The following is a 70,340-nucleotide window of genomic DNA, read 5'->3' as shown; positions in this document are numbered from 1 at the left end:
GATATCAGCCACAGCAACTTCTTTCAAGATATGTCTCCAAAGACAAAGGAAACAAAAGCAAAAATAAACTTTTGGGACTTCATCAAAATCAAAAGCTTCTGCACAACAAAGGAAACAGTCAAAAAAACAAAGAGGCAACCCACGGAATGGGAGAAGATATTTGCAAATGACAGTACAGACAAAAGGTTGATATCCAGGATTTATAAGGAACTCCTCAAACTCAACACACATGAAACAGGCAAACATATCAAAAAATGGGCAGAAGATATGAACAGACACTTCTCCAATCAAGACATACAAATGGCTATCAGACACATGAAAAAATGTTCATCATCACTAGCCCTCAGGGAGATTCAAATTAAAACCACATTGAGATATCACCTTACACCAGTTAGAATGGCCAAAATTAACAAAACAGGAAACAACATGTGTTGGAGAGGATGTGGAGAAAGGGGAACCCTCTTACACTGTTGGTGGGAATGCAAGTTGGTGCAGCCTCTTTAGAGAACAGTGTGGAGATTCCTCAAGAAATTAAAAATAGAACTTCCCTATGACCCTGCAATTGCACTCCTGGGTATTTACCCCAAAGATACAGATGTCGTAAAAAGAAGGGCCATCTGTACCCCAATGTTTATAGCAGCAATGGCCATGGTCGCCAAACTATGGAAAGAACCAAGATGCCCTTCAACGGACAAACGGATAAGGAAGATGTGGTTCTTATACACTATGGAGTATTATGCCTCCATCAGAAAGGATGAATACCCAACTTTTGTATCAACATGGACAGGACTGGAAGAGATTATGCTGAGTGAAATAAGTCAAGCAGAGAGAGTCAATTATCATATGGTTTCACTTATTTGTGGAGCATAACAAATATCAGGGAGGACAAGGGGTGTTAGAGAGGAGAAGGGAGTTGGGGTAAATTGGAAGGGGAGGTGAATCATGAGAGACTAGGGACTCTGAAAAACAATCTGAGGGGTTTGAAGTGGCAGGGGGGTGTGAGGTTGGGGTACCAGGTGGTGGGTATCATAGAGGGCACGAATTGCATGGAGCACTGGGTGTGGTGAAAAAGTAATGAATACTGTTTTTCTGAAAATAAATAAATTAATTTAATTTTAAAAAAAAGATTAGAGATGTGGGGGTGCTCAAGTTCACCAAACATGAGTTTGGTATCCCAAAAGTTAGTATCTCTCTCATTCTAAACTTTCCCTCCATGACAGGACTGGTTTGGATTAAGAAGAAGCTGAAAGTATTGGTTCGTGTGAAGAGTTTAATTCCCAGGTGCTAGAGAAAATCAAAGTGGTGACTTGGCTGGTTTCTAAGGTAACATCACAGAGATGTCCAGGACAGTAGTGGAAGCAGTCTTAGCAGATCTATTGTTAAAGGACTAGATGTGTTTTGTGCCTATTATGAAGTCCCCTAACCCTGAACTCCATGAAAGTGACCATGACAATGGAGGCAGTCCATCTCTAAGTCCTTCGCCTGCTCATCACCTGGACAGCTGTGCACTCTCCAACTGGATGAGCTCTCTCTCCTTGTGGAGAAGAGCAAAGATATCCAAAAGCCCTCATACGGCTCCTTGAAACATCTCTGTTGGGGGCCTTTCTTTTGCTGGGCACGTGTGGACAAGACTCCCTCATGTTTTTGACTCATCCTGCAATAACCTCTGCCCAAGGCTCAGGTCTCTAGCTGGAAGCTTGGCAATGAGCCTGTGATCATTGGGGAAGGAGGCATTCTACTTGGGTTTCTAATGCTGACTTGCCTCAGAGATATCCATACTGCCAACCAGTCTTCCTCTGAGCTTCTACTTCCAGGTTGGTAGAATGGGTTTACTTAACTAACTACATATTGTCAGAAGGACCAAAGAGAAGATGTCTGTGATTATATGGTGAATTCTCAGAAAGATAGGGCCAAGTTCTAAAACATCAGTCTTCTTCCAAGGACAGCTATGGTTTAAAGCTTTCAAACAGACTTTACATCTCCAAGACTTCTCCCCTGAGAAAGACAGAGTCTTTAGGATGCAGAAAGATCTCTGAGAAACCACATAATTTGCGGGGGAAGGGGGGAGCAGGGAGTACAAGGCTCTCAGAGACAATAAAAAGAATGATGGAAGAGGGGGGTTCAACCTTCAGCAAGAGAACCAGCATTGGACTCTTCAGGAGTTTTCTAAGAGCGGAAGATTTCTGCTCATGAAAATTGACCAAATAATGAACCCTTTTCATGGAGCTTCATGCAGAGTCAACATGCCATAAAAATACACAATTCCAACACTCTTCAGGATGGCAGAAGAGGACTTCTGTGACAGCCCAGCACCACCCAAAATCAGAAAATCCATGAAGACGTTTTAGTGGAAGCTCTTTTGATTGCAAAAGATGGAGACCCTCATTCCTTCTGTGCCTTTCCCTCACATTTATGAGAGAGGATCTAATGGGCCCAGCTCACTGATGAAAGAGTCCTGATGGGGTCAGGTATCCTTCCCTGAGCCAATCGTTGTGATGGGGCAGGGAGGGTGCAAGGCACTGAGCAGAGGAAAAACAATCATCACAATACCTGGTAAGAGGGAAAAAGGAATACATTGACAGAGGAGGCTAAGGCTATCTTTAAAAGAGGACATAATCTCCCAGAAGGCCATCCATTTAGTGGGCAGTATGCTAAGAATTTTACATATGTTATCCTGTTTAGTATTCCCATCAACCCTGCACAGTGGTCTAATTATTCCCATTTTACAAGCAAGGAAAACTGAAGTTCAGAAAGGTCACTCACCAGGTCCCTCAGCGAATGGGTGGAGGTGCTATGGTCCAACCCAGTCCTGTAGGATTCCTGACTAGTGCATCTGTAGACACAGTCAGCCACAGAACCACACTCTCCCTCTGTACATGGACTCAAATGAAATGCAGGTGGTATGGGGAATCACCCCGCCTGAGGAAGAATGGGAAGGGACAGGAAGACCAAGAGAAAAAAATGACATGTTCTTCCTGGGTAAATATGAACAAAAAAGTGGAAGAAGGGTGGTCTATCTGAGGATCTTGGGAGTGAGGCAAAGGGCAGCAGAGAAAAATGAAATCCAAGGCCATAGAAAAGTACTTAATATAAAGGAGTGATTTTTTGTTGTTGTTCTTTGTTTCTGTACCAGAAGTGCCTATTAAAAAACAAAACAACACACACACAAAACACACACAAAAACTGCCGTTGCTCCAGCAACAGACGGAACCGGAGCCCTGCAAGTTCTCCACCAGGTCGAGAGCTTTTTCTTTTTCTTTTTTTTTTTTTTTAAATGTATTTCTTTTCTTTTCTTTTCTTTTTATATTATTTTATTTATTTGAGAGAGAGAGAGACAATGAGAGAGAGAATGAGCGAGGAGAAGGTCAGAGAGCGAAGCAGACTCCCCATGGAGCTGGGAGCCTGATGTGGGACTCGATCCCGGGACTCCAGGATCACGCCCTGAGCCGGAGGCAGTCGTCCAACCAACTGCTCCACCCAGGCGTCCCGAGAGCTTTTTCTATTCCCCCAACATTTCCATTGTAAAGATGAGGGGTAGAACCTTGCTGAGACACACCACTCAGAAATATGCCAGAAATCCAGACCTCACTTGAACTGGAAAGGAAGCTAAAAAGGCCTTGGGAGAGCAGAGGGGGCCACACGATGGGCTCTGCCCAATCCTACCTGAAGACAGTGACAGAGGTTGAGGCCAAAATCAAGTCCTGAAGATGATCCACACAGAAAGTAAGAGGAAGGGGAATGGAGAGAAATGATCAAAGCTAAAGCACAGGCACCTACGCCTAAAGACCCAGAACCAGACTCATAGACATTCTTACAGAAACAGGGAAACAGACCAGAGGGAGAGGAGGACTGCCCTGTTGATTCTCCTGAAAGGCATCTGGATTTCTCAGTGAGATCCTGATTTGGGTCTTATCCTCATTTTCCATCTGGACTGAATGGTGAAATGCCTGGCATGAGAGGTGCCGTGAGTCAGCTGCAAATTCAGGCTTGGTCCCTCTGCCCCTCTGCTCTGCTCTTTGCCAGACCACACGGCCTCCCTCCCCTCCTGCCAAGCATGGCTTAGCTCACCATCCAGGTAGCACACTTCAAAGACTTGGGAGTGAGGTAGGCTGGGCTGGGCCAGCCTCAGGATGGGAACAGATTCCACTCCCAGCCCAAACACTCCTCACCAGTTCTCTTGAATGCCTTCCACTCCTCTCACACCCTTGACACTTGGAATAACCCCTGGACGTTAGAGCTGGAAAGCCCAACTGTTCACTGGAGCAGTCTGTCTCTGCTGCACTGCAGGTCTGTGCAGCTTTACGACTGTGGGGTTGACCAGATGTCAGCCAATGCCCAAGCACAGCCTGGCATTAAGGGAATCTTTGTGTGTTTTTCTCCAGAGTTGGGGATACTCCCCAGGGCAATCAGAAGACAGGTGGTGCTTATGTGACCAGAAACCACAGGACCTCTATCAAGGTGCGTGGATTATGGTAACCATTACCAATGTGTGGTCTGCTTCCTTCATCTCCTAAGACCTGGTCTTTAGGCCACTTTGTATCAATTATATGTGTCTGACACCCCACAGAAAACTATAACGTTCTCTGCAATGAAAAATACACTCATCTTTGTGTCCCTCACAACACAAAGAGAAGGACAGCACCTTGTGCTACATTGCTTTCATTAAATGTTTTCTGACTTCAGTGCCCTGGCTGGTAGCCTCCTTTAACTTTTTTTGAAACACTACAGAACTTGAGAAGCAGGAAAACAATGTCATGTCTCTTCTTTTCTCAAATCTTTTCTCTCCTGACAGTTGGGTCTATGCATGAAATTGAGCACTGGTAAAGGACTCAGAGACCTATCACTTTGCTGGTAGAAAACCAGGATGAAAAGGTCATTGACCTAAAAAAATAAAATAAAATAAAAGTTTTTAAAACTGTCATTGACCTGTCAAGCATCATGCTGGGCAGAATTCTAAGATGACCCCCAATGACCCATGTTCTTATATAAAATCCACCTCCCCACCCCAAGTGTTGGTGGGACATGTAATTTGCTTTTAACCATTAGAACATGGCCAAGGTGATGGGATATCAGTTCTGCGATTGTGGTACCTTATATGGCAAAGGTGATGTGACTTCGCAGATGTGATTAATTTGCAGTTGACTGAGTCAATTCAAAGATAGATTATCCAGGGTGAGCCTGAGCTAATCAGGTGAGCTTTCTTTAAGAAAGAATCTAGATGTTCCCTAAAGTTAGAAATTCAAACCTACGGAGGTGCTTCCCCACACACCCTGTCTCTCTCTCTCTGTGTGTGTGTGTGTGTGTGTGTGTGTGTGTGTGTCTATCTCTCTCAGAGCTGGAATAGATTTTTTTTGGTGTGGGTTGAGGGGCTTGGTTTCTGGGTAGGCAGGCAGCCACCCACCCCCAACATTGCCCCATCTGTCTCCCAGCAGTCCTGTCTCCCCTCCAGACCATCCCAGTTGTCTTAACTGTTTATTTCTTTCCACACATCCCAACCTCTTCCTACCTTGACATAATGACCAGCTCTTGACCTCCTTCAGCAAGATCAAATCAAACAGGTGTCCTCCACCCACACTTCCTCCCCCCAAACTATCACAGCGGAGGCTTTCCTGCAAAATGAAGTATGACTGCCTGTAAAACTTGACTTCTCCTCCTAAGCCCAAACCGTGGCTCTCTTTTCTCCCAGAGCCCAGAGCCTTCCCTCTGGGAGTTCACACTTTATTATCACATTCGTATGGATGGTCCCCAGACCACTCCCACCAGCTCTGCTCTTCCTAGCCCAGCTGTACTGTCCGTGTTCGAGCTAGCTTTCCCCGGATGTACTCTATCTACCTCCTTCTCTCTACTTTTCTTCAGTGCTTCCTCTGCCCGGATCATCGGCCTCCCACACCATCCTCTCAGATGTCCAAAGTCTAGAACCTCAAAGTCATGTATCCTCCACACACCCACTTTCCTCAAATATTCCTTATTGGTCACCAAATTCTTGCTCCATAATATAGAAGAAAATCATCTATCTTCCTAGTTATCTTTCGAGAATGTCTGGGTGAATTTTCAGGGTGGAAGAAAAAAGAAGCTTCATCAATAGAATAGTGTATCTGAAGCTGAAGAGTTACATTTTCATGGTGTGTTAAGATTCAGTCAGTAGAAATGGAGGAAGTGGGTAGAGCCCATCTATATGGGGCAGGATGGCTGTGGAATAATGGTTGCTCGGGCTGAGGGATGGGCTCATGGCAATTGTGATATTCCTGTCTACGTTTGTGTATGTTTGAGATTCTCCACAATAAAAATGTTCTTAAATAAAGCTAAATAACTGGTTAAATCTTTAATTAAAAAAAAAAGTCAGGGTGAGCGAGCCCACATGGTTTTAATTGGCCCCAAATTGTACCCAAGGGCTGAAAGTGAATTGCGACTTTGCTACTGCCCCTCTTGAATCCATGTTTCTCCCCAGTCCCCCAGCCAGTCTGGATCCTTCCTGTTTTTGGCTGGGGTCTGCATGCATTTGGGACATTAGTTCTACAGCTCTGAGAAAACAGCTAGGTAGATAGACAGATACACAGGGACCTCTATGATGCTGGTACATTATTAGTGTTTTTTCACTCATTTCTCTTTTCAGAGTCGTGGGGGATTGAGTCCAGACACCACCTCAGAGCTCCTTAGCCTATGACAGTTCATCTCTGAGTCTGTAGAATACAGAGCATTTTCCATCTGTGTTTCACACTCCAGTTCCTGAGTCCATCACCCACACAACTCCTGACACGTTTTCAGAACAGGAGCCCACTGATACAGGTGGCCACATCTTTGGGGCCAGCACTGGTGGTTTGTGGACACAGAGTCATTGTTCCAGATGAAGGGGGCATCCACCACACTTTTCTGACCCACCCGGGTGACCCTGTCACACCCAATAAAGCCCCTGTACTTTTCCAGACCTGTGGTCCCTCATTTTGACTTTGACTTTCAACCAATAGAGCCAATATTGACCTCATTGTCTTCTTCCCAGACACTTAACGTTGGTTCATATGCATTCCAAACCCCCCAGCCCTGCCCAAAATCAAGCCCCAGGAAGGGCCCAGATAGGACTCTAGCTGTCTCCAACACAGGCACCTCCATCCCCTACCCCCATCAGCACCCCCGCTGCCCTCTGCCATCTGGCTGGGTTTCTAACTGGCTGCAGGGAGCAAATGATTATGGAGGATTTAATAATTATCAACAAAGGAAATTAAAATTTGTTCAGTTTCATGCCTTTTGCCTTTAATACTTGGGCAATCTGGAAAAGGTAACTAGGGAGAGAGGCTGGCTACTGAGTAATAAAAATAAATAAATAGAAAGGAAGACAGAAATAGACCTCATTCACTTATCTACAAACACTCACTGGGTCTGCTAGGGGCCCGCGGCTGCTCTAGACCCTGGACAGCACAGTACTGAGCCCCACAGTCAAACCACCTGCTCTCGGGGCACTTTCTGTCTAGACATAGACAGAAAGAACAGAGACGCAGACCTGGAGGCAGAAATGGCCCTATGGAAAGGCGTTTGAAGGTACTGTGAATAATAACTACCACCTGAGCATTTCTATGCGGTGTGGGTTGAATTATGCCCCCCGCCAAATTCATGTATTGAAGTGCTAACCACAAGTTCCTCACCACATGAACGTGTTTGGAAAGAGGGCCATCCGTCACAGGTGTAATCGGGTAAGACAAGGTCATCCTGGAGTTGAGTGGCCCCTAATCCCATATGACTAGGGTCCTTTTAAAAAGGGAAATTTGGACATAGACTGCAGTCAGGCTGTCACAAGCCAAGGAACTACCAGAAGCTACCAGAGAGACCCTGAACAGATCCTTCCCTGGTGCCTTCCTAAGGAGCCGGGTCCTGCTAATACCTTGACCTTCAGTTCACCTGAATGGTGAGACCATAAACTTCTGTCACTTGTGTGACTTTGTCACAGTGCCCTAGCAAATTCAGACACTACGGAATAGTGCTAAGTGATTTAGAGATTATCTCATTTAACCATCTTACCAACCCATTGGTAGGTACTGGAGCCCATTTTACAGAAGAGTAAATTGAGCCAAGGGAAGATCAAGTAATTGCTCGAGGTTGAGCTGCTTTCATCTGAAAGGACAGTGGTGTTCAAAGCTCGGGGCTCAGACTGCATATTGTATGGAAGCACTAAACCACTATACTGTACACCCGAAACTAAAATAACGCTGTATGTTAACTATACTGGCATTAAAATCAAAGTATTTTTTTAAAAAATAGAGTTATCCACCACACCCAGTACTCCATGCAATACGTGCCCTTCATAATACCCACCACCAGGCTCACCCAAACTTCCACCCCTCTCCCCTCGTATTGCATGGAGCACTAGGTGTGGTGCATAAACAATGAATTCTGGAACACTGAAAAGAAATTAAAAATAAATAAAAATTTTAAAAATTAAAAAATAGAAAACATAATCATTGAAACAAAAGTGAAAATAAAGCATGGGGCTCAGGGAAACCTGTCCTCCACACCTAGTGTCTGCTAACTGGGTAAATCCCACATCTCTCCCCTCAGCCCCTCAATCCTTACTGCAAATAGATGTTATCTCTCAGATTGGCTTATGATGAAAATGCTTCTCTGCCCTGCTTGGTGGTTAGATCGGTGCTTATATCTGTTCTAAGTCTACACGAGTAAAAGGGTCTTGTGGGTCATGATATTCATGCTGTATGTGGTACATCCACTCCAGCACTCATGTTTACCTGCAAATCGGTAGCCCCCTCACATGTCTCACGCCATCTCTGCGTGCAACCTCCAACACACCCCTCCCCGCCATCACAGTACAGACTGTGTTCTTTTTTTAAAATTTTATTTATATATTTATTTTGAGAGTGTGTGAGTGAGCGTGGCGGGGGAGAGGGGCAGAAAGAGAGGGAAAGAGAAGCCCAAACAGACTCCCCACTGAGTGTAGCTCCAGATGTTGGATCCCAGGCACCCTGAGATCATACCCTGAGCCGAAACCAAGAGTCGGATCTTAACCAACTGAGCCACCCAGATGCCCCGTTCATGTTCCTTATATTTGCTTGATCCGTGTTTTTGTCCAAGGCTTGTCACCCAGCTGTATGCAGATTCCCCACATCAGTCAGCCTTGCCTGCAGCTCTAGAAAACATGTTCCATCTTCAAAGGCATGAGAGCCAAGTGGCACCATGTTCATTGCCATGGGCTCAAGAGTGGATGTGAGCCCAACCCTGAGACAACCCACCGGCGCCGAGTAGGGGGACACGATGCCATGTCATGGAGGTAAAGAGGTCATGGGACAATTTTGTGTCACAAGGGATTAAAGGAGTTCTCAAGGGGAATTTTGATTATACTTGATTTTTGTATTTCAAGCTTACTTTAACCACTACATAAGCCATGACTCCATTGTAATTTAAAAAAAAAAAATAGTGAGAGAATTAAATCATCAAAAGAACATCAAACACGTATACACCAACCTCAAAAAACTTGCACTGTAACAGTTAAACCATAATCATGACATGAGTGATTTCTTTTCAACAAAACATCCATCCAACTAAACATCCACACACTAAATTAATGGTATCACTTTGTATTTTGTTGGGATTGCAGTTTTGATTGAGTTCATTTACGTATTTGTTGGATTTTCTGGTGAGATGAGCTTATGAAGCCTATGCCTTAATATGTACATATTTAGGTTACACTATAATTAACATATTTTAAGCCCAACAAGAAGAGTATATTGGAATTTATTGTTATTTTAAAAGATTTTAAAATACTGTTATTTAAATGATTCACATTTGAGAAACAAAGTTTTGACCAGACTAGTATATAAAGGGACAAAATAGAAACATACCAACATGGACATTACCAACTGTCAGAGTGATGCAGACATAGATAACTAGGTGATTAGAAAAATGTTGGAATCATTAGGGGTCAGCAAATGTTTTTCATTCAAGAGTAATTAATAAGTAATTATTAAGGGCCTTCTCTGCTAGGAACTGTCCTGGAATCTCCTGGCCAAGAAGTAGGAAAAGAAGGACAAGTGGAAATAAGATAAAGATGAGTAGGACCCTGGGTCCTTCAAAACATCCTGTCTAAAGGGGAAGATTTGGTCTCATAGGTAATACTGAGTAAGCATTAATGAGGCTCACAGACACTGCCTCGATCAAGGCTCAAAACAACCATACGGGGTAGGAAATAAGTCTCCCTCCCCACCCCATTTTACTGATGAGGACACAGAGGACCACATAGGATAAATGCTGCTACATAGGCTTCTTTAGGAAATCACACATGGGAGTTGGGGAAATCTGTTACGTAGATGTGATTTCAATTGGATCTTTAGTAATGATTAGTTCACTAATCAGAACAGAGGGGAAAGGCATTCTTGCCAGAATGAACAGCTTGTGCAAAATCATGCAAGCATTGAAAGGCATGGTTTCCTCTAAGGAATGGCACAAAGGTATAGACTGGCCCAGCTGAGAACAGAGTCAGCCAGAGTCAGCTGCTTTGAAGGATCTCAGGCCCCTTCAGGCTCAACTCTGATAACCATGTCACTAGACCAGTCCTTTCCACACTAGTAGAAAAACAGTGTTTCCTAATGGTTTGGAACCCAGGCTCAACTTTTCCAACCCATGCCACCACATCCAGTTTCGCAGGTTGGGTACTGCATAATAAGAGTCCCGTAGATTGCACATTCATTATGACAATTTCCTGGAAGGGTGAGTAAAGTTTCTTATTCTAACAAAGTCTGTATTTCATAACAACTTGCTGACAAATAGATGTAAAGTGTCTTGAGGAAGGGTATCTTTTTCTAAATCACACAAATCTGCCCTATGGACTAGTGGTGGTAAACTAGCTCTTACGGTTTCTTTCCCTTGAATTGTAATGGAACCTAGATTCCAACCATGCACTGTGGTTTTATTTGGCCTTTTCATGGCTCAGCTGCATCTGCTTCGAGCAGTTAACATACTATCTCTCTCCTCCTATCCCATGTGATTCCGTCTTCCCTATGTAGTCCATCCCCCTCCCTCCCAGATCTGATTCTACCAACACTGTTTTTTTTAACCACAACAGATCACTTTTTCTGGTTAATCTCATTTTTCCAAAATTCAAACACAGCTCTAGGGCTGTCCATTGTACAAACATGTCAGATCCCATGATCCAAGAAGGCCTTCAACCAGAAACTGTATTTATGGAGCTGTCCCTATTCTGCCATATCTCTCTGGAATGGTTCCAGAAGACTTCTAAACATCAATTCTTAACACTATTAACTTGCATATTGCTCACATAGAAATATAAGTCACTGTGAGTCACAGTTGGCTCCAGCTTCATCAAAAGTCAGCCCTAGGGTCAATGTGGACTGTAGTTAAATTGCCACCATACCAAGCACCGCTACAAAATTAACTCTAAGTAGCTTGTGGTTTCACCCTCAAAATCGTTCTAATTCTGTTCTGTAAGAAACTTCACGTAAAACCTAGGGAAAATGCAGTGCAAAAAGATACAAAGCTCTTTCAAAAGAGTGGCTATGTCTGCACAGAAGGGCCAGGGGCTGAAGGGGAGCGGGTGCGCAGGGAAGGGGGGAGCTGTTCTCTGTAACATTATAGATCTTTTTAACAAAATTTCAAACAAGGATGGCAACATATAACACATGAAACATGTGTGGTGAGTAGAGGCTATCTGTTACACTATCTTCTGCTACTGGAATGGTTGAAATATACCATAATTAACATTGAAAATTTTTTAGAGGACCTTTTTATGCACTTTGGCTGAAGGTCATATTCTTATTATTCATCAGAGAAGCTTCAGGACATTCTTTGATGAACCCAAAGTAATCAAGCTCTGACCTGGCCCTACCTGTCTCCAAGGTACAGTGATCATGAATATAGCTGCTAGTGGGACTTGGAAGCTGCCCTCCTCCACTGGATCGGTGCTGTCATGGCAAAGGGAAGTGCCAAGGCCAGGGCGATGTACAGAGGACCCACAGGGTATTGATGTGGCCCTCCATCGGTGCCTTTGCTCCCCCCTCTCCAACCCTTGTCCCTGTTGCTAAAGACTTCCACCAGCGTCTGCTTCTTTCCCTTGGAGAAAGGAGGCGTGTTTGAAATGATGTATCTATTCTGCCACCTAGCCTTCAGCCCCATCACTACAACAGAGCTGCCTTAAACATTCTGCAGAAACCTCAAGTCTTGCTAACTTCCCTTACCTGGGGAGGGACCTGAGTGACCAGTTGCTTTATTTCTTAAAGGTGACCATACCTTCATTTTAAACTAAGATGAAGTGACAGCGTCAGTATGCCTGATGTGTGCTGGTCTCTGGGAAAGGAACTGATGTCAGTCTCATAAGATATTTAACACAGAGTAATTACTCAGCTTAGGGAATGGTTTCGGCAAGTCTGTCTAAGGCCGTGAGGAGAGTATTGCAAAGGAAAAGAATGAAGACAAGACCCTTAGCTGACATTTTTCCTTTCCAACTAGAGGAACCCGTGATACTTTATGTCGTATTAAAAGTCCAGTTTTTCCAAACTGTGTTATCGGGTGTCACCCTAGCCTTGAAAACTCACTTAAAAACTTAACAGAAAATAATCAAGCTTTATAAAATAAAAATGTTACTCGTCCTTTGAAAGTTGTCCATAGAAAAGCATAAATCTTTTACTTGGTTTCATTTCTTGCGACTTGGTTTTGATATGCAGTTAGTTTTTGAAAGGAATGGGGAGGAGTGATCTCTAGGGGATGAGACACAAGTGGATGATATTTAACTTCTTACTTCTCCAAGAAAAATGTGGTTGAAAGCATCAAAACTCAGACATGCCAGGGTGGGAAGCAGAGTTGGGAAGCTCGTGGCAGGGAAAGCACGTCATCAATAAAGGAGGGAAGGGAACCTGACCTCTGACATTTGCATTTGGCAGGAGTGAATGAGCCCCTCCTAGCTAAATTCATTGATGCAAATTTCCCCCCCCCCCCCCCCGCAAAGGTGATTGTGAACAGATCTGGGTCTAAAGAGTGGAGGGAGGACGGAAACAGAATGGAGAAAGGCCCACAGGCAGGCCCCATAATCCAACATCACATACCAGAACCTCTCTTCCACTCTCTTATGTTACGTATGGGCTCGTGCAAGCAAACCCAACTGGTCAGTCCCGTCTTTGGAAAAAAAAAAAAAATCACAGTAGACAGCCCCAGGCTACCAAAAATTCTTTCTCTTGTGTTTTCAGAAGTCTGCCCGAGGTCCCCAGAAGAGCAGCTCTGTCCTACCAGCTCTGAACCCCTCATGACTTAGGCTCATTTCTAAGCAGACACACGGAATGGTCACTTCACATTTACAGGGTTGCAGAGTACGCGCTCGCCACCGCCCCTCTGCGTGTTACCCCAAGGACCAGGCCCAGCCATTACCTCCTCCTCCTTTCCACGCTTTTCGTCTTCTCCATGAATCATCCCCCTCTTCCTTCTACCTGTCCTCACACATTTTATTTTCCAGCCACTGGAAGTCGGCTAGACAAAAAGACGTGTCACTGGAGGCCGTCTCTCTCAGAATAGAGGGTGGCTGGAACTAGCAACTCATGTTTCTCTGGAAGGAGCACCACAATTTCTCCATTCATCTTAAATGCTACCAGTGTGCTTGGAGTCAGCTTTGCCACTGAGCTGGTGCAGAAATAGGAGCAGGGGTCAGAACACACACTGCACACTGTTGGGCCACTCTTCCAGTCTGAACTTGACACAAAAGGGAAAATAACATGATCCCCATGGTTCCTGAAATATTTCAACCGAATTTTTGAATACTAATTCTCCCCCTACCTTTCCAAGCCCCCAAAGGGGAGAAGCAATGCAAACAGGTCTTGCAGTTTGGGGGGAGGGGAGGTTGTTCAGGGTCTTGTTGGCTTTTAGGTTTTTGGGTTTTTTTAATCACTACACACAACTCCTCCTCCCTCACCCAGCCAACACCTAAAACCCCTCTGGCAATACAAATAAAAGTGCAACTTTAAGCTTGAGCCCTCTTTTAAAATGTGCCTTTCAGCAAACAGATAAGCAAGCAGGAAGATCAGGATCTGGGAATGTTAACAGCATACAGTGAGACGCTCCTGAACCAAACCAGCAAGAGAAATATTTTCTTAAAAGCAGTCCTACAGACAGAATTCTTATCACAGATAAGGGTGCAGTCTAGTGGCAAACTTCATGAAATGCAGCCCCTTTTTCCAAAGGAAAGTGAGAGCACTTCTAAAGAGATGAAGGAAATGTAAAAGTGGTGAATCCCACCCCAGGTCCTCCCAAATGGGGCCCCAAGGACAAGTCATTTCTCTCTGATCGGGCTGTAGAGTCCGCAGCCCAGCCATGTGGATTTCAGAAACAAAGGAAAATCACCACCTTCCTTCCTTTAAGACTTTACCTTTCATTCTGTTTCACTCAGGAAAGCAGAGACCCAAGAGTGTTTGAAGAGGCTGCCTGAGGTTTCAAATAGAATAGTGATGTCCCTGGTCAGGATCTCTTCAGTACAAGTCCCACGGTCCTGTCAGCTCTCAGTCCTGAGATGTACCTGTGCGTGCCAGTTAGCCTTGTAACAAGGCGTGCCTCTGGTCTGTCACCCACTCCCTCCAGAGATGTGGCCCTACCCAGTAGAAATGCTCCAGTAAACCAATGTGAAGGGAAGGTATCACTCAAGCTGCCTTTCTTCCATCCCAAAAGCCCACACCAGGATACCTTAGGTCACCAGGCAAGATTTTTCAGACTTAGCATCTTCTGGGAAGCACGAGTCTCTGAAACTTACCGCTCCCTACAATGCTGTTGAATGAGTATCCCTTCCCACAAGTATACACAACACAGATACCCACAAGCTTGAGCAAGTGCGCAGATGTGTGTGCATGTACACACACACACACACACACACACACCAAAAAAAAAAAAAAAAAAAACCTCCCTGGGCCAACAATGGAGCTGAAGGAAAGTGGCCACCTCTTGATCATACGACCAAAGACAGTCACTCGCACTCCAGGGGCAGGAGAAATGCTCTTAATTAAATCCCCTTTCCTGGGCTTTTAGGGGGGAAAATCCAATTTCGCTTTTCTTTTTTTTTCCCCCTTTCTTTTTAATTCAGCTCACTACCCTCAGCTGGCCATCCTACACTAACACTCCCCTTCAAATACACACACACACACACACACACACACACACACACACACCCCTCACACAGTAACTTAGACACCAGCAGACAGCCATTTCCCAAAGCTTGGGAAGAATTTCTTGGGCACTGTATATATCCACTTGGCTAATAAGAAAATGCTTCTCCCTGCAGCCTGGGCCTTGGCTAGTTAAGGGGTGGGAGGGAGGGGGAGACCGTGTTAGTCTTCATTGTGTCCACCAGCTCCTCCAAGTCTCCCTTATACTCACAGTCCCCCCCTCCCTCGTAGGCAGCCCAGCCCAGTCCCCCAACCCCCTTTCTTACATTCCGGGGGGGGGGGGGTGGGGGAAGGGGGGCACTGTTCCGGGAGCTCAGAGGAGCCCCCGTGTGTCTAGAAGGCCTCTCCCCACCCCCACCCCGTGTGAGTTTGTACTGCAAAGCTCCTTGGCATCCTCGCCTGGGTTGGGTGTTGGGGAGCTCAAATAGCAGCTACAAACTGGCTGGAGGCCAGGGGCCGTCTATTTAAAAGCGCCTGCTCCACCGGAGCCCGTAGTCTCTTTGGAAACTTCTGCCGGGGAAAAGAGCTAGGAAAGGGGCAAATCGGTGTGGGATTTTTTTCTCTTTTCTTGCTCCTTTTAATTACCCCTCTTCCGTTTGCACCCTTCTTCGAGCTTCACGGAGAACCTGCAAATTTCGAAGAGGTGGTGGCAGAGTGGGAGCAAAGAGGTGTTAGGCTTTGGGATTTGGGCCTTTTTTTTTTTTTTTTTTTTTAATTTCTTGATTTCGACATTTTCCCCCACTCTCGCGGCCACCGCAGCCGCCTCTTACCTGTTCCCCGGCAGCCGCGCGCTGCAGGCAGCTGGTTAGAAAGGAGCAGGGTGCATTTTAGACTTTAAACAAAATTTTTGCAGACAGCCCCATTTTTCTCCCCCCCACCCCCTTCTCCACAGCCTCCGAGCTCATTATTCCGGTGGTTGCTTTGGGGTGAACAATTTTTGGCTTTTTCCTCCCTGTAATTCTGAGCGGGTCTGGCTGCGGGAGGGGGGTGTTTCTCCGGCTTCCACTCCCTCCGCGTGCACCTGGCGCGGCTCTTTTCCCCCCAACCTGTTGCAAGTCCTTTAATCCTTGCAGTTGGGACTTGCCGGCAGGCACCTCAGCCCTCCATCTCTCCCTACGTTTTGCAATTGTCTGGGGGAGGGCACCTGCTCTACCTGCCAGAAAAAAATTTTTTTTAATTTCTCCGGGCGCCCTCTTGGCCCCTCTCTCCCTATACGCTCGCTCTCGTGTCCCGCCCCAAGGTAAAGAGGAAGACTCGGAGAAGATGGTGCTCACCGCGGTCCTCCTGCTGCTGGCCTCCTGTGCGGGGCCGGCCCAGGGCCTGGGCTCCTTCGTGCACTGCGAGCCCTGTGACGAGAAAGCCCTCTCCATGTGCCCCCCCAGCCCCCTGGGCTGCGAGCTGGTCAAAGAGCCGGGCTGCGGTTGCTGCATGACTTGCGCCCTGGCGGAGGGGCAGTCGTGCGGCGTCTACACTGAGCGCTGCGCCCAGGGGCTGCGCTGCCTCCCCCGGCAGGACGAGGAGAAGCCGCTGCACGCCCTGCTGCACGGCCGTGGGGTTTGCCTCAACGAAAAGAGCTACCGCGAGCAAGCCAAGATCGGTGAGCGCGCTCAGTGTGCCAGTCAGTTACGCGGCGCACGGCCGGGGGACACAGGGGAGGCTGGCCCCGCGCGCTTGGGCCAGCAAGTGGCTTGGAGCCGGAGTGTAGCCCGGGAGGAGGGCGGGGAGGGTCCTTGCACCTCGGAATTAGAGCCTGACGGATCCAGCTACCCCGGGCTGCTTTCTTACCCGTGTCTCTCGCAGCTTTCGCTCCTTCTCCTCGCCCCTACCCCCACCCTTCCCCACCCACCTCCTCCCCCTCCTTCTGAATACTGGCTCTGAGGGCATTCGGTCTCCAGGTCCAAGCCCCTAGGTACTCAATTTCTAGTCTCAGAAGGTGCGTGTTCGTGTATCAGCTCCCTCCTCCACGCACGTACCCACCTACCCAATACGGGTTTTTTTTTCTAAACTTGAAAAAAAAAATCTCTTTGTTAAAATATTGCTTCAATTGGGAACCTGGAGAGAGAAGCGTTACCGGTCTTCTGTGGTGATTCCACCTTTGTCCCTTCCAGCCCCTGCCCCTGCCCCCTACCAGTCCGTCCTGGCGTTTCTTCCCCTCTACCCCTACACCCACTCGCGCGCGCACACACGCGCAGAAACGCTTGAAAGCTAACGCCTTTCGGGTGGGGGCTTTTATGCCCCTCCCACGTGCACACCCATCGCTCCTGACTCGGTGTGATTGTTTGTGGCATAGGGTAAAACGTCTTAAAATGCCAAATACCTTTTTTCCTTCCGGGAAGGATAAAATTACTTTAGCTCGCTCGGCGGCGTTGGGGAGGTGGGGGGAGGGGGGCCTGAGAGGAATAGGAAAGAAGGATTTCTGTTCCCCTGTTGAGTGTTGGTCCCTGAATCTAATTCCTTTTTCCCCGCCCCAGTTCAGATTTTACCTAGGAAGAAAGGTGGATATAGGGGCAAGAAGGGATATAGAACTCAGACATCGCAACTTCCCCGCCAGTGCTAATCTCACCCCTCACCCCCCACCCCCCACCACCTCAGTCTTTCAAACTGGATCGCAAGTGGGTGTGGTGTAAATGCTAGAGGGGCCCTGGAGACACAGAATGCAAAATCAACGGGGCGGAGACCGAAAAGCCGCGCTCCTGGAGCCTCCCCTCCGCCTCCAAGTAGCCCCGCCCCCGAGTGGCCCCGCCCCCAAATTCTCTGCGTCTAGAGTTGAAGGTTTAAAAAGTTAACAGAGCTACTTGTTCTGATCAGAACAGTTCTGCCCCCCCCTTCCTTAGAATGTGGCTCCTTTTGGATTTACCTGATCTTTACTTTTTTTTTTTTTAAGTCTAATGAGTTCTACACGAAAATCTGGGCTCTGTAACGTCAATCTGGTTATTAATCCTCCCCAAAAGGGCTTAAGACTTAGCTAAATAGTGTTTGCTCTGTGTAGTTTCCCACTGGAGCGAAGCCCTTTTTTCCCTCCCATCCCGTCCATTAGGGCACCCCAATATGAGTTTTCGTAACTACAAACTGCACACTATCGCGCGGGGTAAGAGTGCGTCAGCGCTTGAGAAGCGGCAGGAGAACTTTCCTGGGTTCAGCCTGGATTCCCCGCAAAGCTTGCAGGGTTTGCCTGTCGTCCAGCCGCCCCCCACTTTTCGACAGGCAGTGGTCCTCCAGACTGCAGCCTGCCAAAAAGGAGCAGAGTGCAACGCGCAGGCCCCTGAGGCCCTAGAGGCCGATTTGTGGAGTTATTTTTATTAAGAGCCACTTTTCGAAGGCGCCCTCATCTTCGGGGATGTGGATCTGGAAGAGCTTAGCACGGCGCGGTGGCGGAGGGGGGCGGGGAGGCGGGATGGGGGGGGACGGGGTTAGGGGGACGGGTGGAGAAAAGGCATGAATCGATTTCCTGACTTGGAAGCGAGCGCTACGGGTAATAATCCGGTCACATCGAAAGTATGCAAGGTATCACTCAGCCGCATTCTGGCCCCGCTTTTATTTGCCCAAGCGTGTGGTTGGTGTGATGTGGTTGGTGTGAGGGTGTGCGCGCAAGGCGCGCGCACGCGCGCGCAATTGCTTGGAAGAGCAAATTGGCGCATCATCCAACTTTCCAGTTCAACGTAACACACACACACACACGGGTTTTTTGTCCCAAGCAAGATGCCCTTCAGACTTCTCTGCCAACCATTCTTCAACCCCCACTCTCAAGGTGCCTCCCCTCCCCACGCCGGACTTTCTTGGGACTCCACGCCGCCTTTGGCAGGTGCCTGACCAACCATTGTTGCAGGATGGCAACAGGAGCTGACCCCTTCCTCCCGGAAGATAGTATGGTAGTGGGCGCTCCTGGCTCGAGCCTTTCAACTCGAAAACTGTTGAGTGGGTCCCCCAAAAGTTGGAGACGGTGCAGAGAGGGTTCATAAAGAGAAGGAAATGAACAGAGAGAGGGAGGAGAGTGTCAGCTCCCTTGACCAAAAAATCTGCTCCTCAACACCCTACTACCATGTCTCCTTACCAAAGTCATCAGTGAGAAGTTGGCTTTGCCTCTCTCTCCTGCGGTTGCCATACAGATAGAGAGGATATGCATATATATGCGCACACCTAAGTCAAAAGATAAATGCATAAAGGAAGAAAGATATGGATATAGATACATATCTTTTTTTGACCAAAAGAAACAGTGCATTTCCAGAATCCCAAACGGGGAGCTGAGGAGAGCGAGTTGGCAGGCAGCCAAAGCTGCTGGGAGGAAGAGCTGAGGGCGGGCGGGCCCAGACTGGTGTTTTGCTGGGCGCGTTGCTAAGCAACGCGAGAGCAAGTCTGCTCTGCTGGGGAATTGGGTGCTGAGAGCGCACTGGGCCCTGCATTTTAGTTTGGCCAGTTCTGGGGCAAAGATAGATATAGAAACAGAGAGCAGTGTGTGTGAAGCTGGAGGGAGGCGGGAGACGGGAGTTATTTATTGATCCAAGCTCAATAAATATGGGTGAGCTGGATCCAGCCAAGGAAGCACAGGGCTTTGCTTGGGCATTGTTTGGAGAAGGACTCTTGTAGCTTCCTGGGCAGGAGGGTGAAATACATACTTGCCCCATTCTGGGAGATCTCTCCTGAGCGCATGAGACATTAAGCTTGGGTTACAGGGAGAAATGGGTTCTGAGTTTCAGTTCTGTCGTTGAGAAATAAGAGAAAGAGAGGACAAATAGTATGATCTGGGAATGAAAAAATATTACCGAAGTAAAAATAAATTCCGTCTTTGCTTCTCTGAGATGTTTGGCGTCCATCACCCTGGCATCCTCTCCAAGCCTGGCCCAAATGCCATGTTGAAGTCAAGCCCTGGAGTTAGGTTTATTGGCCGGATTTGTGTCTCGGTTGAACACTATCATGGAAAACCAAAGGAGCCAAATTCCTTTCCCACCCGCATACCCTCCCTTTGAAATAAGCCTTTGAGAGGCTGGCTGTGTCCTGAGCCAACCAAAGTGGGAGCCGGGAAGCCGAGAGATGGTGCTTTTAACTTGACTTTTTTTGCCTCCCGCCCCCTCTTTCTGCTGTGTCAGCTCAGACTGGAAGGGCAAGGACAGTTGGCCACAGTGAGAGCTTATTTTCTTACCATATTTCTCTTTTCTTCTCCCTTCCTCTCACTAACCCCCCCCCTTCCCCTAGCTCCACGGCATTCCTTGGGGAGTTGGATTTTAAGTTGGAGCAGCTGCCAGTCAGTGCTGGGGCTTGGGTTTGATTTGAGCAGACAGGTGGGTTTGCAGCTGCAGAGGGAGGACCAGGCTGACCTAGGAGGCAGAGGTCACTTATGAGGGTTACAGCAAAGGGCATGGGAGCGGGAATCCCAACAGAAGCTCTGGGCCCCTTAATAAGGGGTGGAGGGGGCACGGGAGGTGAAGATGGCTAGCAGGAAAGGAAGGTGATTTTTATCTGTAGTTTTTACTTTGTACCTGAGCAATGCCTTTGAAACTTTGGGTTATTTAATGCATAGAACATAGAAACTTCAGAGAAGGGATGTGCACATTCCAAGCCCACTGCACCCAGAAACTGGAAGAATTCCATAAACAGACGAGGTACCAGTGAGGGACCAACAGGGAGCAGAAGTGAAGGCGGAGGGTGGAGGGAGGTTGGATGTGGTGAAAGACGAGGAGGCAATTTGGAGGGGTTTTGTCTAAGTTTTTGTTTTGCATTTTTACTATGCTGATCCAAAAGTTTCAGTCCCCAGAGAGCATCCTTAAATGGCAATCTGGATGTGTTTTCCAAAACAATGAGATTTATTGCATATTTGCAAAAATAAATAAGGAAATAAACAAAGAAGCTGGTTCTAAGCTTCTACTCCCCACTGCCCCATATCCAGAAGATCTCCCACTTGTGTTTCCGGTTCCATTTCTTTCCATGATTTCTATTATGATGCCTTTTATGTATACATATATCTAAATCCAGAGGAGCTACTGAAAACCTCAGTGAGAGACAAAGTGTCTTTTTTTACCTGGCCACTTGGCTCAGCTCAGTCCTAGTGTCTCCCCAGGAATGGTCTAGGTATTGACCCAAGAGTGTTAATGCTGGAGGGAACCCCGAGATCGTAGCACTCAAAGTGATGGTTTTACAGATGAGAACACTGAGGTGGAGGGTACAGAGTCACTTGTCAGTTGGGCTCTTGCTGGGGCCCTGCCTAACGTGCCACAAGGCCTTCAGCAAATATGGCACAATACTTGTCTTCCTATAGTAGGGGTTGTGAAGACGAACTGGGGGAGAGTTCTGTCTTTTAAGGGAAGAAGTGACGTTGCCCCAAAGTGGAGAACACAACACCCTTTCTATTTTCAACACACTCTGTTGCCTCCCTTCTCCTCCATAGTCTTGGAAGCAAGACTGGCCTAGGCCAGTTGTTTAGTGAAGGATGGGGTCAAGGTGGCTGGAAAGGGACAGTGCTGAGCCCAGACTTTGGGTCCATGGACTCAACTGCCTTTGCTGAACCACAGGGAGCTCTCTCCTGATGTGGGAAGGCAGGCAGGCCCTCACTGGCCCACCATGCAGAAGGAGAACATGACCCAGAAGCAGCCAGCTTCCCATGGCAACCAGCCCCCACCAGCACAGGCCTTTCATGGAGGCAGGCAAGCAGGAAGAGGAGACCCGAGCTCCAGGGGGTAGGAGGGGGAAGAGAAAACCACTGCCCCCAAGAGTCCCTAAGGAAGAGAGCAAGAAAATCACCGGGTTTGTGAACACAGGCAGGGATGTCGGCCATCCTTCCAAAGGAGAAGAGAGACAGGCCTCCTGATTACAGCTGGGGGCTTCAGATGGATCTGAGGAATGGCAGAAAGAATTCCTAAGAATCTGAAGGAGAAGGCATATAGGTTAAGGTCCTCTTCCCAATGGGTTAGACCTGCCAGGTGCACCCCAGTGGAGTTAAATATAAAGAGATTAGTTCCCTCATTTGTCGTCCCTCCACCTCAACCATCAGACATGGGCCTTCCCTTGCCGAAACCTGAGGCAAGGCCCAGACCAAATTTGTACTCAGAACCTGGCGACCTTCAACCTCTGCTGGTCCCCACAGATGAGTTTGGCCCTAGTTATCCTGAACCATTCGGGTTGTACCATCACAGCTGAGCTGACTGGTCTCCACGTTCTGTCACCCCACTGAAGAGGACCCTCGTCCCAGACCCTTAAGAGCAGCACTGGCCAGCTGAAGTCCAATACAAGCCACACATGTAATTTCAAATTTTCTAGTCACACATTTTTTTAAAAAGGCAAAAAGAAACAGGTGAAATTCATTTTAACCATACTATTTTAATTCCATGTTTCCAAGATATTATCATATCTACATACACTCAAGCAGTTACAATGAGATATTTTACATTCTTTCTTCCATATGCAGTCTTTGAAATCTGAGGTGTCGTTTGCATTTACAGTACGTCTGAATTTGGACACGAACTTTGCATTAAAAATACTGTATATTTAAGTTTCATACAATTTACAGTTGAGGAACTGGATTCATACACCTGAGTCCTTCCAGACACACTCAGAAAGTTTCCAATAACCACACTGAGTATTAGTTTTTAAATTTAAATTAATTTCAATGAAATAATTTTTCTTTGAGTAGGGGTCAGAGGGAGAAGGAGAGAGAATCTTAAGCAGGATCCACATCATGTGGGAGCCTGACTCGGGACTCCATCCCAGGACCCTGACATCATGACCTGAACCAAAATCAAGAGTTGGACTGACCAGCAAACTGACCCACCCAGGCTCCCCTAAATGAAATAAATCTTTAAATTCAACCCCACTAGCCACATTTCAAGCTTGAATGGCCCCATGTGGCTAATAGCCTACCCAACTGGAAAGTATAGATGCCACCAGCAAGTGCCCCTGCCCCCAACCTGAGAAGGGAAGTAACGTCTCCGTTCTCCCCTCCTGCTCCAAAGAGTCCAAAAGGAAGAGTCTGAATCTGGATTGCCAGATACCACAGGACTCTTGTTTGACACTCTTTTCTTAGGGGGACTGGGGAAGGTTCTGGCTGCCTGCTCCCTGCCACCCCCTTCCGGTCATCCAGGACCATTCTTGGGGAAGGTGCCTGCCTAATTGTAATGTTCTGAATGGACTGCAGTGAGTCATGAGTGGAAGTGTAGCCAGGTCAGAGAAATGGCCAAGTGCTTCCTCTCCCTCTCCTCTGAATGGCTGCTTTACACCTAGCCCCTCCATTCCCTTCTGATGAGATAGGAACGTTTCCGCTGAACGTGCTCTACCTTCCCCAGTTCTAGAGAAACCCAGCCAGAGATACTCATCTAGGACGTTGTACTTAAATGTGTATTTCTCATGTGTGTAAATGTACCACCACCTATCTCCCAGAGATCAAGAAATCGTGTACTGGAGTCCCCGCCCTCCACCCTCCTTTGGCCATAGGGGAGAAAGTTCTGTACCTCTGTTCCCAAGACAGTGAGACAACCTTTCATCCTGGGGGAGAGTCACCAACTTGACAGTAGCTATCTATGCCATCCAGGGCAGCTGGTCACCTCTTCTCTCTGCATCTTTTGGAAGGAAACCTGGTGCCTTGATGCACCATGAAGGAATGCCTTTAGGCAGGGGATGCTTCGGAGGGAGTTCTCCCCCTGAGGACTGGTTGCTCTCGCCTGGGGCTGTCTGTCTGTCACACTTTCTGGCAGTCCGACTCTTCTGACTGTTCACCCACCAGGCTCTCTGGTGTCTCTATTTCTCTGTTTAGGATAGAGATGCTACATACCCACATTGGCCAACTTCATATTGGTCTAGAGCATGTAAGTCCCTTAGTTCTCCTGGACTGAAACGGAGTGAGGGCTGGAAAGGATCTCAGCAGGGTAAGCCCGTGGTCCTCCTTGTCTAGTCACTGAGGCTCTGAACCTGCTCCCCGTCTCTGCCATTCACCCCAAGTCAGATTGCTCCTCCAGTGTCTTTTTGCAACTGTTCCTTAGGATCACGGTTGTTTGGGTTTGTTTTCCTCTTGAAAAGACAGCGCTCCTTTCCTTCTCAGCCCGTAATCCATGTTAAAAAGAGCCCAGAACATGCACGTCTGTTACTGACCGCAGAGGAAAAGAAAACAGTGTCTTCCAAGAGAGATCGGGGCAAGGCAGACACTGACCAGGGATGGAACCGCTAGGAGGAGGTACACTGTATTTCCCCTGGAAGGCTCAGCAGCCCCTCCCTATGCCTGCACTCTTTATGCAAAGGCACACACGGTGTCATTGATTCATTTGGCATACACAGCTGGGAAACGATCAGACTTCAGGAGACTGAAACACACCTCACAGTTTTTTAAACAGTGAGCGGCTGATCCATCATTCCCCCGTAAGCTTCATGTCCTAGCAGAAAGCTGGAGGATGGAGGTTGGCGGGGAAACAGGGCAAAGTGGGGAGGGGGTGCAAAGCATCTAGCCACAGCCTGGCAGTGCCCTCTGACCAGCTGTCCGATGGGACTCTCTGCAGGGAGGAAAATGCCCTCTATCTGCTCTGCCAGTGCAGCAGCCACTCTCCACTGTGGTCATGGGTCCTTGAAAAGTGGATAGAGCAACTGGGGAGCTAAATTTGTAATTTGATTTAATATTTATTCATTTAAGTGGCCACATGTGGCTAGTGAGCACTGTCATGGATAGCACAACCTTAGATCAAAGAAGCCCTGGAAACCCAGGGGAGCCCCCGCTTGTTCCCATCCCCCGAGACATGTTCCTCTGCTTCTTGGCTCCCTCTGCAGCAGCTACAAGCTTACAGGCCAGAGCATGAGCGAAGTGACCTCTCGAGGCATCCACGGAACTGTGGCGCGCCCGAGTTTATGTTACAGGCGCGCTTCTAGACCCACTTCTCTTTACCACTCCAGGAAATCTGTGCATTTCCCCATTTAAAGATTATGTACTGAATACCGTACAATGGAGAGAAAAAGATAGATGACAAAGCTCCACCCTTAAGAAGTTTACTGTTTAAATTCCACCGAAGGAGTCAGAATGAAAGCCGGAGGAAACCCAGCTCCCCTTTTCATTCCTTGTAGAGAGATTCTGGGCAAACGCATCTTGTCTCCTGGCTAGAAAAAGAGACTTTCCTCTCCCCAGGTCCAGGTGGCCTGGCAAAGCCCTACATTCCTCCTGAGCTGTGAATTCTGAGTACGCCTTGGTTTCTTCAATTTCCCTAAGCAACATTGCAGTATCTGGGCCACCCCGAGTTCTCTGGAGTTCAATGATGAGGTTAAGATAGAGTGGGAAACTACCACGAGCCCTGGACCAGGCGTTCATGGTGCTAGGGAATGACTAGGAGTCCCAGGATGGAGGGTTAGACAGCAGGGGGCAGCAAGGTCCCCAACATCGCTCCAGTCCATTGCCGGACTGGAGAGCAGGATGCTATCAGAAGGCTTCTTAAGAGCATGTGCCTGCGTCTGCTGGCGTGCCAGCCGGCCCCCGCGAGAGAGCTTGAGTGGGAAACAGGCATGGTATGCTCTGTTGTGAGTGGCGCTGCCCACCCTAGGAGGTCTCCGGGTCCATAGCAGCAGGGCCTACAGCCAGACACCCTCTGTGTTTGCTAGGACAAGGAGATGGCTTGGTCCTCAAGCAGGTGTTTAAGTTGCCAGAGGAAGGGCTGTGTACCTGTGTGTGCCTCCGTGGAGTCTGGCACAGCAGCGTGACCTGGGAGTGCCTTATGAATGAAGGAGGGGCTGAGCTGGCCACCCCGACATGGCAGGGGCAGTGGCCGTCAGAGAGCTGGCTGGAAGGCAGACCAGACTCAGAACCCACCTGAAAGGCAACCATCAGGACAATGTGGTAGCCCTCACTTCCGTGGTCTTCGGATGAGATCACGAAATTCACAGGCCATGCCTCTGCTACCCATGGAGGAGGGAACAATGCTGAGCATTCCACATTTTCCATCTGCTGCAGAATCCTTTCAAAATGACATCTAGAGATGGGAAGGGGGAGACCCCAAACAGGTCTCTCTTCTACCCCAGGTTACTTTTCAGCTACAGATTAGAGAAGGAGCATGGGGCTAGGCACAGGTCTGCCTTGTCCCCCCCCTTGAGCCTCCAGCTCTCATACCTGCCCTCACCCTCCTTGTATGTGGGTTTTTTCCAGTCCTCACCCGTCCATCCCCCTGACTCCTGAAATGCGTGCTGCAGATACACAGAAGGAGAGGACTGGGGTAGCTGTCAGAGAAGTCGGGGAGGGCAGCACCTAAGTCCCAGATCTGAAAATTGCTTGCAGTCCCCAGAAACCAGCGCTGGGGACATGTTGCGTGGCCATCAGTCTACTCCGCCATCTACTGGCCATGAGAGGTATTGGCCTGCTTGTGGAACAGCCTCCAGAGCCTCGTGCACTTAAAACTTTCCTTGCTGTTCAAGGGCAAGGCAACTTCACCAGGAAGTCCTCCCTTTCATCCACCTAAATCCCCTCTGCAACCTTGGTCCATTTTCTCTCGATGAAAGATCACAGGAGCTGCCTGTCTACATGTGCCTGCTTGTCTTATCTAAAACGTAAACCCTGCCCAAACTGAAAACCCATTTATGACTTGGCCAGGAAGCTGCTGAGTAGGGCTCGCAGGCTCTGGCATTCCAGCGCTGGTCTTACTTTCCAGCCTTTTAATCTCTGTAGCTCTGCATGGGGTTTTACTACATTTCTGTGGTCTCTGCAGCCTGCAGGGGACCACAAAACCCTGATGAGTATCTTTGCTACTCCACTGTCCTGCTCTCTGTGTAACAGGTCCCGTCCCATGGGGTCACGTGGCACCAAAACTGGGAGGCACATGAAAACTTTAAGCCTGACCTTCAGAAGCGGCCAAAAAGCCTGTGAACTGAGGAGGGCATGCCCTCAGTAACCCTACCTCTGTGACCCACAATCAAGGAAAGTTGCTTTGCTCCAAACATCCCTCCTTTAGCTCACCCTAGAAGGCTCTCCTCTGCCTGCCAGGCACATCGCCGTGCTGTGAACAATCACAGCAGGTTTGTAGAGTCGTAACACAGAGTCAAGCCAAGGTGGGAAGAGGGACAGAAAGACCAAAAGTGGGGGATGGGGACCTGGCACTGAATTTTGCTCAGAGAAAGCCCGCCCATTGCTTTGCCGTTTGCTCTCTCCCCATCATCTCCCTCTCCGGTGACTATTTCCCTTCCTCCTCTGTGGAGAAAGATCCAAATCAGCTAACCACCCAAAACACTGCAGACCTCTGGAGGCTTCTTCAGGGCAGGGAACGCCTCTGCCAGGGCCTTAAAGACCGGATACCTATTCAATTAAGTTTGACAAATCCCAAGCCAAGAGACAAACAGGTGCTCAGGGGTTTCCTGCCACCTGCCGTCCGGACCTGGTTAGGCCAGGTCCCCACACATCTTCCTTAACCCACACCTGGCACTTCCCCTGGAGAGAGGGTTCCTGCCCCTGGGGGCACAAAACAGTGTCTTCTCACCAAGATTCTCCTTCCCTGTGCATCTCTTCTCCCTACCTCCTTGGATCCCTCTCCTTCTATTCTCCACTCCAGGGCCTTGTCACCGTGGTTCCTGGAGAGCCCGGTGACAGTGAGGCGGGTGGCGGAGACGATTTTCCTTCATCTCATCCGAGTTATTCGGGGTCACTCCAGGGCCCTATTCTTCTCTTTCTAAAATGTGAAAACAAGAGAGGCAGTGAAGATAGGCCGCCACACCCCTGCCTGGCCCACTTACACCCAGTCTCACTGTGGGCATCCTGGCCACATCCTGCCCACCTGGAAAGAGCAGTGGAGCCCTCCTCACTCTGGGTCTGCCCAGGTCGGCGGGGTCAAGGAGCCGAGAAGAGAAAGGGAGCCCCAGAGGAGGGTGCCCGCGAGATAGGAACAAACTGGAAGTCTGTGGATGGAGAAAAGGCCAGCGGCTGGAATGATCAGATCAACAAATAAATGAACAAAGTCCTACTTCTTTAAAGGTCATAAGTCAGCTAAGTATAGACTGTCACCAAGTCTGTCCTATATATAACTGCTCTAGTCCCAGCCAGCTGTCCGCCTCTCTTGGCCTGGAGCTGAATTATGTTCAGCCTCCCAGGGCCCAGAACACAGACCCAGCCCTGAGCCAGAGCAGGGCCTTGGGGTTCCAGATCCCCCACCCACCCGCATTGCACCCCTGCAGGCCCCCCATGTCCGGCTCTCTCAGGTCCCCTCCTCGCCGTGATGCTCCCCACCACCCTGCTAGTCTGGACCCCAAGGATCCTCCTGCTCCTGGTTTCCCAAAATCTGAGTTCCAACAGTCCTGGAAGCATGAAGACCCCACTTGGGGATAGACTTCACCTCCTGTCCATGCTGGGCTGTCACCTCTCTTCCTCCATCAGCCTGCATCTCCACCTGGTGCCTTTCTGGGCCACCCCAGCCACTGCCCAGCTACCTAGCCAGCCCCTCGGTGAGCAAGACCCTCACCAGTGCCTGAGCGCCCCCAGGGGCTCCTTCCCTCCCACGAGCCCCTTCCTGCCCCCAGCATGTCCTCTTTCTCCTGTCCGACCTGCCCTCGTTGATCAGCCTGGTCTTTTCAACCCTGCCAAGCCTTCCTAGATTTGCTCCACTGGACTCCAATCATGCGACCAACATCCCAGCTCTTGGACGAGTGCTGACTCTTTCATCCTCCTTCTGCTTTCCCCCAGTCAGGGAAGCTCCTAGAGGACAGACACCCTCCGAGCCTCAGGCTCTGCGCTTATGGCTCTGCCCCAGAGACTGACCCTCTGCCTCCTTCCCCTGCAGAGAGAGACTCCCGTGAGCACGAGGAACCGACCACCTCCGAGATGGCAGAGGAGACCTACTCGCCCAAGATCTTCCGGCCCAAGCATACCCGCATCTCCGAGCTGAAGGCTGAGGCCGTGAAGAAGGACCGCAGAAAGAAGCTGACCCAGTCCAAGTTTGTGGGGGGTGCTGAGAACACTGCGCATCCCCGGGTCATCTCTGCCCCTGAGATGAGACAAGAATCTGAGCAGGTGAGTCTCACGGACTCTGCAGGCTTTGCCCACTTCCTACACCCAGGGAGCGTGACAGGTACAAAGAGGAGAAATCTTTGGGAGCAACTAGTTGGAACAAAATTCTCCATATATCCTCTGGCCCCCAGTGCCCTGGGCCATGCATTCTGCACAGAGAGATGCTTTCCTCAGCTCCTGCCATATCTCTCACCCCCACCGTCTTCACACAGGGCCCCTGCCGTAGACACATGGAAGCTTCCCTGCAGGAGCTCAAAGCCAGCCCCCGCATGGTGCCTCGCGCTGTGTACCTGCCCAACTGTGACCGCAAAGGATTCTACAAGAGAAAGCAGGTATGCCCTGTCCCATGCACCCAAGTTCAGAGGGCTCCTGAAAGCAGCATTTGCCAGAAAACCTTTTCCTCTCAATGCTTACAGTTTCTGTCATTAACAATAGTGTTTCCGGAACCCCCAATATCCACGCGAGTACCCCCACTCAGAACTTTCCCCACTCCCTCCTATACTGTAGTCTGCTTCTGTTTTAGTGATCCCCCTCACTAACGTGAATTCCTTAAAAAGGAAACCTTATATCACTGTGTCATTCACATGCTATGTATACTGTTTTCTGATGAGCACACACATAAACACATACACAGAGATAAGGACTGCAAAACAAATGTTCAGAGGCAGCTAATCATTTACGTCCCATTCACAGCCAGGCTCCCCTTTAGGCAGCACTGCTGTTGGTTAAACCAGTAATACTTAGTATAGTATTAGTATTAGTATTAGTATTAGTATTAGTATTAGTACACTTAGTGTTAGTATAGTATCAGTAATGCTAATATCTTAGGCCAGTGGTTCTCCCTGTTCCTGGAGCATCAGAATCACCTGGAAAGCTTATCAAAACACTGGTTGCTGAGTCCCACCCTAGAGTTTCAGGGATGGGCTCTGACACTTCTGCGTTTCTAACAATTTCCCTCCCAGGTGGCCCTGATGCTCCCTATGGGTTCCCTTCATCTAAGTTGGGGGCCAAGAGCCAGATGCCCTTGAGCCAATTGTTGGCCTTCCCCCTTCTGAGCTTCGTCCTCCTTACCTAGTTATTTAATGTCTCTGCCTCCAGTCTCTCATGCAAAATGATAATTGTACCTGCGGTCCTTGGGCAATTTTGACAGATTAGGGATTAATCTTTATAAAGCACTTACAGGCTATACTCTGCAGGAAGTGTTAAGTAGTGTCTGGTATTGTAGAAATGATGCACCATCACCATCATCATCATCAGATCACGTAGCCCTATGGAGAATCCCAAGTTGGAGACCCTGGATGGGGACAGAAAGATTGTAAGAGCTAGCCACTGGCAGACTGTCTAAGTGAGCATTCCCCCTGGGGCCATCCCCCGTGCGGGGCGCATACCAGAACCCTGAGGGTTGGGACGGGGAAGACAAGGAGCAGGGCCAGAACAAGGGCCAAGCAGGAGCAGAGCCCCCGACCCCGGGGAAGGGGCAGCGGGGAACCACCATCCTCACTGCCTGTTGCTCTCCCCACCCCAGTGCAAGCCTTCCCGTGGCCGCAAACGTGGCATCTGCTGGTGCGTGGACAAGTACGGAATGAAGCTGCCAGGCATGGAGTATGTCGATGGGGACTTTCAGTGCCACACCTTCGACAGCAGCAACGTTGAGTGACGCGTCCCCTCCCCGTCCTTCCCTCACCCCTCCCACCCCCAGCCCCGACTCCAGCCAGCACCTCCCTCCACCCCAGGACGCCACTCATTTCATCTCATTTAAGGGGAAAAAAAAATACATATATCTATCTATTTGAGGAAACTGAGGACCTCGGAATCTCTAGCAAGGTCTCAACTTTCAAACCGGCAACAACCGAGAAGCAAACAGCTAAGGAGACCCCCCCCCGCCCCGCCCCCAAAAATAGTTTTCTTTTTGAGGCAAGTTGAATGGACAGGGAGGGGAAGGGAGGAGGAACACGAGAGAGAAGGGAAGAAAGTGAACGTGTAGAGGAGAGGGGGAGACAAACTGAGTTTCGAAGAAGGAAAGAAGAATGTGGATAGGAAGGAAAGATCCCCGGGACCATGGCTGGACCCACCTGTTGTGTCCAGCCCTGGCCTGAGTTGGGAGACGTTTGGGCACTGGAAGGTACGGCCCCAGGTGTGGCATTCAGTGGCACCCTTGGGCGTTTTCCCGTCTGGATTAGTCACAGGGGAGAAAGGAAACCACCTGTCTCCACCTCCAGCCAGCAAGTTGCATGGCTTGACCCTGCCCCCGCTCCCCTCTCCCCCAGCAGAGGGTTCTCCCTCCCCCAAACTTATGAAAACTAAAATGCATTCCATTCCTCTCAAAACAAAGCAAATGACTAACCGAGTGCTGTTAGATAGATAGGTTTTCCAGAACAGAATCACAAAGATGACGTCTGTGTGCGTACTCCAGTCCCGGTGCGGACTTTGGGAAAGCAGTACGCGCCCCGAATGGAGAGACTGCTCTTCCAAGGGGACTAGACCATGCCGACACGGGTGCTTTCAGCCCCTCGTGGCACTCCATTCACTACCAGCATGGCCTCTCTGGGGGAGGATAGGCTGAAATCAAGGTGGCCTCGTACAGACTTCTCTACGAGGCTCCATATAGTCATATGTAAGGCATATACGTCTATGTTCTTTCTTTTTTGCTTTCTTCTTTCCTTTCCTTGAAAGGTTTGCATAACTCTTCAAAGTAGTTCCTCGGGGGACTCTGAGGAGCTTCCTCATTCTGGGAAAACCAAGAAAACCCATATTCTTCTAACACACCCCATAACTGCCGTTTTTGCCAGCCTCCCAGCAGCGGCAGACGCAAGCCCTCGGCGGGCCACGGTGTTGGACGCCTTCACGATCTCCCGGGTGCAGGTGCATCCATGGGAGGCACCCAGCCAGGTAGATGAGGGCTGTCCGTGGGGCGCCCCCGCAGCCCCAGCCCCTCTCGAGTTAGCCTTTAGACCCTCCAGAAGTCGCCGGCTCTGGGCCCTGCACCAAAGGAACACATCAGGTCCAAGTTTGACCCACGGGTCCTGCCCAGCCTTTTCCTTTCAAAGGGGCAGAACCTGCATTTTGAAGCCGGCAGAGCAGGAGAGAGACTGAAATGAGAAATGGCAGCAGGCGGGTTGGAAGTGAACGGATTTAAATACAGGGAAATGGAAAAGCGATTGTGCCGGCCAGAGAAGAAGAAGCGGAGGGACGAAGAGGGGGAGAACTGCCCCCTTCCAGCTTTCGAGCCAAGCAGCAGAAAGGGGGACAAAGCCAAGAGCAACTTCCCGGGTCCCCACCGTCTAAGCCCTTTGGGATTCCAGAAGACAGAAAGAGGAGAATAGGGATGCAGTTCCTCAGAGAGAAATGAGGTAGGTTCGCGAACCTAGCCGCTGGCCAGGAGCAAGGGTCAGCACAGGCCAGCTGTGCCTTTGAAGGGACAAGACCGTGCCCTCGGACGGCCACCTTCTCCCTGTAAGGAAGGACTGGGGCCAGAGCCTTTCAAGCTCCTCATCCCCCGCCCCAGGCCAGTGCAGGCTTTCTCCCTGGAGTGGAGAATGGAAGAAAGGCCCAGGACGAAGGGAGGCCTCAAGGGTGCTGGCATGTGGCCGCCAGATTCGGAACCAGGAGAATTCCCGTGCCCGCTGACTTCCTCAACAAATCAGCAACCTCAGGGCTGTCCTCAGAGGCTGGAGCTAGCCCACCAGGGAAGGGGGCTTGGACTCTGGCCAAGGAGACTCCTCCTCGCTGTGAACACAGCTCTCTCTGCTCTTTGCTGACGGTGTGACGCCGTGGAGACCACTTCAACACCGAACTCGGGGCCATGAGGAGGGACAGCAGACAAGCAAATAGATTTCAGCTGGTGGGAAGCTTGCAGCTACGGAACTTGAGGGGGGGGTTGTCTCCTGCCGCTGCCACCCCCCCACACACACCCCCCCGGACAGGACAGTTGGCTGGGACAAGAGAGATGGTCGCTTGTCATAGGACAAAGGGCCCGATGGGGCTGGCAGCCGCCAGGACTTACTTGACCTGCTGCGTCCATGTGCCCCATCTCTCTGCACAACTCTCCCCAAACCCCTGACTCACATTTCTGTGTCTTAGGCCAGTATTGTAAACCTTTCCCACTTCACTCTTCTGTTTGCCCATTCTTTCTGTGGATCTTGAACAGTCCTCTAACTGGGATCTGCCAAGTGGATACTGGGGTGCCATTCCCCCTAAGAAAAGACTGAGCCAGGAATTGCATACCCTACCCCACACCCCTCCCAAGACCTGGACCTGTTCCTGAGAGGGGCTCTCTCCTTCCCCCCTGCTATTTACTGGACTCCGAATGGGTGTCTGCCCCTTCCTTCGGCTTTTTGCCAGCAGCCACAAGGCGGGGAAGAGTATGGCCTAGTTTAAGTCCACCAGTGTCTTCGGGTGTCCAGAGTTCATGCTGACTCCCCCAAACCTGTGAGTTCAGCACTTGCAATGACTCTGCTCAGCTAGCCACGCCCTAGAAGATGCTGGACCTTCATGACAGACGAGACTAACCTCCCAAGAGGGAGGCCTGGCTTCGGAGGGAGTCATGGAGGAAGATGGAGCATCCCTGGGGCAGGGCAGGAAGGGAGGCTGGTGGGAAACGCTGAGAGCTGGGATCCTGAGCAAGGGTCTTCTTGACTCCAGGCCTTAGGCTCTGGAGTTTTCTGTGGCCTCAAGACGAAATGTTGCCCCACCCACCCAGCAGCAGGCCTCTTCCCATCGCCCTTTGACTCAGGCCTCACTCCAGCAGGAGATGATTACCTGTCATTCCTACTGCTGCCAGATGATCGAGGAGGGCCTCGTCGGGACTGACCCTCCTTCTCCCACAGCTTCCCTACCCGCCTGGGCAGAGCAGGGCATCCAGGATGGAAGAGACTGTAAGGTTTCTCAGACAGCCAGGCCTGGACAGACAGGCCCGGAGACATTCAAACCCCCTCACTCCAACAGGGGAGGACGGGAGGCCCGGGAGGCCCCATGTGGTCTACCTCCTGTCTCCTCACCCATTTTCCCATCACCGTCTCAGTGGTCTCCACAGTAATCCTGCAGGGTCAGCCTCCCCTGGGGAGTGGGGCCCCACCTCAGCTCGCCTGCTACCTAGCTTGTGGGCGGCCACATGCCTACCGCACCCCTCTCCAGGGGGCCCAGGGCTGCCCCCCTCCACCTGTTCAGCTCCCACTGCCCCCCCCCAGAGGGCTGCACTGCAGGTTGGAACTTTAGAGGGACGTGGGCCAAGGAGAAGCATGCCTTGGGCTCGAAGAGGACATTTTTAGAGAAAGGAGGCTAAGTTTTGAGAAGTGGTGGCAAAGGGGCTGGGGACTTGCCAGCCAGCCCCCTGGGCATTGTACTGTCTTTATTTTTAAAACCACTAAAGTGCAAGACGTATGCACTTTTCTCCACTTTTTTTTTTTTCTCCTAGGTTTTTGATTCTTTTTATAAACATACTTTCTTGGTTTTCTAATGGAGTTACCGTTTAGCCATTGTCCCTCTCCTTCTCTAACTCCTCTCTCTGGACAGGGAAAGGGAAGGTGGGGAGTGTCAGCCTCCTGTGCCCCTTTCCTCCCCAACTTCTCTGGTCCCCCCACACCACCCTGAGTCTCCAATATCCCACTGCCACCGCCAGCCTGCCGTCACCACCGCACAGTAGCCCACACGGATAGACAGTTGTCAGACAAGATTCCTTCAGATTCCGAGTTGCCTACCGGTTTTTTTATTTCTTTTTTGAAGACAGCAATAACCACCACACATATTACTGTAGCTCTCTAGTCTTACGTACATACATATCATAGCTCTATTCTATCTCCCTTTGTTTTGTTTTAAACTTTTTTTTTTAAATAAATGCTCATAATCTTTACTGGTGAAAAAGGATGAAAAAATAAATTGACAAATAAAACCAGTTTGTGGGGAAAAAAAAAAAAAAGCAGAAAAAAAAAAAATCACCTGAATGCAGAGGGGCCCGCCTCCTGTCTAGCATTTTGTACCTGAGGAAATAAAAAAAAAAAAAAAAAAAAGCCAGAGGATCTCACGTTTTATTAAAAAAGTGAAGATTGCTGTATACTATTTATTCAACGTATAATTTATGTTACTCCTTGATCTTTGTCTTTTGTCATGACAAAGCATTTATTTAATAAAGTTATGCATTCAGTTAGCCTGCGTCAGCGTCCTCCGAGGGCCCAGGGAAGGCAGGTGAAGGGCGAGAGGCACGCGGGGGTCAACTCAGGCCACACGCCAGAGGGGCCAAGGAGAACAGACCAGGCAGAGGCAAGACCGAGGGAAACCCCCAGACCAGGCCTCCTGTGCAAACCTGGGTGCCCCCCTCTCCATGCGTTCAAAATAGTCCAGGGAGTTAACATACACACTGTGCTTAGGGCAGCGAGGCACCGATGCATGCTCCGCACCTGCTTTCTCTACCATCCCCCACACCTGAATCCCAGCCCTTGCTGTTCAGTCAAGTGGCCTTAATCTACCCTTTCGCCTGCCCATGATGGGTCTCCTTTCCTTGGAGAGGATTTTCAGGAAGGCGTTTCTAGAATGTGCCTCAGTGGCTTCTTCTACTGCCTCCTAAGCTCTTAACTCCTGGGAACCTCTGGCCAAGGTGAACCCTAGCTCCTGCTTCTACCCAGCCCCTGGCCGCCTGCCCAGTGAGGAAGAAAGCTGTAAAACAGTTAGCGACTCTTTCACCTTCCAGCTGTTGTACTACGTTCTGCCTTTCCTTCCTCCTGGGCGCCTTCTTTCCAAACTCCACATGCCCCCTTCATGTGTGGGGCGCACGGCAGCACACTGCCCTTTATGCCTCCCCCACCACCCCTACAGCACCCCAAAGGGCTTCCCAGTCATCGGGCCCAGCACAGAGACGGAGTCGGCGGCGTCCCTATTCTGCCCAGCCCAAACCCAGGACCCCGCCCCATCTGAGGCATGTGGCCAGTAGAGGAATTGGGAGCAGCCCAGCCTGGCAAGGGGTTGGCCCGTCACTGGGCACGCATGCTTCTGAGGGGTCACTGAAACTCTTCCCTGGGACCCTTCAGCCATGCCATCGTTCAGCCAGCGCCCAGCAGGAAAGGCGAAGATGGAGTGGGCCCCTTGACCTTGCACTAGGAGGTACACGAAAGGATCTGGAGTCTTCTCACTTCCCTTTACAGGGGGGTCGGTGCGGGGGCTCAGGAAGAACGGCGTTCAGGAAGGCTATGCTGGTCCAGCCACCTGGCACCGCCTGCCCCAGGACTGTCCCTGGCCTCTCCATCAGCAGCTCACTCTACCATCACCCACATCCTGCTGGGGAGGGGGGCTGGGTGGGGGCGAACCAGGCATCTTCTCTGCGTGGCTCCCAGGTAGGGCCCCCCTCAGCCAGGCCCACTCTACGATGCTCCTCAGCTGTCCCCAGGGCCTCCTCTCGGCCCTGCAGCCCTCGTCTTCAAACTCCCTGCTCACCCACAGGTCATTTAGGCAGCTCCTGGCTGCCCCACCCCCGCCCCACCCTACCCCACACAACTCAGGGGTCATCGGAACAACCCACACAGCACCCTGGTGATCAGACACTCACGGGGTCTTGGTGACCCAGGGGGACTGGGCGGGCACCTGCAGGCTGTTCATATATGCCACCATCTGCCATGACCTCCATGCCGCCGCCGCACCCCCCCCCCACGGCCCCAGCATGCCAAGTTGGTCCAAGGCCAAATTCCAGAGACGCGGCTCATTACAGTCTTGACTACACCAGTCTGGCCTCCAACCCCTCAAAGCTCAGAAGCCACACGCTGAGCCCCGGGGCTCCCAGGGAGAATCTGAACACCCCACTCTCTCATTCTGACCATAGTCTATATTACGGCAAGAAACCAGATGGGCTCTGCGATGTCAGCATTTCACTGATGGGAGAATGAGACTTTGGTCTCCCCATTCTATTTTCCAAAGCTTCAAGCCTCTCTGGCTTTGCCTCCTTCCCTAAGGAGATGAGACCCGGGGCTCCACTGTTACCTCCACCTATCTGGGTCTCTCCTGCCCCGCACACCTCAACTCTGGAGAAGCCTCACCAGCCAACGCTGGCACTCCCGCACAGCCCTGCTGAGCCCCGATGGAGAAAGTCCCACCACGGTGTGGACTGACACCATCACAGAACCCTCGAGCTCCGAATCCTGCCTGGGGAACCTGCAAGAGTTGTGTCGCTCCACATCCCCTCATCTCTACAACACCCTTTCATGCTTCTCCCCATCCTGCCTTCTCCTGATCAGAGAAAAGCAAGTGAGAATGTGAGAATGTCCCATCTTCCCATCCAAACCTCTACGGAGTTAGCCAGAAAGCCACGACCCTGTTCCCCTTTCCTGAACCCGTCTTCCTGTTTCCAAAGCACAGCCCTTCCCACCTGTTGCTCCCGCCCTTCTCCAACAAATCTCCTCTCCTGCTGCGTGGGCCACAGAGAGGGAGTGAAGGGGGCACATAGGAACAGCATCTTGTGGAGAGAACCAATGGGTCTTGTTCATGAACCTGGATGTCAGCATGAGGGTGATGGGAAAGTCGAGTGCATCTTCTCCACCCAGGGGGCCCCACGCAACTGCAGTTCAGTGTGACCAAGACTGACCTCATCTTGTACACTCAGGTACCTTACCTATTTTATCTTACATCTTACAGATTACAAGTTCAAAAACAAGAGCAACGTTTGAACTCATCACTTTTCCTCCTAAACTCTCCCTCTCTTCTCTCCCATATCCCTCCTCCCCTTCTGGTTGTGATCCCCAAGATCCCCAAGAATGGTACCAGCATCCTCCCGGCCACTGTAGCCTGACCCTTAGTGTCATTGCTGACTCCTCATTTACGTCCTAGGTCCAGCAAGTCCCCAGGTCCCAGGAATCAGCTACCGCATCGAAAACTCTGCCATCTGACCTTGCTCCCCACTTTCCCTGCCTAGGCCAAATCACCCTCCCTTCTCATCTGGGTTACTGCCATTCCTTCCTACCAGGACCTCCTTGCCAGATAGCACAGTAGGAGATCACTTTCTTTTTTTTTTTCCTTAAGATTTTATTTATTCATTTTGACAGAGAGAGAGAGAGATCACAAGTAGGCAGAGAGAGGGGGGAAGTAGGCTCCCCTCAGAGCAGAGAGCCCGATACAGGACTCGATCCCAGGACCCCAAGACCATGACCCAAGCCAAAGGCAGAGGCCCAACCCACTGCACCACCCAGGAGTTCACTTTCTAAAACACAGATCCAATCAGCCCATCCTCTGCTTAAATGCTTTCCTTTCAGTCCGAAATTGAAATCTCTGGGCAAGACCCTCAAAATCCTTCCTGATGAGCTCTTCTCTGGCTTCTTCTCCAGCTGCTCCCTTACCCACACCCTCCTTCTATCACAGGGAGCCTCAAGCCCACGTGTGGCTTGTCCTCTCTATGCCTGAACTCCACCTTCCCCTACACACACACACACACACACACACACACCCCAAATCTTCCCCCGTGTCCCTACTTCCTCCCTACCACTGTCTTTGCACCCACTATGGGACAATATCTGTGCAGATAATTCCTCCTAAGGGCACCTGGGCACACCTCTGTCTCCTGATCAGGGAGGACTCCCATGGCTGTTTCAATCCACCACAGTATCAGCCCTTCAGGACGGGGACCAAATCTACTTCATCTTCACATCCAAAACCCGAACACGGAACCTGGGATGCAGGACTAACCCCACTGAGACAAAGCAAGTCTTTGAAGTAGAAAGTAGAAATTAACACAATTAAAGATGAGGCAAAAGAGACTCAGAGCTTAGGAATGTGTCCAAAGTCACCTAAGTCATAAGTCATGTAGTCCAAAGTCTGTTCAAAGACTGCCCACTCCCAGGCGCATGCTCTCACCTACCCTGGGGGATATTACTCAAGGTGGTCGCTGCAAGCGGTGACCCTCCAGATTCAGAGCGCTTAAGAACAGGGCCGGCTTCCCAGGCATGCAGGCCATGTGGTCACACAGGCCCTGTGCTTGGCTCAAAGCTCTGCTGTCGCTCTCCTGAAATTCTTAATAATTTCTGAACAAGGGGCTCTGAAGTTGCCCTGAATTCTACAAATTGGGTCACCGAGAAATTGGGTGATTCCACGCATTAGAATTGCCCAGAGGACATGCTTCGATGCAGAGTCCCAGAAGCCCTCCCAAGCCTCTAGCTCAGGCGGTCTGCGGCGACGGGTCCCCTGCTCCTGCGAGTATAACAAGCACCCACAATGGGCCTCCTGGGACCACCCCTTAAGCAAAAGGACCCTCTGCGGGCCAGCTTCAAATCAGCTGCAGTTCCCCGTGCTGCCCCATGGTGGCAGTATAGCCTCAGTGTGTGTCAAGAGCGGACAGTTCCGGAAGGCCCCAGCCAGCTTGACAACCTCAAGATCCCTGCCCAGCCATCTTCCCACTTGGATGCAGTATTTTCCCTCTGCAAAGGTTTCTAGGGCATACTATCCATCAATCAGTGGGGTTCCTGTAGCTAGAACCACAGCAGAGATGCTGCTGGCACTCCCATAAAATCCTCCTTTTCAGAGAGTTTAGAGGACAGGGAGGCTCTGGGCAAGTGGACATGGAAATGGGCAGGGAAGCTGCGACGTGCTCAGAAGCACTCTGCAAAAATATTACAGAGCTGACCCGAGTCAGCAACCTTGGGGCATGGCAGCTGGTGCAGTGCTCACTCAGGCAATGGCCCCGCGATAATCCCTCCCATTTTATAAGGTCCTCTCGTTTGCAGAGCCTATGCCCATCCACGGTCTCACATTGTTATCACCCTGCTATTTAAGGCTGAGACCATGCCCATTAGACAGATGAGGAAAACTGAGTCTCAGATAAGGCGAGTGATATAGCTCTGGGGCAATAATGCAGCGTGGGACAGGTTTCAAACCCAGGTGTCCTGACTCCAGCAGTTCTTCTTGCCCAGCTCTGCATGAGAATCACCTGGGAACCTGAAAACAAGCGAACAAACAGAAAAACGTGCCTGGGGTCCACTCCAGGCCCATCAGATCCGACTGTCCGATGGTGGGGCGCTGACAAGTATTTTAAGTACCCCAGTTGACTCCAATGTTAGCCAAGGTTGAGAAACGCTGCCCTGTCCTGGGACAGCAGCCACCAGCTCCCGGCTACAGCTGAGAGGCATGGGGCAGGAGCACCCACACCCATGGATGAACAGAATCAGACCCCAGGGAATGGTGACTGTCCCACAGGGTGCAATTCCAAACCACATCCAGAGCGCCCTAGGCTCTCTCCAGGCAGTCCACCCTGCTTCCACCCAGAGAGGCTGCATAACTCGGGGCTGAGCAGCACCCACACTCTGGAATTAGGGGCCCCAGCCTGGGCCATGGAGGTTGGGTACCTCTGGGGATTTTTTTCCTTCATCTGTGAAAGTAGAGCTAATAGTGCCTCATTTATGGATTCATGAGGACTAATTGAATTAACTCACTTCCAGAGCAGCAGACCAAATGGCCTGCTGGCCTTGGCCTTGGCCCGGTACAACCTAGAGCACTGACTAGGGTAGGTCTGCTTTGGGGGACCTGGTTTTCTTCTAAGGGGAGAAGTTCATCCCCCACCCCACCATCACCACTCATGAGGGCCCCAAGTGTCCCTCTGCCTCTCCTGAGTTTCTAGAAGGAAGGTCAGGAGGGATATGGGTAGAACAGAACCACCTTCCTTCACTTCCCTGGAAGGAAAGGATCAGACTCCCCACACAGAAGGGGGGCTACTGAGAAGTGGGGCTCTGTGTCCTGTGCTAGGGAGGGGAGCACTTCTTTCCTTGTGGCCCCGTGCAAAGTCGGGGAGCTCCTTGCAATTTGCCCGAGGTTAGGTGCCCCCAGAACACAGGGGGTAGAGCACTCACATAGAATTTTGCTTCAGAAATAGGGTCTGCATCTGCAAGTGTGTAGTCCCGGCCTCTGTTAACATTGTTATTCTAGAAGCCAGTTACTTGGGCCCCTTGGAGAGCAGCAATTGAATTCTGAGGCAACACTTTCATGAACACGCTGGAGCACACCAACCCTGCTCCCTTTCCTTAAGGACCTCGGGACTGTCTCCCCCCACCCCACCCCGGCAGAGAAGGGAGCTCTCCTTACTTGAGGCGCTAGATGCCTCCACTGTCTCCGCGATCCACCTGAACTTGGGAGAAGGAAAGGCACTCGCTCCCCACCCAGGGGCAACCAGGGGGCCCAAGCATCATTCAGCTGGGAGTCCAAGGGGAGACAGCAGATTCCTGTAGTTTTAGTAGAGGATTCCACCTGGACTGGGGGCTTTAAGTTGGCCTAGGCCAAGGCCACGTGAGGGAGGCCATTCTCCTTCCTCCTGAATTCTTCTCATTCCCAACCCAACCAAAGCCGTGACTGTCCCCTTCCCAGGCGCTGTCTCCAGGAGTTGGGAACAGAGCTGGACAGATGAGACGGGCAGGCCCCGGTATCTCTTTCCCAAGGAAGCCCCAAAGACTCAGGCAAAAGACACACACTTTATTTTTCCTTCCTTTAATCTTAAGCAAAAGAAACACGGGGGTTCAAAAATAAAAATTTTATTTCCCCCCCTCCCAGGCCTTTCCCCCAGCTTGGCCACTGCAATCACCCTTCCTCCCCAGCAGGGACAGAAGAAGGCGAGGGTGCAGACAGCTCCAGCTGGGGAGGGGGAAGGCGGGGGTGTGCCGAGCTCGGTGCTGATCTCTTTCCAAATATAAATACACGTGTCAACACTCCTGGAAAACCCTCTCCACCTACCATGCAAGGCTCTCCTCTCTCTGGCAGTGTTTGGAGAGGGGGTGGGGGAGGGGAGTGCCCGGCACCGGCTGGCTGGGGGTTACTGCATCCGCTGGCTATGTACCCCACGGGCCTCCTGCTGTTCATTGTAGAAGAGATGACACTCGGGGTCCCCCCGGATGGTAGGGGCTCCCTGGATCAGCTTCCCAGTGTTGGGGTTCACACACCAGCACTCCCCACGCTGCCCGTTCAGAGACATCTTGCACTGGGGAGAGAGAAGAGAAGGATGTTGAGGACTGGCCCTGAAGCCCGCAGCTCTCCTCCCCTTCATGCAGCCTGACGTCTGCTGAGCAGCTCTGCAGGCTGGTGCTTCACAACCTTGACCGTGCACCAGGGACCTCGCTAACATGCAGACTCGCCTTCAGGAGGTCTGGAGCGGGGCTGAACTCCACTCTGTGCACAAGCTCCCACGTGACACCGGGACCCACCGAATATGCTCCAGTTAGCAAGGTGCTGGGGAGTGCCCCAAGCTGAAAAAACTCAGTCCCTACCCGCAAGGAGGTCCTGTCCCACGGGGTCGCCAGCAGACCAGGGTTTAGTTACAGTGTGAAGTGAAAAAACGCATGTAATGGTAGAAGTCAACACGAGCACAGGCCCTAGTGTGGGCCGTGCACTGTGGGAGCCATCTACACGCTGCTCATTCAGTTTCTAGTTTTTAAGTGTGTGTGTGTGTGTGTGTGTGTCTGTATGCATGTGAGTAAGCTCTATGCCCAACGTGGAGCTCCAACTCCTGACCCTGAGAGCAAGAGCCGCACTCTCTTCCCACTGAAGCAGCCGGCGCCCCCTACCGTTCTTCTCTAGCATACACGTTCACTTAATCCGCAACCACCTTGTGACTCAGGGACCATTACTCCACCACTTCACAGATGACCAGAAGGAAGTACAGATAGATTAAGTAACTTGACCAATGTCACACAGCTAGTAAGAGGCATAGCTAAGAAGCCATTCCTGTCCCAGGGTCCCTGCTCTTATCCATAAACTAATTAATTACCATGGAAAATCCCTTCAGTTACCGGTAAGGGACAGGACACAGTCTGTTTTTCATTAGAAGAGGTCACTGTTTCTTTTCAGCCCCAAATGCAGTAACCGTCACACATTTAGAGGGCGCGTGTATAAACAGCTTTGAACACTAGACTGGTATTTCAAGGGGCAAGATGCCTGCCTGGGCTGAGGGAGGTATGGACGTGAGCCCCACTCCCCAACCCCACAGCTGTGCAAGGGGAGGGTCAGTAGAGGCAATTAGTCAATGGTGTGAATCAGTGATTCGGGAAGTGTGGTCCACGGGTCATCAGCCATTCCTGGGAGTTTGGTAGAAATGCAAACCCTTGGTTGCCACCCAGCCTTCTGGAATGGTCAGACCCAGGAATCACTGCCAGGCGATTCTAAGGCTCAATAAAAACGTTGAGAAGCATTAGTGGAACCTAACGTGGCTTCTCCCCGGCGCTCCACCCAACCCAGACACCAAGGGCTAATGGCAGGTAGCTGGGTAAGAAGAGACAGCCTCTGGCAAGAGCAAGGCACAGCTGGGGTTCAGGGCCAAGGACATTCCCTCTCACCTGTTTGAGGTTATACAGGCCGTGCTTGTCACAGTTGGGGATGTGTAAGGAGTAGAGGTGCTCCAGAGGACCCCGTTCATCTGGAAGGTGCATGGTGGAGATCCGCTCCAGGACCTGGTCCAACTCCTGCTGGCAGGGGGTCTGTGGGCACAGACAGGCACAGGTGGGAAAAGAGGATTCTCAGAGTGAAACTGAGCTCATAGAACAATGGCCCTCAGAACCACCTCCTGCACAGGGAAGGGATGTTCCCACAGCCACAGAGCTGGTTGGTGGAACCAGCCAGGGACTTCTGACAGCGATCTCACTAATATGTCATCGTGTCCATGCCAGCCTCTATGAAAGTCCCATGGATGGGTGTTTTCACCCATCTTTCACTCTGTCAGTGGCTTTCAGAGGCCAAAATGGGATCTCCTTGGAAAAGCAAATTCAAGTGGCTTTCTCTAGAGGACCTCTGCCCCGACCCCATGGGCCAACCTCCATCCCTTCCCATTAACCCAACCGGGACCAAGACCCAAGACAAGAGAGCTCAGCTGGAGAGAGGAATGGGGGCAGCCGAGTGAGGGGAACACATCCCAGCAAGCTCAAGCAAGTTCAAGTCCATCTCTAGCATCCATTTCCTTGCCTATGCCCTGACGCCAAAAAGAAATGTGGAGGTTTCAGAAGGAGGGGACTTCAAGAAACCATATACCCAGTCTCTTTCAGAGCCAACAACTGAGGTCCCCGAAAGAGACACTGATCGGCCAGAAGGTCCCTGAATATGCTGGTGGCAGAACCAGAAAGGAAAGTGCTTTGTCTACAGGCAAATAGGACACGGATGTTACTAAGTGCCCTCCTCCACTGCGAGACCTCCCACCCCTCCAAGCACACCCAGCCCCTCTGACCCTGGCAGGCGGCGGCCGCAGCTTCTTGGGCTCATCCAGACCAAGGTGATGCTTGCCCCCCTTGCCCATCTGCCGGTGCTGCTCGGTGACCTTCTCCCGGAACACAGCCAGCTCCTTCATGCCCGACTTGAGGGGCTTCCGACTAGCACTGCCTCCACTGCCCAACAGATTCACGGTCCCATCCACATGGTTCTCAACCAGACCTCCTTCAGAGTGCTCATCACCGTTGTCTGCAGAGAGAGGAAGGGAAGAACTCTAGGTGCCGTTTGCAGAATGGCAGGGCCCCCAGGGCCAGTGTGAACCCCTGAGGATGGAGATGACCAATAGCCATGCGATTGTTCTAAGCAATTTACATAGACTATCGATTTCAGTTTTGCGGCAACTCTTGGGGGGTGTTACCCCAACTTTGACAGACGCGCAAGTCAAGGCACACAGGAACCGAGACTGAGCCCGCGAATCTGGCACTGGAACACAGGCCCACTGACTCCAGCAAAACACCTGGGAGGCCTCCTCGGTACTGCCTCCATCCGGAGCAGCACGGAGGAGCACGGAAGGAGGAACGTGTTTGCAAGGCTCTCACCATATGGAATGGCATTAAGTCCTCCTGAAGCCATCCTTCTCCCCTAGAGAGACCTCCGAGGCTCACCCACCAGAACCTCCAGGTTAAGTTCTTCAATCTGTGGCCTAAAAGGGCACAGATTGGGTCCATTTTCAAAACTAATGCCTGAGATCCCTGGCCAGGCCAGGATGAGGTGAGGGAGTGAGAAGGGGGAAGAGCCACCACCAGAGCCCGCCGCGCATCTGACACCCCGCTATCACTCATCTGCCCACCTGCCCCCTTCTCGTGTCCACTGATGACTCAGGCCCACGGCCGCTCCAGCACTGCCCCCAGCGGCCCTGACCTGTTCCCGTGTCTGTCCCGACATGCCACCACCAGCCACATTCCAGAGAGCCCGGTGAATAGGAACCCGGTGGAGCCCGGTGAATAGGCTCCACTTTGCACTTTCCACTTACCGCGAAGCATGGAGCATCACCCGATGCTCGTTCAAAGGCACCTGTTAAGTCTCTTTCCACTTTCCTCAGCCACCAGCCCCTCAGCTCCAGGGAGAGGCTCCTGCAGGGTGCACAGCTGAAGTGGAGGGGCCCTAAGAGCAGCCCCCAGCTACCACGGGCTCACGCTGGCTCGGTCGGTCCAGCCAGGGGAGGCCCAAGGAACAGAAGGGCATGGAAGAGTCGTAACCAGGGAGACAAGCTCTCACAGGCTCTAGGAGGGCTGGGACTCAACAGCCCCCTGTGGATACAGGAGGGCCAACCAGGTCTCAGACACTGGGGCCTAGAGCCATCCCCCAGCAGGTGCCAACAAGACCTAGATGTGCGGAGGGAGTGTTTCTAAACAAAATTTGCACATTTTCTCTTCCCTTTTTAGTGCTTTCAAAAACTTATAGCCCCGATAACATAACTGAAAGGCTCTTACAATATTTCTACACAATGGTTTCAGGTGAGACACTTAGGACCTGGTAGTCCCCTCCGAGCTCGGGCACAGGGTGGTGGGCTCAGATGCCCACTGTCCTGGACAGAATTCCACGGGAGAAAGAGCTGACCTGCAAAAGGGGGGCTGTGATGCCCACTCTGGGTTGTTGCAAGCTGTGGCGTTCACTCACTCCCTCGATGGCTAAGGGGTGGGAACAGTCTTGTGCTTCCTGGGGAACTGACACCTGCTTTCACAGAGCAAGCTCCAGAAGACTCTGGCCACCTGACCCCTGGGGCCCGTCCTCACCAGCTGCAGCGGCATTCCTTTAGAAAGCCAGCACGTGACCTCCAGACTAGCGAGCCCCAGCTGATAGGGCATTCTGGAGTTAAATCCCAGCTCCCCGACTTTTTTTTTTCTTTTGAAGATTTTATTTATTTATTTAACAGAGAGGGCGAGATCACAAGTAGGCAGAGAGGCAGGCAGAGAGAGAGGGGGAAGCAGGCTCTCCGCAGAGCAGAGAGCCCAATACAGGGCTCGATCCCAGGACTGTGAGATCATGACCTAAGCTGAAGGCAGAGGCTTAACCCACTGAGTCACCCAGGCACCCCCAGCTCCCCGACTTTTTACGCCAGCTGTATTTGTCCTGCACATACAACCTCCCTATGCTTCCATCTTGTTACCTGAACTGTTAGATATCACAGCCCCTACTTTACACGACTGCTGAGAGTATGTTACAGGTAAAGCAGTTAAGATAAGGCCTGGAACACAGAAACTCTGTGTCCTGTTGGTGATAATACTTCGATGATGAAGACAGCAACTGCCTCAGTTATCCGTTATCTGCTCGCTCGGCAATGCAGAACCCAAGAACCAGGCAGCAGAGGAAGAGAACCCCTTGAGCATCAAAACAGCTGTCAGCACGTTGAAGCATTGGCAAGTTCAAGTGCTTTCCTCACAGGGCGTGGGGACACGCAGCACAGGAACACTGCTGGTTCGCAGGAGCATGGATCCAGCGAGCCTGGTCTCTGGATGTCTGCTTTCTACGGCCACAGCCAAATAAAATCAACAAAATTAAAAGGAAAGAGAAGGAAGGCATGTGGACAGTGGCGAGAAGTATCGAATGGCAGGAAGATAAGAGGAGACTGAAAAAAAACAAACATAAGAGCTTTGGGCATGTTTAGTGCATCACAAACAGCTCCACACCCATGGATGATCCCGGAGGACTTCCATACTGTGTCGTCCAAAACAAGAGTTGTGTGGGTAATGACAAGGACCGTGGGACATTCAGAAAAGAGGGCGGGGGGTAATATGCCAAGCATTCCCCATTAAAAAAAGAGAAAAAAAAGATGTCTATCCAAAATTATTAAACTTTAGAAAAATAAAAATTGAAATATTTATTTTTAATAAATTACTTTTTAAAAATATTTCATTTATTTATTTGACAGAGAGAGATCACTAGTAGGCAGAGAGGCAGGCAGAGAGGGGGTGGGGAAGCAGGCTCCCTGCTGAGCAGAGAGCCCGATGCTCGATTCCAGGACCCTGAGATCATGATCTGAGCTGAAGGCAGAGGTTTAACCCACTGAGCGACCCAGGAGCCCAAAAACTGAATTATTTAAATGAGTACACACTCTGAAAATTCTCTCTAGAATGGCTATTTCCCCGGGGGTTCTGGGTAGCTCGGGTTTTACCATAGATAAACCGGCCACAGATCGAATCCTGTTCCAGAAGCCCAAGCACCACCCGCAGGGGATAGCCTATTTGAAGCCATTTGCCACCAAGCTGGATGGGAGTTCTGTCCCCTCCATATTCGATCAGACCCATCCACCCACCCCAAACTTTCGTCACACACCCTGTCTCCCGACCCCCAGCACTGTGGACACTGGGACCAGAGGATCCTTCCCGGTGAGCTGTCCTTTGCACTGCAGGATGCCAAGCAGAATCCTGGGCCTCAACCCACCACAGGCCAGAAGCCCTCCTGAAGTTGGGACAACCAAAACTAATGGCCCCCAGGAGGTGAAAGTGCCTCCCACTGAAAAGCACCCTTCAGAAGTTAGGCTTTCTCCGGAGGCCTAGAAGTTCCCCAGCCCTGTGCTGAAGACCTCTGATCCAGCCTAAAGCAGATCCAAACTCTGCTATCTTCACCTCACTCGGCTAAGACCCTCCACCACGGTTCCTCCCCCAGGACACTTTGAGAGCCCAGGAGTCCACCTTCTGGTTCCAGAGGACTCAAAGTTTCCTGTTCCCCCCTCCCTGAGCTCTCCTGGGGCTCAGACCACTGACAGGAGCCAAGGCAGCATCTGCTGACAGAGTCCCAGAGGTCAGTCCGCCTCTAGCGCTCAGAACAAGGCATCTGGAAACAGGTTAGACGAACAAGATGCGCACGGGTAAAGCGTCATCAGGCCGGCAGGCTCCGGACAGGGCTGGCTTGTCATCAGGCACAGCGGGCCCAAAGCCCAAGGGCCCAGGGAATGTGGGGATCTATTTTAAAAACAAAAGGAAAGGGGTGCCTGGGTGGCTCAGTGGGTTAAAGCCTCTGCCTTCAGCTCGGGTCCTGCTTCTCTGCCTACCTGTGATCTCTGTCAAATAAATAAAATCTTTTAGAAATAAATAAATAAAATCAAAAGGAAAAATATGCCTTTAGGTAAATTTTCTTTTAAGTCTTAATCTATGATACCAATACATGCACCATTCTAAGATACATTTACCAAATATTACAACATCTTTTCACAGAGGAGGACCACAGATGCCCAGGCATCCGGGGCCACAGTCCGAACGCAGCCCTGTACCAGGCCCCAGAAGGCAGGGGCCTACAGGGCCATCTGCTCCCAGGACAGAGTTGGCTTCCTATCCTGAGATGGCCCCGCCCTCTCTGAAGTAAAGGTCAGTTTGTCCGCCCTCACACAGGCCACCTGGATTCCAGGCTAGGTTTCGTCCCATTCCATTATTGATCCCAACGCTGCCAACGCACATGCCATTAAGATGAAGAAATCCACGGGTCTGGTTTGCTGACGCACATTCTGACGCTCCACACCTTGAAGTCCAAGCCCGGGGAAGGGACTGAGGGCTGACTGGGTGGAGACCACACGAGCTTGCAGACCGAAGAAAGCTTTGGTTCCATGACTGGTCTATTTCCAGCCGAGAAGCTCAAGAATTCAGGCTCCCAAGTCTCATGGCCTGACCGAATCCCAGGTCTCCACTGAGCTGTGCAGCCCCAGACATGTCACTTAAGCTCTCTGTGTTTCCACGGCTCATCTATAAATCACAGACCAACAGCACCCGCTTCCAGTGGGCAGCCAGACTGCCAGCGATGCTGCCTGCAGACCGTGCCGGGGAGCACACGGAGCCAGCTCTCAACGGCTCCCCCCACACTAGGGCAAGTACCCACCCGGCACTGCCAGGCACAAGGCCCTTATCCCATCATTACCCAGTGCTCTCCATACATTCTCTTCCAGGGGACAGGAGCGATCCGCAGGAAAACATTCCAAATGGAGAACTCCAATTAGAGATGGAATTTGCCCTCAGAACAAAAATACCAAGTTGCATTTTTTTCCCCTGCCCAAGAGTGAGGTTCAGAATACTCTCTATTACACAACCACTGATGTATGCAGCTCCATGGGCTGCAGTGCAAAGGTCAGTCTAAGCAATGGTTCTTAGCAGTCCAAATCCCACAACTGGAGAAGACTTCGGGCTTAGGGATAACCCACAGGGGCCTCCGGGGTCCCCAGAGATCTTCCCCTAAGGATTAGCTGTTCTCTACTCCATAGCGCCCCAGGAAATGGTTCACCGCTGAAGCAGGGAGTTTGCCGACTATATATGGAAGGTAACGTTTTTCCGAAGACAAGTGGGGGAGACCACAGAGGGCCTGGAGCGTGAGAACTCCCGTCCTGCATCCTGCCATGCCCCTCAACCTCATGCACCTGGAGGTATGCTCCGCTGAGAAAAGCAAGGACAATCAGAGGCAAGCAACGAGTACGGACAGCAAACCGAGGCCCAGAAGGACTACCACCTGGTCTAGAGGAGCTACACACTACCGCTATGCCATCAACAGAGTGCCTGGGGTCCCCAGCATTGTCCTCTGGCTCTGCCTTACTAAGTGGACCGGTCTCTCCCTCCAGGAGAAAGAGCTTTGCACCTTCATTCTGCATTCCGGACTACGCATTAATACCCTGGTTTTAAACTTTAATTTTGGCATAGCCTTTTTTTCCCTGACGTGATCTTGTTGGATCGTAGCACTGACGACCTGACCCAATGCATGAAAACCCTTGTGTTTGATGATTCCTGCTCTCATGAAACCACATTTTCTCCTCGTGCGATGCTCTGACCTCCACGCTCCAATTCCTGATCTATAGAAAACTTTAAAGCCCTCTTAGGAAAATAGGCCCCTGAAATCCAAACGCAACCCCGTACTCCTTCTTGCTTAGAGAGTGATTGAGGCTTTGTCCTTACACAGGCCTGGCGAGAAAAGGGAACTTCCCCCCGGAACATGCCACATCTTCCAACAAATGACTATGCCTTCCTGCTTTCTTCTTGTCTTTATTCTTAAAACCTAGGCATTTCCCACCTTCTCCTTAGCCTACCTCCTCTCTGGAAATCTAAGAGCTGGGGGTCCCCCAGAGAAGATAAACTCTGACTCCAAATCTGTCCTTCCCTCCTGTGGCTTCGCCTCCTTCCGCAGGTAATGGCATTGCAGGCCCTGCGAGAATGGATTCCGAGCAATGGGCCAGGGGAAGGCTGGCCGCTTTCCCGGTTCCACTCTCGCTGGACACAGAACTCACGTGGCTTCTGCTTTGTTGGTTTCTCCCCAAATGCACTTAATCTTGACACATGTTGGGCAAAAGAATTAATACTAACTCCCATCTTCTCATTAACATCCATGGCAATGGACAATTCATTAACAAAGTCAAATGGGCAGAGAACTCCAGGAGTCAAGAGGCCTTCCCGCTTTGCCGCTTCTCTTTCACCCATGATGTTGGCCAAACCCTCTAACCTTCCTGAGCTCCCCCTTCTCCAGCGTGAAAAATGTGTATAAGAATCCTACTCCAGTGAAGGCTGCGACTTATCATTACCATTTGCCCAGGGTGGGCAAAATCAAGTTCCAGAAGAAATGTGCAGACAGGTGATCTATTTCTTAAATGGGTAAATGGAAGATTCACGTACCAGGCAAGGGTGGGGAAGATCCAATCTGTCGGATGGCCATGCACACTGGAGAAAAACGAGTTACCAGAAAGTTCTGCAATACTATCTCTCTGTGTATTCCTTCTAAAGCCTGATTTTGTTGATCATATGAATTCTGTATGTCGCTCAACATCACAGTTCTCTGGCATCTGATGGAAGTCCTTGGGCAAGCGTGGATTCACCTAAATTACTTTACCTTTACAGAATTTATGGGAAGGAAGGCGAGAGAGGGAGGGAGGAGGGGAGGGAGGGGGATGGGAGGGAGGGAAAGGCGCTTATAACGACCACGCAGGCATAGGGGAGACAGGGCTCATCAGTAAAGTCACCAACACGCAGGGGATCCAGCTATCTTGAAGAGAATGTAAAGCCAGTGCCTTCGGATGGCTGACTGTGGCCCCCATGTGCAGTAACACAGGCCCGCGAGGCTGGGGTGGAGAATTCAATCCCCGCTGGAAGGCAGGCAGAAGGTAACCATGGATGGGGAAGAAAGGGGAGCTTCTTTGGCATCTTTCAGCTGAGATCCTTGGTCTCTCTGGATCAGTGGCCTCATTTATGTGTCTCCCTCCCCCCTTTCTTCTAAAGGTCAGAGGCAGCCAGCCACACTGGTGCTCACAGGGGAATTCTGAAGAGAGTATATGTACATGGACATTCATAAATGGACATCCACTGCGGTGGAGGCTGGCACCCGTGGCACATTCCAGCTTCAGGAATGACACTCTCCGGGTCAGCCCATCTACCCCCTGCTGGCGCCCAGCTTCCTTCCAAACTCCCTTCCCATTCTCTCCCAGCCTTGGAGGCCCTGCTCCCTACACCCGGCACCCCTGCGTGGTGTCAGCAAAGCAACCCTGAAGTCTCCCAGATGCTACCACACTGGACAAGAAACCCTCTGGGCGACAGACCAGGAGCTCCTAGGCACAACTATGGCACAAAAGGAATTCCCTTGGGGGAGGAAATAGCTACAGGCAGCCTCTTCAGTCCTTCCTGATCCCCCGTCATCCAGGCTGTATCCCACAGGGGCAGGCACTGGTCACCTCACCTGGGGCTCATCATCCTACCCTCGGAACTATCACGGGCTACTGGAGATGATGCATGAAAGCAGGACATCGAGCCCACTGCCGGCCAAGCCACCCTAAACTCTTTCTGGATTCTCTTTGAACACCAGCTCTTCGGTTCAAAACTTTGGCTAACTTGCTCTAGCCAAGCAGGAAGAGAAGCACTGGCCTAAAAGCCAGTGGGCGGGGGGTGGGGGGGCCGGGGGCGGGGGGCGGGGAGGTGGCAGTGTGCAAGGTTCTGATCCCGATGCTAGCACCATGCCCCGGATAGTGAGTGATGCCATCAGGGGTTTAAGATGTGTAGGCTTCAATATATGGGGGCGTCTGGCTGGGGTAGTTGGTAAAACACATGACTCTTGATCTCCAGGGCATGATTGAGCCCCATGTTGGATGTAGAGATTACGTATTTAAAAAAAAAAAAAAAAAGAGCTTACATGGTCAAGATGTGTGGGGTTCAACCTGCTCATCCATAAGTTCAGTGAGTTTGATTAGGGGAACGGCGCCCTGTCTTGCCTGTTGATCAGAAATCATCCCAAGAGCTTGCTACAAATGGTCCTGGACTCCAGCCCTCTGGGGTTCACGGCAAGCCTGAGCAAAGGTTAAGGGCTCTGTATTTTTAACAACTCCCTCCAAGCTCTGGCATTTCCAAGGCCCCATTCCTCTGCGTTTCTCGCTCTCCTGCCTCAGTTCGCTGAGGAACTTCTTGGTGACAGGAGAACGATGCCAGTTCTTTGCAAGGGACAGGACTTCATGGGAAGACAGTCTCATAAGCTCTTTCCTTCCACAGGCTCGTAGGTTCATAAACAGACGCGTATACATGCATGGATGCAACAGGGGCCCTTCTTGGCCAGGCATCATGGAGATTTCTAGAGCATGCCCTCACGGCGCCATCTCCTCCCGGGCTCCACCGAGTGAGCAGGAAGAGCACGGCCTCTACAGAGCTTCCCTGCCTGTGCGCTCTCTAAAGGGCTGCTTTATAAACACCAGGGTCATTCCTGGAATCACAAAGACCTGGGGAGGGTCAACGCTGAGGCACACCGTTTGAGAAAACAAAAACAGGCTCAAATTCAGCCAAGGTCCCCTGGGACTCCGTGAGCCAGGCTGTCCTTGAAGAGCCAGAGAAATTGAAAGCAAGATGGCAAGCAAACAGCCCTATCAGCTTTCACCCTTTCCACGGGTCCCAAACATGTCTCCTCTGGCTCAACTAAAGCCATCCAAGAACCCGGCAAGGTGACCCCGCCGCGGAAACCCCAAGGGGGTAGAGAGTGTGCTCTGGTGCAAAGCTGGGATAGGGGATACGGGAACAGGCAGGATGTGCCTGACCCAGCAACTCTACATCTCCCCGACACGTACACAAGAGCATGCATTACAGCATTACCTGTAGGGGCAAACCCAAGCCAGCAGCCTTCCAGCAGGTGAACGGAGAAGGAAATCCAGTAGGGTAAATACAATGGAGTAATACACAGCAGTTGACCAGAATGGCTCGGACCTCTGATCACTCCTCTGATCTATCCACCTAACAGACCTCTAAACCTAACGCTGACACAGAGAAAAAGTTGCAGAACGAGTCCTTTTTGCACATGTAACTTATTTTCAGAGAACTCTAGATGTTGGGCATCTATTAGCAAATCTGTTTAGCCAAGGAACAGAAACAGGAAGGAATGCATGCTGGTGGCTGCCTCTAGGGACAAGGGACAGCAACAAGAGGTTGGTGGGGAAAGCCATCGGGAAATATTTTTTTAAGCAGACATGAAGCTGGGACACCGGGGTGGCTCAGTCGGTTAAACAGACGTGAAGCCAACAGGACAAAATGCCCTCCACTCCCAGTTCTGGGTGGCACACTGGTGTTACTGCATGATTCCTATTACTTCTTCTCTGCATTTTTACCATTTTTTAAAAGATTCTATTTTTAAGCAATCCGTAATCTCTATAGCCAACGTGGGGCTCGAACCCACAACCCCGAGATCAAGAGCTACACACACCACTGAGCCAGCAGGTGCCCTACAACCATTTTCTTTAACAAGTCATTTCCCTCATTACATTCATTCCTCCCTCTCCCTGCCAAGCAGGGGTATCTGTGAACTTGGGGTGCCTCTGAAAGCCCCCTGGGTGCAAGAGGGCCGAACATGAGTGACCTGGCCAACTTGACTGGCACTCACAGGCCACCACAGTGTCACCAGGGTCACCTGCCTGCCAGAGACTGACCATGGGCTCCTGGCCAGGTCTCTGTGGGATGAAGAACTGGGAAATGAATCAGAGGAAAGACCTAAAGAGAATGGAAGACAATCACAGAGTCAAGGAGAGGAGGACAAAGGAATCAAGCTAGTGCAGACCTAAGAATGGAAAGCCAAGGGGACGAGGGCATCCCAGTGCAGCCCACAGGGCACCGGGGACACCCACAGGTGTGGCGTGGTGCAGGTGCCCCCAGGCCAGTCATGCCCGGAGGAAGGGAGACGGCTGTTCCAGCTCCCTGAGGCCCAGAGAGTAAGAGAATTAACTGAAATAGAACGATCCAGGGTAGAAGCCACTCAAGACTCTCACGGTAACTACTAAAACAGGCAGCACACACGGCAGATGGGAAGAAACTGCAGACTTGCTCTGGTAGAGTTTAGGAGGAACCTTTCAAGGAAGAAGGGCAATATGGCTTCCAAGTGTCCAAAGGCCACTGGACTGAGACTATGAAGGGCCATCCCTGGGCAAAGCACTCTTTTATTTGACTCAGCTTCTCTCACAGCTCCCTACCCAGAGCACACTGGCAAAAAGCCTGGGTCCCTGCTTTCCCTTCCTCCTCCAAAGGATGGAGCTTCTTGAAGATGCCAATGTGGACTTCGCGCCCATAGCGCTTTAAAGAAAAGTATGAAAAAATGAAAGGAGGGCAGGAAGGACATTTGGTGTGCTCGATTTACTTTTCTGGAAGAACAAGATGGTGCCTTCTAAGTCGAAAGGAGAGACCCGTCAAACCCAATTCGCTCTCTCCTGTGACTCCACTCACCAGAAAGGGTTCTCATTATTTCACCTGGAGAACTTCCCAAAAGCCTTGGTTGAAAAGGCTAAAAGCTGCCCCTTCACTTGCATGCGATTTATAAACAGCTCTACTGACTTTTAGTTCCTTCATAGTTAATATTCAACTTTTTAAAATGCTTCTCTTGGGGCCTGCAGCTGGCTCGGTCAGTAAAACTACACGATTCTTTATCTTAAGAGTCGTGAGTCTGAGCTCCACGTTGGGTCCAGAGATTACTTAAAAGAACACAATTAAATCTTAAAAAAAAAAAAAAAAAAAAGGTTTCAAATAAAATGAAATGCTTCTCTGGCTCCGCTGGTGCTGAGTCGTGTGTCAAACGCATCTTCACATTCTTGCACGCGGCACATGGCATGCGCTCCCTCCATGTGTTAACCCTCAGGATCAGGACAGCTGGCTCCCTCAACACCACCCCACCATTCTCTGGCCTAGGGTACTGTGTTCTATTTAATTCTCACTTTTCCAGCCTCTCCCTCACCATCCAGGACCCCCAGCAGCAAGACTGGTCAAGAGTTTTGAAAAGGGGGAAAAAAAAGGGATCAGCAAGTGAAGTAAAGAGGTAAGAGAAAAGACGCTTCCCTCTCCCGGGACCCACATTCAAACAAGCGTTCCCACACTCCGTTCGGGGGATATGACCCCACAGACCAGCTCCCGGAGTGATCAAGACCGGGTCGTACCCACCCGTCTCCTCCTACCCTCGCCTTCCGCCCGCCTCTTCTCCAGCCCCGTGAGGGCTGTTCCCAGGGACTGCGGGCCTGACAAAGTGAACCCGGGGGGCGCAAACAGAAACTAAAAACCTGTAAAGATGTCCAGGATTGCCTGCCCACACTCTCAAAACCAGCACAAGAAGCGTCCTGAATATAAATAAGTGTCTTTAAATAGGTCACCATGCTTTTCTTTTTCCTCAACGAAAAGTTCACTAATTGTGTCTGATAAAATAGGGCGTCACATCTGGGGTCCTCCCTGGTTCTGCTCTCTGGGCAGCAACGGGAACCGGGGACAACCCACAGAGCTTCAAGGGAGACTCCCCGACTCTGGGGCGTAAACGGGCCACGCTCTCAACCACTGGCAGAACCGTAATGAGTGGCCGTGGCACCAAAGGCCATGACCACCCACTGGAAAAAACCCTCCACCACTAACCCCATTCTGGACTTTCCAAAGCCAAGGGCAGCCATCCAGGGAAGCCACACCCCACGGAAGAAGCCATTCCTCTGAACTGGATCCCTTCGTCCCTGCTCTTAATACACTTGGCAAATCAGAAAATACAGAAAAACAGTCCCTCTCCTCCTGTTCCGTGTGCTGCGATTAGACGAAGAAGGAAGGAGAACCTGTAGGGCATCGATTATCGCAGTTTCTGGGCTAAGTGCTTTGTGGACAGAACTGCATTTTATCATCTGGCAATCACACGAGGTTGATAGTTTCTTATCCCCTCTCACCTTGACAAAAAAAATAAATAAATAAAACACAAAGCCAGAGTGTTTGAGGCCAGCTGCCCAAAGTCACGTCATCAATGGCAAAGCCAACACCAAATCCAGGTTGCTCGGCTCAGGGGCTCTTCAGGGAACCAGGCTGGCGTCTGGTCATTGGCGTCACTGGCAGCTTTTAACCCCCAGGGCTTTATTCCTTCTATTTTATCACCTTCGTCCCCTCCTCATCTAGGGATCTCGTCTTGCCTGTCCCTGGAAAGCCCTTCTGATCTCCCACACCCATCCTAGCTGGGCTCCCCTTCCTCTCGGCCAGTCACACCTCCTGCCGCTGTTGCTATAGAAACGAACCAGCCTTAACAGGCGGTTGCATAGACAAGGGCCCCTAGGGGACTGCCATTTTCATTTTATCTTGGCCTCAGGCACTTTCTCAAAAAGCAACTGCACCATCGACATGCAACTTGGCACCTCCATCCAAAAGTCAAGGCGACAGACCTGAAAGAAACTTCCTGGGCAGCTGCACAAAGGAACAGTTTTGAGAAGTTATCCCTTAAGGTCCACCTCCCAGGGAAAAGGAGCTTTTCTGAGCAGCGAGCAGCAATATATATGATTCGCTGCTGCTTTGCAGTCGTTGAGTCTGCGGGACTGAGGCCCTAGGAGAAGCATCTGGAGACCCAGATCCACTCCGGTCTGCGCCTGCGCTGGAACTGGAATGCAGCCTTGATTTCTTCATCTGTCAAGTGGGGAGAATCCTGAGGCTAAAACAAGAGCTGGAAAAAAAAACAAAGCCAAACCAAAAAAACCCTACGGACACTTTCTCAAAGTGGATGATGTCTGGAAGAAAGTGATTTTAATTACCATTATTTTGTTCTTTACCCCTTGGGACAGACCCTTGGCTCACTGCACCCCACAATCCAGCCCAGACCCCTCCTGCTAGAAGGTCCCACCTCCTTGAATCCTTTCAGGGGTTCAACATGCTAAGCCTCCCCACGTCTCACCTCCCCAACTTGCTGAGGCCTTCCTGGGTTCTGAGGCCCTCCCTCCCTGGCTTCCTGGCCTCCTGCCTCCCAGCACTCAGCTCCTTGAAGGAAACACAGGCTGACACACCTATACCCATTCACTAATTAGGAACCCCAGGCTCTACTCTGCTCAGGCCAACTGAAGGGGGGGCCCATGGGCCAATTCTCCAGCCCCACAGCTGGAGGCCAGCCAGCCCCTGCCCCTTCTCCCCAATCTCCACTCCTGCCCTGCCTCCCAACAGCCAGGAAGAGATGTGGGGCTGGCAGCCAGAAGGGGCCCCACAGGCTGCCAAGTGCCCCCTCCCCCCACTAAAAAAAAGGTTGTGGGGGGAAACAATTCCTGACTACAGTCGACTCTGTATTTCTTTCCGGAGAAGCCGGCTTTCCGAGCAAGGTCTCCCTCTGTGCCCTGACTGACACCCAGGAGCTGAGCCAGAGCACATCTTCCCTGGCTATGTTAAAGGACAGGAGTGGCCCAGGAGGAAGGGCATAGGGGGATGGTCCATTTTCCAGGAGCGGAAAAAAAAAGAATCCATAGCCAGTACACTCTACTCACTGTGGAGGTGGGGGTGGGGGGCAGTTACCCTGGAACCTGAAAGCCAACAAGTTTCTCTGGACTGACTACCCCATCTGTAAAGTGGGCTTCTCCTCTCGGCACCTCCCTCCTCACGGTCATGAAGGCCCTCCAAGTCGAAGGAACTTTCTACCTCAGATTCCCAGTGGCAAGGGCTGTGTTTTGTCCCAACTGTCCTGGGTTTCACTAGGACACTGGGTGCACCTGAAGATTCAAGCAGCTCCCTTCTCTGCTTCCTGGGGCCTCCCTCCCACCAGAGGCTCCAGAGCACAGCCGCCACTATCATTATGCCCAGAAAGGCGGTCCCTCAGAGGGCTTTCTGGGACCACGAACGGAATCAGACACTGGGAAGAATCTCAGAGCCCAGAAAACACTCTCCCCAACAGCCCCCCGCCACCCCGCACTCCTGTGGAGAGCCCATCAAACCTTTTCTAAATGAGAGGCTGCTCCCCAACTCAGAGCGAGGTCCACTCTGCAGACGGCGTAGTAAGGACACGTCACTTTTTGGACAGAATGCCCAATGTCTTTGCCAGGATCACGTTCAGCTTTCTGGCGCCCAAGGCTCAGGCAGGAGAGACGTGAGAGCCCATTTTCCTGGAGCAGGAACCAGGCACCCCAGGGCCTTCCCTGGCTTGGACAACACCCCCGCCGTGCAGCCCGGCCCATGCTCCAGGTACTCAGTGTGCTAAGACTAGCTGGCTCCCACCTGACCCTATTGTTCTGAAGCTGGGTCTACAGCAGGGCGCCTGTAGGGGGCTGTCCCCGGAGGAAGGAGCTTCCTACCCCTGAACGGGGTAGGCCTCAGGGATCCTCTGGTCCTCCGAAAACCTCAGACAGCGAGGTCCTCACGGCTGGCTGGCCGGGTGAAGGCAGAAGCCAGCCCTGTCACCAGCTTAGAGCAGCAAGCCCGCACAAGTACCCAGGGTCCCAACCCTGGGGCCACTTCTGTCCCTGCAGTCCCTCCACTCCCAGCTGAGGGGTTAGAGGGTGATTCTCCCAGATGAAGAAGGGTCAGCCTCAGACATCGGGGTACGGGCCCTAAGGAGCACTGCCTAACTCATCCCTAAAAAATGGAAGCCTTCTCACCTCAAACCACTTGTTTGACGTCAAATCCATTTATACTGTATTTAAAGTACAGTTTCCTTACCCTTTCTACAAACAGCTCAACTACGGTCTGTGAAAGTAGGCCAGAGGGATGGATATTTCCATTTTATACGTAAAGAGATGAAAAAAAAAAAATGAAGTGCTAAGTTTTGTCTGTATTATCTAGCTTTCCACATACACACACCCGCACGCAGACACACACGCGTGCAGGTGCCCCCCTACGGAGTTGCTGCTGTCGATACGTGATTTACAGATAAGGAAGATGGAGGCTGCTGGGGAAGAACCTGCCTTGGCTAGCATGTGGCTGGAAACCGAGCTTTGAGCTGAAGCAACTTCACACCTCGATGAGGCCACGAAGCACGACCCTCAAACCTCCGGGGAGAGGCGCGGCCAGCCTGACACAGCCCACGTGGCCTTCGTTTCGAAGGCCAAGCTCGCTGGGCGTCAGGGAGGAGACACAGTCGGCTGCCGTCAAGGCAGCCAGCGTGTGTGAGCACCGGCTCCATGCCGGAGGCTCGCGGACACCACAGCTGTCCTCATGCGCACCCGCTAAAGAGAGCAAGGTAAACTGGTAATCGAGGAAGGCCCACACGCGTCAGCACTGGGGTTCTCGAACTCAGGCTGCAATGGAACCCAGTCCCCATGATGGCACAAGCAGGGCGGCCGCCCCCCACCTCTGCTCACCCCACCCTGGGACCCTTTTGTCTCTCCCATCTGCCGCACACTGGTCACCTCCCTCTCTGTGAAGTCCCCAGGCCTTGGGCCTCCCAGTGGAGTTGAGGGAATGCAAACAGCCAGACCTGGCCCATGCGTGGCAGGTGTCCAGGAACAAACTTTCGGGCTGACGGGGTCAAAGACTTTTGTTGCCTACAGCCCCCCCTTCCCTTGCTTGACCACGGGGGCAGAGGGGAACAGAAGGAAGGTCAGCCGCCTCTCTGCTCGTGACTCACCTGCTTAGGCGTCCCCTAACGGAGCTTCAGAGTCCAAAGCTCAACATGGAGGTAAAAAGCCTCCCTCTCTCCCTCACAGGGATCTTGGAAGACAGGAGACAAAGCCGGCTAGGAAGCCAGTTCATGATAGGAGGAAGACAGATGGGAAGGCGACCAAACCCCTGGCAGCTGCCTGCCAATCTCAGCAAAAAGCTGGCCAGAGACAGCAAGGAGTAGAGAGGCCTAGAACGTCTGCCAAGCAGAACACCAGCTCCCCTGGTGACTTAAAAGCTTAACCTTGCTCCTCTCTGCCTCGGTTGCAGGGAGAGCAACCCTAGCACGAACCCCCTTGGGGATGTGACCCCTGCCCCCCCACCCCCACCCCACAAAGCCCAGCCCCATATTCCTCTGCCAACCACACTCCTCATCCCAGAATTAGACTTGTTTCCAGCATTCCAATCCCCATCACCTACGTGGTCTCCACCTACCTGGAGTCCTGTGGAAGGCTGGGGTACATCTATCTTCTGTGCCATTTCTCAAACCTTACCCGCCTGAACCCGCTGTTCAAGACCCAGCCATAGTGGGAGAGGCCACGGGGGCCAGGGGAGAGGGGGTTAGGAAAGCAGCATGGATTAAGCAGGGAAGGAAAGGGGAACTGGGAACACTAAGAAGGGACAGACTGAAATGAAATGCTGTCCCTGGTGATGAGGCTCTTCAAAAATAATAATAATCGAGCCCTTTGTCGTCGTTGTTGTTGCTGGTACCGTGTTGTAGCATGTGAGCGGGGTCAACAACAAAACCAAATGTGGGCAGAGCCTACATCTTTTCTGCTCCTCCTTCATTCCCTTGAGAAGCCCCTGCTGTGCCCCCAGCCCCCCACCAGGAACTGTCGTCCTATTTTGCATTTCACTGGAACCAAGAATTTTTGGAACTTCCTTATATCAAAATTTAGCAACTGTGCATCCAGTTTTCTACAGCAGAGAACAGCTAATGTGAGACCCGACTAGAAGCTAACCTGATTAATGGGCTCCAGTACAGGGATTCTCTCCAAGGAGGTCCTCAAGAGGCAGGACAAAGGGAACCAAATAGGCTCCTGCTCCCAAGGCCCACAGGCGTCTTTCTAAGACTAACTTCCACGTAGTCCCCTAACCCAAAGGAAGGATTTGCCCGAAAATTTCAGTTTAAAGCTCCGTGCTAAGGTAAGCAAAATCTTAGAACTGTCTCAGCTTCCCTCTTCCCTCTGCCTGCCAGGAAACTCAATAGTTCAGCCTGGCCAAGAACCACTGCAAAGACAGACCTGTGCGGTGGTCGTGAACACATAGATTCCTCTTTCCCCTGGACACCACCACCTATGCTAATTCGGAGACTCCTCAGCCCTATTTTTATAAGATCCTAGGACCTGGTTACAGAGGATTTGGTTTCCTCAAAGCTTCTTCAAATACCTTGTCAGGGGAATGGATGAGATCGTTATTACCACACAAAGGGAACCATCACGGTGAACAATGCGGACAGAGTGGAAGGTGAGTTAGGAGACTGCAGGCAAAAAACCCTTGATTCCATGACTTCCTCGGATTCCAGCCCTCAGAGGAGCACAAGGGACGGAGGAGGCAGCCAGCCCACCACTGCTTGCCTCCTCACCCGGTTGGGACTTGGGGAGCCACACCCTCCAGACCAGACCTCCCTCCAAGGCCAGACTGTACACAGCCACATCCCACTAGGTCAGGTGGCCCAGGAACCACCGGTCTCTGTCCCCCTCCTGCCACCTCAACTCCCCCACCTCCTCCTCCCAACGCATCCTGGTGACTCAGGCAGAGCAGCTTAGCGGGGCAAGTGCTGGGTGTTCTGTCCAGAAGGGGGGAGGGTGGCGGAAGGTAGTGGTGTTAGCAATCAGTGACAGTGGGTCCCACTCATTCCCCAAGTCTATTTTACGACTTTGAACTCAGTATGCAAATTTATGCAAGACAAGATGCAAAGCAGCGCTTGGAGCCAGAAGTCCCATTGCTTTTCTCCCCTTTCTTGAAGCTGCACTGAACCACTGTAAATCAGCGCTAGCCTCTGCCCCCCTTTCTGGTCCCCCAGCAACTGCAGATGCAAAGGCTCCTCAGACCCGCCCGCCCGCCCGCCTGCCTGCCCTGGGACTTTGAATGACTGCACATTTCTATAGCACGTTTATATGTGCAGACGGCCAGACGGCCACTGGGGCGGCTCCGCCCCTCGGCATAATCCCAGGCATTGTACACGGCAGGGAAGGAGGCAGGGAGATGCGGAGGGAGCCAGTCCACCCCGCCAGCCCTGAATTCTGAAAGGGTGCCCACTTCCTCCTCTTACCCCGACATTTCTAGGCACTCCTGCCCACCCCATCAGCAAACACACCCACACACTGTTAAGATCCAGACCTCAACAGATCTCAGGGGGCCCCCCACTCCCATTTTTCTTCCAGGCTCACTCACCTATTCCAACCCCTAGTCTGACATGCTGAGTTTCTCTGAACCAACCAGTCCTGACCCATCACCCCCAAGGGATGGAGGCTCAGCACCAGCAGATGTGCCCCACCCCCCACCCCCTGCATCCCAGCCGTCCCCAGGAAGTCAGCGACACAGCCCCTGAGTCCTGGGAACAAAGACAAAAGAGCTAACAGCAAAGCCGGAACTGCTGGGGTTTGCTGCCTCAAAATAAGAGGGTATGTTTAAAATTCTCAAAAGCAACCTGCTCAAAGAGGAATGCAGTCTGGGATGGGAGAGAGCTCGTTCTTCAGAGAGGGGAGAAAAGGGGATGGGAGATGGAGGGGGGAGGAGGCAGATTTCAGGGCTACGGTCTCTTCTGGGCCACATTCTGTGCACCCCTGACACCCAACCCGGACCCCAGGGCTCTATGGGCAGTGCCACGCCCCTGCCCAAGACCCTCTCTGGCACAGAAGCCTCGAGAAACTTGCCCCTCTCTTTCCTGCACCCCTGCCAGCCCAGGTTTCATCCTGCAGTGCCCCCTCTTGCCCAGTCCTCAAGCTTCAGCACCCTGCTTTGGAACACTTCTTTCCAGGGTGCCCACCCAGCTTCCACATCTAGCTCCCACCTCCCACCCCCAGTGTCCCCTCTTCCCAGTCTGGAGCACAAGAGAAATATGCGGAAGGCGTCTGTCTGGGCACTGGGAGGAGAGGGCTGAGGAGGCAGCTGGGGCTAGCTGGTGGAAAGGAGTCCCATAACCAGGCAGAAAATCCAGAGTGACATTCTTCCCATGAACTCACCCCATTGTCCCTGGGCTCCCCTGACAACTCCCCCCTTCAGGCTCTAGGGAGGAGTGAATGGGGAGAATCTCCCGCATCTGTTCTGGGGCTTGGAAGCAGGAGAGCTGCCAGTGGAAAGGAGGAAGGGTGAAAAAAGTACAACGTTTAGGGAGGACCTGTGCCACGCACTTAATGATTAAGACGATCAAAATCCAAAGGAGTCTGTGAACTTGGAGGCCTTTGAAAAGTTCACCCTGCTGAGGAAGATGTTTAGTTTGTCAGAGTTCAGCCCAAAAAGCACAGTACCTCCCTGGTGGGGAGCTGGGGGGGGGTGCAGGCAGGAGCGAGGGGGCCACGGAGGAGGTACATAGGGCCAAGTCTTTTCCTTTTATTAAGACTTTCTAAGAGAAGCCGGAGGGAAGGGTTAACGTGGAGGCCAGGAGGGGAGGGAAGCAAGCGGAGGGAGAAGAAAGGGACTTGGGGTTTCTGCTACCTCCTCTGAGGAAACCCCAACTTGCTCTGCACTCAAGGTCAAAATGTGCCAGAGAAATAGAAGAAAGATTTCAACTCTTACCCCCAATTCCATTCCCAAGGAGAACAGGGAAAAAACAATAGCTGGGGAGAGGAAAGCTGGGGAGGCCTGACGGTCCTGGGGGGTGGGGAGGGGGTACATGACTATGACCACATAAGCTTACAAGCAAGCAAAAATGTTTTCACTTAACCCTTTTCTTCCTTTCTTTCATTTTTTTTTTTTTTAAGCTTGAGGAACTTGGTCATACTCGCTTGCTTTTTAAAACAACAGCAGCAGGCAGTGGACACATTTCCCAACTGTCTCCAAGAAGAAAAAAAATAATTACAGTCTCCTCCAGACCACTGGGGCAGAAGGTTTTGTAATTTTTAAAAACAAAAACCAAAACAAAAGTGAGATTCTGACTGCCTGGTCGTGTCCCTCAAATTCGTTTTGGGGGTAATGAGGATCCCTTACAAAGACTCCCAGGGCCCCCCTTCCACCGCACAGGGAGGATCTCCCCGGATTAGGACCGGGGTAACACCTCCCCGCGGTCAGAGCAGCCCGGTCCAGCGCCCGGGCATCTTCTTGCCTTTGGTCCTGGGGCCCAGATGCTCTAGTGAGTAGCACTGCTGCCCCCGCCCCGGGACTGCAGCCGGCGACCCGGCTTAAGTTACACTGACTCAACTGCTGGGCAGAGTCTCCGAAATGCCCCTCTCTTATTGTTCCACCCAACAGAGAAGCACGCACGAGCCTTCTTCGTTCTCCCCGGAACAAGAGCAGCGCTCGTCTGCGTTTCTCTCCTAAGCAACCCACCCTACGGAGTCCCAAATCCTTTCTTTCCACCTCACCATCCCAAACAGAAGGGTCCCTCGACGAACTGCCGCCCTTCTCCTAGCGCCCCGCTCTCATCAGACGTCCCCGAAGTCACCGGCACCCGCCAGCCTCCGCCCCCCAGCAGTGTCCTCCACCCGGACCTTTCCAGGAAACCTTCGGTCGGCGGCCACCGACTCAAACTGTGCCCCAGCTAAGCCTCAAGTTCGTACTCCCCCAGGTCTGGCCAACACCCTCCTCCCCAGTATATCCCCCCTTCCAAAACAGAAGTCGAGGTACGTCCCCCCGGGGAAGACCACGGTAACAGGGATGCCTCTCCTCTGCCCACTTATCCCGACCAAACCGGTAAGCAGCCAGGGCTCTCCCGCACGCTGTTAACTCCAGCTTCCCTCCCCGGGCCTGACTTTCGGGTCCCCCTCCCAAGCAGTCGCCCACAACCGGTCGAGGACTCCGCTGTTCCTCCACTAAAGCGGTCGCGGAGCTCCCGTCGCACGCCGCTCCCGCACGGAACGGCCCCCGGCCCGCGCTCCGCTGCCCTCTAAGTTTCTCCGAACTAGTTGTCCCAGTGCGCGTTACCTGCAACCTGCTCGGGGTTGGCGCCGTACTCGGCGTCGCGGCGCTTTTCACAAGTGCCCTCGCCCAGGACCAGCGCCTGCAGGGGCAGCTCGGAGCCCGGGTGGGGATAGCAGCGCAGCCCCTGGGCGCAGCGCGGGGTGTAGACGCCGCACGCCTCGCCCTCCAGACGCGCGCACACGGAGCAGCAGCCGCAGCCGGGTTCGCGGACCAGCTCCGCGCAGGGCGCGCGGGCGTCTCCGGCCACCCCGGACGCGGCGGCAGCGGCGGCGGGCGGCGCGGCCGGAGGGGGCCCGCAGGCGGCCAAACGCTCGGGCGTGCAGGGCGGGCAGCGGAACAGCACCTCGCCGCGCACCCCGCTGCCGCCGCCGGCGCCAAGGAGCAGCGGCAGCAGCAGCAGCGAGGGTGCCAGGAGCAGCGGCAGCGCGGGGCCGCCCAGTCTCGGCAGCATGTTGGCGGTGGAGAGCGCGACGGTGGAGAGCGCGACGGCGGAGAGCGAGCGGGCAGGTGGCACGGCCCTCCTAGCGCGGGAGCCGCCTCCTCCACTTCTTCCTCCTCCCCGGCAGCCGCAGCCGGGTCCTAAAGGGCCCTGCTTCTCCCCGCCCCCTGCCTTCTCCCCTCCCCCTTTTGGAGACCACCCCTTTCCCCCGACACTCCCGCGCGCCGGCCTGTGAGTGCGCGCACGCCCGCACGCCCACCCTCCCCCGCCGCGCTTCTGGGCCCTATGGGTCCCTCGCACCATCACCACCCCGCCGCCCTGCTGAACCTCCGTCCCTCCACACCCATCTTACCCCGGGTTCCCTGACTCCCGGGGAATGCGAGTAACTTGGGGCTTGGGTAGCATCCGCGCGTGAGTGGAGAAAAGTGGGTGCTTTTGTCTCCTGTTTTCAGTTCAGTTCAGAAGGACTTCGTTTGCGTGCTTCCCATGCTGCCGGCACTGGACTAAGTGCTGGGGCAATGCAAAGGACATAAGACGGAGTCTTGGCCTTCAGGTGGATTTCAGTGCGCTCCCACCATCTCCCTCCATCCTCAGGGTTCCACTCAGTGCTGACACGTTGCTTGGGGAAATGCCTCTGGTCATCAGTGAGTTGGTCGGAAGAAGCAGGTTCCCGTCCACTAGACCAGCCTAGCCTGAACAGCCCCTCCTGGTGACCACCGCAGTTTCCCAACCCTGCCAACATCTGCTAACATATAATTACCAGAAATGCAATTTCTTGGACCCTGAGAAACCTGTTCTCTTCCTCTTTGCCTGACTTCCCCCAAAGTAATCCCTTAGTTGCCTACTCTCCCTGATCCAGAGGCATTTGCTAGGGGCGAGATCCCCACCCCCCTAACCAACACTCTGCCTCAGAGGTCTTGGAGAGGTCAGATCAGACTGCCAGGTGTGAGAGGAAGGAGGGGGGGGGGGCATTTAGAGCTCTATGGGGTCTTGCAGATGGACAAGGATGGCCTCCCTTCCCTGTTCTGTTTGATTTAAACTGAGTCATCTCTCTTGGCTGGCCCCAACCCCCAGTGTTCCAGGCTGGACCAGGCCTTAATTATTACCCATGTTGTGACCCTAACAAAGACTCTTGTCAGAGAGGTTCTCTTGATCATCTCTTGATCAGGGATGCACCTTTAAGCTGACTCCAGCCTAGGTTTAATTTCCCAAAGCCTCTGCCTCCCTCCCCCACCCCCACCCCCAGAGCCCTCCATGCCAGCTCTAACTTTAGCACTCCCGGCCATTTGACTGAACTCCACAACTGCTTGCCAAGTGGCCACCTGGTCCTGGAGGTGAGTGAGAAACCCCAGCATTTGGGGTGAAGATTTTGGTAAGGTGGACAAACAACTCGTTTGTCAGAGACTTGAAGGAGGAGGGGGCTCACGGGTGAATCAGAATTGAAATCTAAACTTAGAAATCTACCCAGGGAGACACAGGGATAGCAAGGACACTGGGATCAGAGGGATCAGCCAAAGCAAAGGAGGAAGGAAGGTTGGAGAAAGGAGGTCCACTTAGGCCAGCAGAGAGCTTGGGGGTGGGGAGGACCAGCAGGAAAGTCCCTTGACTTGTGAGGAGATGTGGCTTCATTCAGCGGGCAGGGGCCGCAGTGTCCATGTTTGAGCAGAGGGGTGAAAGAGCCGCAGCTGAACTTCTGGAAGTCCATAGAGCTGTGTCTAGTGCAGATCTGACAGAAGTAGAAAGAGACAGTCCTCTCTCCTCCTGGGTGTGCCCTGGCTCCTTGTACCTCTCTGGTAGCATTTGCTCCTGTTATCCTCACCCGCTAGGGTCTGAGCGCCCTCAGCATGCAGACAGTGCCTAGCGTGGCACGGTCCCGTGGAAATCGAATGCACAGCACAAATGTGAGCCACGGTGCAATTTTCAAATTTCTAGCAGCCACATTAGATTATAGTGAAAAGAGATAGGTGAAACCCATTTTAATACCCTATTTAGCTCACTATATTCAAAATGCCATTTTAATATGTAATCAGTATTATAAATTATTAATGAATGGTGTAGCATTCCTTTTTTCCAACGATATCCTCAAGCTCTGGGGTGTATTTTATGCTTAGAGCACATTTCAATTTGAACTAGCCAAAAATTTAAATCATACCCACAGGCGGCTAGCTGTTACCATGTGGACAGGACACAGGTCTAAAATACAGGGCCTGGCACGTAGTAGGCACTCAGCGAATATACTGAATGAATAAATGAGTGAATGGATGAAAAGTACTGTCTCCAAAAATACTCTGGGCAGTATGAGAACATTCTCCATTATGATGTCCCGAAGTGGAGCTGGAGAGACCTTCATTCACTCATTCAGCGCCTCAAGGACTCTGAGAATCTTTCTCTTTCCAGCTCTATTTAAAGTTCTTGATCTCTCAGCAAAGCACTGTGGAGATGAACAAAGTGAGGCCAACTCGACAAATCCAAAATATTCGAGATTGCTCTGGAATGAGTTTGATGGCCAGACCCCAATTCTTTTCTCCTAGTTCCCTGGGGAAGAGTCCGTTTTATCACACACACGCACACACACACGCACAGCCGTATACACCACCGCCACCACTAACCCCATCTTTTTAAGTCCTAACCCATGTGAGGTTCAGAGTTCTCCCCCAGAAAGCCTGGCTGTTGCTACCAGATGGCTCTCTGCCATCCGAAGCCTGGAGAGGTGGAGGAACTCGACCCCGTTTTGTTCTCTAACTGCCCGCACAGGGCCTTCGAACAGCGCTGGGCACTGAGAGGCTCCACAAATATTTGTTGAGTGAACCCAGGCTTTCTGTCCTTCTTGTCCCTGCTGTGCCCACTCTTTCTGGAGCATACCTTACTTTAAATTGCTCCTGAGTCCTCTGTCAAGGGTATGTGCTTAGGCCTGAGAGATGATGCCAGGCAGTGGGGACTTGTTGAGAGATGGGGACAGGCTGAAACTGGTTTTCTCCCCTCCCCCTAATCCCTGCCTTTTTCCATTTGAAAAGTGTTTCACAAACTCCACCCTCAGGAGGTTTACCTTAACCAAGTACCTCCTGTCCTATTATTTACATAATATTTGTTTAATGTGAAGTCAGATCTCTCTTTTTTTTTTTCTTGGCAACTAAAAGCTATTTTTAAAATAAATGGTATATCACTACCATAAATGGAAAGCCAGGATTGATGGCCATATATAGATGGCAACCGTAAAAATAAACACAGTGAAAACAAAACAATGCCATTCCATTCAAGCTGGATACTGTTGCCTACTGAAAGCCTCTGAACCTGGCATATTCCTCTGGTTAACAAAAGATGAGCCAGTCTAAAGAGAAATATTAAAGGCACGTCAGACCCAAGGTGAGATTTATCTCCATTAAGTCATCAGACGGAGAAGTGTATTTTTTTAAAACATTGTATTGAAATGTGCTGTTCGTGCAAAACAGTGCACATACCATAAACCTGATAAATGTTCACAAATTCCCTATAACAAGTACCCAAGTGAAGAAAGAGAACATGGAGTGGCTCAATCGTTAAGCGTCTGCCTGAGGCTCAGGTCATGATCCCAGGGTCTTGGGATAGAGCCCCACAGCGCATTGGGGCTCCCTGCTCAGCGGGAAGCCTGCTTCTCCCTCTCCCACTCCCCCTACTTGTGTTCCTTCTCTCACTGTCTCTCTCTCTCTCTCTCTGTGCCAAATAAATAAATGAAAGCTTAGAAAAAAAGAAAGAAAAAGGAAGGCAGGCAGGCAGGCACAAATAGCACCCAGAAGCCCCCTTCTCGCCTCCTTCCAGGTATTACCTCCAGCACCTCATTACCCTGACTTCTACGAACATGGATGAGTTTGTCCTCTTTTTGCATCTCACATCAGTGAACACAAACACCAGGCAGTGTTTTTGTCTCTGGCAAATGCTCCACATCACTCTGGTGAAATGCATCCATATTCTCGTATGTGGTCAGTTACTGGTTCCTTCTCCTTGCAGGGCAGTGTTCCTTGCTATGACGGTCCTGCAATTTCTTTACCCTTGGTACTGTGGATGGGCATTTGGATAGTTCCCCATGCTTGACTCTTCTGAACACAGCCGCCGCGAACCTTCTAGAATAAGCTGCTTCTTGAGCACGGGCACACATTTTTGTTGCAGCTCTACTAGGTCCGGAATTTCTGGCTGATGGGGTATCCATGTGTTCAGCTTTAGTAGACAGAGGACAGGCAGAAAGCTTTGCAAAGTCAGTGTGTGCGTCTCTACCGCCATCAGCAGTGTTTTGCTCCGTGTTCCAGCCAACACTTGACAAAGCCCATCTTTTCTCACATTACCCGTTCTGGGGGGATATACAGGTGCACGGCATCGTGGTTTTATTTCGCAGTTCCCAGATGACTGAGGAAGCTGAGTACCTTTTAAATGATAGAATGGGATGAATTTTAAAAGAAAATCGTATCACATAATGTTATGTAATGTCCTACCCGTGTATCATGATTAAGTACCATGAGTAACACCTAAAAAGTGCAGACGTTTCTATGATGGAAGTCTTGTTTTAGTTTTGTTTGTTTCAGGAGGAAGAAAAGCACCAAAAAAAAGAGAAAGGAAGGAAGGAAGGAAGGAATGAAGGAAGGAAGGAAGGAAGGAAGAAGAAAGAAAGAGGTAAGTGTATTGCTTGAGCAGAGGGTGTCCCCTCCTCTGCGTCCACACCCCTGGGAATTGCCGCAGATGGTGTACCTCTTCTTTGACAAATCCTGAAGTCAAATGAGCAA

The 70,340-nt window shown here is 51.4% G+C and overlaps 2 protein-coding genes across 2 annotated transcripts; one reads left to right on the top strand and one right to left on the bottom strand.

The window, feature by feature from the left end:
- The first annotated feature begins 15,627 nt into the window (after positions 1-15,627).
- IGFBP5 (insulin like growth factor binding protein 5) lies at positions 15,628-30,885 on the top strand. Its single transcript, XM_044241574.1, has 4 exons — positions 15,628-16,749; positions 28,865-29,094; positions 29,304-29,423; positions 30,617-30,885. Exons 1-4 carry the CDS (start codon positions 16,416-16,418, stop codon positions 30,746-30,748), a joined length of 816 nt encoding a protein of 271 aa, XP_044097509.1. The 5' UTR covers positions 15,628-16,415; the 3' UTR covers positions 30,749-30,885.
- Positions 30,886-41,516: 10,631 nt separating this feature from the next.
- On the bottom strand, positions 41,517-65,669 carry IGFBP2 (insulin like growth factor binding protein 2). Its single transcript, XM_044241573.1, has 4 exons — positions 65,154-65,669; positions 44,252-44,481; positions 43,371-43,511; positions 41,517-42,019 (listed from the first exon to the last, which is right to left on the bottom strand). Exons 1-4 carry the CDS (start codon positions 65,599-65,601, stop codon positions 41,855-41,857), a joined length of 984 nt encoding a protein of 327 aa, XP_044097508.1. The 5' UTR covers positions 65,602-65,669; the 3' UTR covers positions 41,517-41,854.
- Positions 65,670-70,340: the final 4,671 nt, after the last annotated feature.

This window comes from Neovison vison, chromosome 3 (genome assembly GCF_020171115.1).
Source record: "Neovison vison isolate M4711 chromosome 3, ASM_NN_V1, whole genome shotgun sequence".
In the NCBI taxonomy this organism is placed as follows: Eukaryota; Metazoa; Chordata; class Mammalia; order Carnivora; family Mustelidae; genus Neogale; species Neogale vison.
Note: the sequence above shows the minus strand (reverse complement) of the source record. Positions and strands in the feature narration are given on the sequence as shown.

Bases quoted from the DNA above. Each gene is read 5' to 3' on its own strand.
- IGFBP5 (XM_044241574.1), top strand. From the start codon at position 16,416: ATGGTGCTCACCGCGGTCCTCCTGCTGCTGGCCTCCTGTGCGGGGCCG. The intron at 16,750-28,864 runs GTGAGCGCGCTC...CTTCCCCTGCAG, and splicing joins CCGCGAGCAAGCCAAGATCG to AGAGAGACTCCCGTGAGCAC. The intron at 29,095-29,303 runs GTGAGTCTCACG...GTCTTCACACAG, and splicing joins TGAGACAAGAATCTGAGCAG to GGCCCCTGCCGTAGACACAT.
- IGFBP2 (XM_044241573.1), bottom strand. From the start codon at position 65,601: ATGCTGCCGAGACTGGGCGGCCCCGCGCTGCCGCTGCTCCTGGCACCC. The intron at 44,482-65,153 runs GTAACGCGCACT...CTCTCTCTGCAG, and splicing joins CAACCCCGAGCAGGTTGCAG to ACAACGGTGATGAGCACTCT. The intron at 43,512-44,251 runs GTCAGAGGGGCT...CTGTGCCCACAG, and splicing joins TGCGGCCGCCGCCTGCCAGG to ACCCCCTGCCAGCAGGAGTT.